The 62,535-nt window shown below is 34.1% G+C and overlaps 2 protein-coding genes across 2 annotated transcripts; one reads left to right on the top strand and one right to left on the bottom strand.

The window, feature by feature from the left end:
• The first annotated feature begins 21,537 nt into the window (after positions 1-21,537).
• Positions 21,538-23,339, top strand: LOC131848897 (uncharacterized). The gene has a single exon (XM_059198857.1). The coding sequence runs from the start codon at positions 21,553-21,555 to the stop codon at positions 22,441-22,443; it is 891 nt and encodes a 296-aa protein (XP_059054840.1). The 5' UTR covers positions 21,538-21,552; the 3' UTR covers positions 22,444-23,339.
• An 8,080-nt stretch (positions 23,340-31,419) lies between these two features.
• On the bottom strand, positions 31,420-61,907 carry LOC131848867 (uncharacterized). Its single transcript, XM_059198816.1, has 17 exons — positions 61,662-61,907; positions 58,720-58,856; positions 58,034-58,124; positions 54,488-54,645; positions 53,155-53,524; positions 52,345-52,496; positions 51,007-51,250; positions 47,818-48,019; positions 47,219-47,395; positions 45,813-45,896; positions 44,886-45,096; positions 43,567-43,762; positions 35,367-35,502; positions 34,529-34,575; positions 33,397-33,553; positions 32,393-32,557; positions 31,420-31,567 (listed from the first exon to the last, which is right to left on the bottom strand). Exons 1-17 carry the CDS (start codon positions 61,694-61,696, stop codon positions 31,526-31,528), a joined length of 2,604 nt encoding a protein of 867 aa, XP_059054799.1. The 5' UTR covers positions 61,697-61,907; the 3' UTR covers positions 31,420-31,525.
• Between the last annotated feature and the right edge of the window lie 628 nt (positions 61,908-62,535).

Raw genomic sequence — 62,535 nt, 5'->3', positions numbered from 1 at the left:
AGCTGATGTAATAAGGAGTAACTTAGGCTACTTTTATTTTAGAAAAATAAAGTTATATGCCACGCGGACGAAGTCACGAGTGCAGCTAGTAAATAATAAATTTGATTTCAACTACCTGTTCCCGCGACGTCGTCCGCGTAGAACTTTATTTTATTTTTCTAAAATAAAAGTTATTCCTGACAGATAGACAGACAGACAAAAATTGTAAAAAATGTTATTTTTGTATATGTACCGTATTTATATTCATATGCATTATGCATCTAGTAATAAAACGTTCAATATTACAAACAGACACTCCAATTTTATTTAGATGTATAGACAACCAAATTGTGGACAGTAGGGGTTATTAGTTGGAGTAAAAAGATCAAGGATAAAGTGTTCTAGAAGACAAATGCTTGTCATTTGGACTATAATAAAAAAAATCTTTTTACAAATATTTATTTAAAGTACTTAAATAAATATTTTTGAAAAGACTTTATAAAATGAACATTTATATTTAACTAGCGAAAAAAATACCAGGTATTAATAATATCAGCAAATAAATGTATTATTAAAAAAAATTGATTTATGTTGCCATCGTTCGAAGGGCTGGTGGTTTATATAATTACGTTAAGTAATTTCTTTTTAATTTAATTAGAATATGAAATTACAAGCATACGACCCACCTAATGATAAACAGTAACTATTGCCTATCACTATGGACATCACTTTATCATAATTATCACGTTATTATGATATCACCTTACCATATTAGAAATCTACGCAGACGACTTTTTACTCTACCTGTACTTGATAATAAATTTACCAGAACGTATTTGTCAATCGGTTTTAAATAACAAATTTCAAATTCAAATTATCTTTATTACACTCTTATGATATGTCAAATCTACCGTCAGTTCAGAAAGATTTCGTGATGAGAAAAACTGACAAGAAATTCAGCTCGTATTCTTTTCAAATAAATGTTGACAATTTTATTTTTATTTTATTATTTTTTTTTTCTTTAACAATTTTTAATTTAAACATGTTAATAGTAATACATTTTTAAATTAAAAATTGTCAAAATCCGGTATTTTGTCGGATCAAATGGTAAACAGCATCGGATAATATAGTTCAGTCGAACGCGAGCATATTTCAAGGTGATGCACGCCGGTCATACACCCTCCGAGCTTGTATATAATTAATTTATCTCCAATCCAATTGTTACAGAAAGATCAAACTGATCATCTTCATTATTGAGGTTCATTTATGAAAATAAAACGTACAAATGTACAAGTCTATATTTCTTTGATATTTCTACAATAAACAGTAATTAATAAAAGGGCAACAACTTAGAAACAGTTTAGTCAAATTGTTATGTTAAATGCGTGAGCAATAATTCTTTTAATATAGTTATAGATTTTATGTGAAATTTAAAAATATTAAAGATATATCAGGCAGGTTGGCCAGCATAATAATAGTAAGCTAATGCAGAATGATATTGGTTTATTGTGGTATAGAATAAGTATGGGCTTAGTTCCTTTGCTATTCCTATTGAATAAACAGTAAAGAAAAAAATATAATGTTGTATTTAAGTAGATACAACACTATAGTGCCAAGCCATTACAAAAAAAAAAGTAGATACAATTTCATAATGTCAAATATATATTATATAAACAACAAGATTCGACTCTAAGAACTAAAGAAACTGTCCTTAGTTTCGGCCCTAAAATGTAATATTATGTCATCTGTGGCCCTACTAAACTCGACTTGACAGATCAGCCTGGACAATCGAATAGATTTCTAAATAGTATCACCCATAGATTAAACACTTACCTATTCGGTAAATAAAACTGGCACTGAATAATAAATCTAAAAAAAAATATCAATGTTTTGAAAATGGAACGATATTTTAAATAATTTGTTACATCATGTGGTACCAATTATTTTATTGCAGCTATTTTTAAACAAATCTATGTGGCAATGACGGTTTCACTCTAGGAGTATTAATTTTTTTTTTATCTTATATATAAAATTCTCGTGTCACAGTTTTTGTACCCATACTCCTCCGAAACGGCTTGACCGATGCTCATGAAATTTTGTGAGCGTATTGAGAATCGGCCAACATCTATTTTTCATCCCCCTAAATGTTAGCGGTAGTCCACCCCTAATTTTTTATTTTTTATTTTAAGGCAAAACAACGTTTGCCGGGACAACTAGTTTATTATAAAATAGGTATTTCTAATAAACTATTTATTCTAATCTGTATATTAATATGTGAAGCAAAAAATTCTTTGTATCCCTTTTTATACACGTAGAGAAAAAACACAGGAAGGTAATTTTTTTTTTTAATTATCCATAAAAAATATATTAAATCCATAATAAAATTTAGCACACACTATCACAGTACTTCTATTTGTCACCATACGCATAGTCTTTGACAAAAGAATTGTTGTTCAAACATATAATTCAATTTATGGTTTATAAATAATTTAAATTGTAAGTTTATATGGTTTATACCTATAGTTAATATAATTTTGTTCAAGGGATGAGTGTTACTTGATCTCGTAGATAACACCGACTTACGAATGCAGATGACTGTACGTAATTACACCTATACGACGTAAAATTACAAATAAAATGCGCCTTGATTTTATTAAACTACATAATTATTACTAGAGATAATGTTTTCCTTGGCCTTGCTGTACAAAAAGGACCATAGCTGCATTTACTTTATGGGTGTTTTGACCTGCTCCTGATATGATATGCCCAGAACTATATTGTGAACTAGCTGTTCCCACGACTTCGTCCGCGTGGAAATTAACTTTAATTATCTAAAACAAAAGTGGCCTAAGTTACTCCTTACTACATCTACTACCTGCCAAAAAAAGGCCCGTCAAAATCGGTCCAGCCATTTCAGATTTTAGCCGGAACAAACAAACCGACAGACAAACAGACAAAAATTGTAAAAAATGTTATTTTGGTGCATGTACCGTATTTATATTCATATGCATGTAGTAAAAAAGGTTATTTCAATATTACAAACAGACACTCCAATTGTATTTATATATATAGATGTGTGTACTTATGCTTTATTACATAAATAATAGAAATGATATTTATTCAATTAAATCAATATAAGCACTTCGGAATAGTCATATTTATGTGTACGATGTGTGTATGTTAAATGACTGACTGACTGACTTCATCCATCACTGGTGTTTTTTCTTAGATTTCAGTAGATTAAAAAAAAATTGTTATGATTATTCAAGAGTGCTTAAATTAAGTTTATTTGAATAAATGATTTTCTATTCTATTCTATAGCACAGGGGACAAACGAGCTTGCGGCTCACCTGATGGTAAGTGATTACAGCCGCCCATGAGCACCACTACACCAGAGGACTTGCAAGTCCATTGCCATTCTTCTTTCATTGCCGGTCTTTTAAGAAGATATAAGCTCTTGCCTTGAAGACTTCAATATCGTATTTGTTTCGAAATTGCTGGAAGGTGATTCCACAATTTGGTTGTGCTTGGGAAAGAGTGGTGTCCTACTAGTATATCACACATATATATTATACTAGCTTGTGCCTGCGGCTTCGCTCAGGTTAATTTATCCCCTTAGGGGTGGAATTTATAAAAATCCTTTCTTAGAGGATGCCTATATCATAGTAGCTTTATGCATACAAAGTCTCAGCCCGATCGGTTTAAAATTGACAAAGTTTCATACGAACTTTCATCCCCTACTTTATCCCCTTGAGGGTAGAATTAATCAACATCCTTTCTTAGCGGATGCATGCGTCATAACATCTACCTGCATGTCAAATTTCAGCCCGATCCGTCCAGTGGTTTGGGCTGTGCGTTGATAGATCACTATGTCAGTCACCTTTGAGTTATATATATTTATATTAACACAGGACTTGCCAAAGTTAATTAAGCTAACTGAACCGAGTTCCTTCTCCCTTGGCGTCCTGCCAGCCTATACCGTTAAAGCTAGCGGATCCACCATTCAGTGCCGGACTAGTATATCGTATCGATACTACGGGCCCCACGGGCCCCCTACACTCATTCTAGTCTGAGAAAAAAAAACAAAAAATAATAATAACAAAAAAGTTTTCAGATGGAATTTCTGTGTCTATGTCTATGTCTAAACCAAATAAATTTTTAATTGTTATTTGTAAGTGTAGTATTTTAAAACCTAAACATTACAACTCCCGATTAATTACCGTTTAATCCAACACTGGTATTAATTATTACATTAATCACAAAAAATATACACCAGAAGTCTCATGCGAACAACGAAACTATTCGTTTATATTATATATAACTATGAGCGGACCCAAGTAACTTCCTTTGCTTTTTTATTGCAGCTCCGCTCCTATTGGTCGCAGCGTGATGTTATATAGCTTATTACACTCACAATAACGTGGCATTCTATTGGTAAAACTATTTACAAAATCGGTTCTGTAGATCCAGAGATACAAGCACACAAACTTTACTTCTTCATAATGAAATCAAAACTAAATATCTTTATTCATGTACCTATATATTTAGACTATATATTATAATATAGAAACTAACGCCAGTTCGGAATGCTTTCAACCTATGAAAAATTGACAAGAAACTCAGCTTTTAAACTTTTCAAATGAGTTTGTACATGATTACAAAACTACAGAGTCAGTTTTAAATTGAATTAGAGAGAATTCCATACTGACCACCGTTACTATTGTAATTTTGTCAAAAGGAAACATTCTAATACTAGCTGTTAAATTTCAATAAAAAATATATCCTGTATGTTATTCTGATGTATAAGCTATATTACTGTAAAGTTTAATCAAAATCCGTTCAGTAGGTTTTGCGTGAAATAGTAACAAATGTCCACACTCCCAAACTTTCGAGTTTATAATATTAGCTAGCTTTTACCCGCGGCTTCGCTCACATTGAATCAATTTTTTTTTTTAAGTATCTTATGTTCATTTTAATACCTCCAAGAACATGTGTACAAAATTTCATGATGATCGGTTCAGTAGTTTTAGCATAACAAACATACCTACTTTCACATTTATAATACTAGTAAGGATATATAGAAGCTACCGTCAGTTTGGAGTGCCTTCTAGCTAAGAAGAACTGACAAGAAACTCAGCTCTTATTCCTTTCAATTAGGTTGTACATGATTACAAAAATATAGATTCAGTTTAGGGAGAATGTACTGACCACCATTGCTATTGCATTTTTGTTAAAAGGAAATAATATAATGTTTGTATAGAGGGGCATTGCGCAGGAATAGTTCCCGGTACCGTTTCTATTGCTGGCCGATATCCAAACCGCAACCGTCATACCAGGAAAACTTGTGTTGCGTACATTATGAACCGATGACGTCATAGTTGTTGTTGTGTGAAGTTCACCGGGTGGCTGAACTACATATCACCTGAAATACAGTTTATAAATTTTGGTCGACGACCTACGTTCGATCAGCTCGTTTCCTCGTCATTAAAAAAAACACAATTAAACGGCGTACAATTGTTTCAACAAAGTATTAAGTTTACATTTGTGTAAATATATATATTCTAAAATAAATGATTTTATTGTTTGGTTTGTGATTTTGAGCATATAATTTTTTTTTTAATTTTTTGTGGGTTTTGGGTTATTGTCAGGTACTAAGACCTGTAACACTGCGACCTGTATAGATCTATTATGCTCACCCTTATTCAAATGTTCGCTACCTGAACCCGTGTGAGACAAGAATTGAACCTATAAATTTCATATTTCTTTATAAATAAGAAAAGAAAGACCTACTCTCCGTCCTCGTCCTATCGTCTCTAAAAACCAGTCATTGTTTTCAGAACTTACGTTTATATTATACTATATTAGTTAGTAGTTGACGTTATATATACACAAAGTATTGGATTTTAAGATGTTGGTTTTGTAATAAATAAATACATAGGTGGAAAATTACGAAAAGACAATCATTTTACTCAATTAATCAATCAATCCTTACGGATATCACCATGGGAGTGACAATGCGAATGTGGACCCTACCTTTATGCCTAAATTTTGCCTCTGAGGCGGGCCATCTTCTGGTTTCATTCCAGTTATATAAAAAAAAAGAAAAAGTCACCACATTTTTTAATAATGTACTAGATTTTCTAACTGTGACCAATTTTTTTTTAATGAGGATTACGGTCTGTTTTCAGCTGCTTAGACCTGCTTAGAACTGGGACTGTCAGGGACAAGAATTGAAGGATATTCTTATGAGCGATGGTTTTTATCTCCTCAGGATATAGTGTATACTTTCCAAAAGGAGATATTTCGTTTATGCATGAGTGGGCTACAACCACATAGGATGTGTAGTGGCGTTTCCTCTTCAGTTTGGCAAATTCTGCAGATTGATGATATATGTGATACCATACATACTCATGAACTAAAATCTTTGTGTTATGCAAAGATTTAAACTCGAGAACTGGGTGGAGGGGATTGTTAGTAATGTGGACTAATGATCCCATTGCTAGCAATGTACCATGTCAGGTCGACCTCCACGCGGGCCCCCCTGGAAACCATCGTGATAAATTCCCGGTGAATTTGTCACGTTGGGCTAACTGACCTGATCTCATGTTCATCTTATCATCCTCCACTGGTGCCCCGCCAGCGTAAACCGTTAGCGCAGGCGGGTACAACATTCCATTGTCATCCACTAAAAAAAAACCCGCGAACTTCGTAAGTAAATCACTACGACGACGATAGACCACCGAGTTTAACTGTATGCCTTGCAAACAATGTAGATAATTTCGTAGCACCTTTTAAGTAATATAGCGAGAACTCGCTGTTATTATGTATGATTCCATAACTAATAGACATGTAGGAAGTGCATTCATGAAATGCTCTAATACCATAACACAATACAACAATCCAGATGGACGATTAAAATGATATGGCGTTTGTAAAAGGAGTATTACATTGCATTCTAAATGTATCTACTAAGAATTATTACTATTAATTGATGAAACAAAAGGTGATGGCTGCCTCATCCGTCATACTCGTGAACGAGTGCTGCTTGCGAGGTCTGGTCTGCTGTAATCACTACGACTGATTTACTCTTATTTAGTTGCTCAACCATTTGGTTGTATATTTAATATTTTCTCTATTTGAGTATTTAATTGAATTAGTGCTAATTAGAAGTTTGTATTCACACACTTAAACTTAAAAATAAAAAAATAAGTAAAGTAACAATAAAATTATTTAAAAGAGTAACACGCAAGTTTCTTCTCGTTCTTCTTGTGATGAGATAGCATTCCGAACGAGTGGTAGATTAAAAAAAATGTGATGACTATTCAAAAGTGCATCAGTGTATGTTTATTTTATTAAATGATTTTCTATTCTATTCTAATTGTGACATGGTACGAAAAGTAGATTCTTCACGATGACTGTAAGCGAAAGATGCAGTGGCTGACATTTTTGAACCTTTTTCATCACTAATTTCATTTCTTTTGAGTTAGATTATTAAATATTATTTCTTTATTTAGCCACTAGCTGTGCCCGCGACTTCGTCCGTGTAGAATAGACAACGATTGACGTTTCGAACGAATTTCCATTTCATGCCCTATTTTATTTTACCCCCTTAAGGGTAAAATTAATATAAACTTTGAATGTCCTATTTATTTACATTTAATCAACAAGATGAAAAATAAGTTTCAAGCTCCTAGCTCTTCATAAATGACGATATTTCCATTGTAATTTTCATCCCCCCTTTCAGTCCCTTACAACCCTTATTTTGCATCAAAAAGTAGCCTATGTCTTTTCTCAGTGTCTAGACTATCTGTGTACCAAATTTCATTTAAATCGGTTCAGTAGACAGACAGACAGACAGACAGAGTTATTTTCGCATTTATAATATTAGTAAGGATTCTATTATTTCACGCCGACTGTTTCAAGTGACGGGCACAGCTAGTTGTATGCGTCAAATAATAAATACATACATAATTAAAATATTACCTAAATATATATTTATACACACTCTTATATGACTCAGGCTGAGTCGGTCAGCATATCACAATAAATGTATGAGTCTACCAGAAAAACCTTCAACATTTCATCAGAATTCGACCGAAATGGGACAATGTTGCCATTATCATACAATAGGATGTTACATAATTCTTCAATGTTAATGCTAATTAGTATAAATAATGCTAAAATTCTCGTCTCATATTGAGAACATAAAACTTAGGTATTGGGTAAAATGACATTTTTAAATTCAGTATGATCGATTTAAGTATTGTTTTGCGGAAGTCCATTTTGCAATATGGATGTAGACCGGTGTCCCCTAATTAGTGGTACGCGTACCCCCAGGGGTACGTGAAGTTGCATCAAGGGGTACGTGCGGCTATCAGTAAAACAAACATACTCACAAACTTTTGCATTTATAATATTAGTGTGATTCCTGCAATAAGGGGTACGCGAGGTTTGAGGTCTTTTTTGAAGTGGTACGCAGCAAAAACTATTTGGGAACCACTGATGTAGACCAATAACAGTTAAAAGACCAAGAACGGACAAGGATAGGAATTAATAAGGTAGGTGAGAAATCTTCCAGTAGCGATGGTCAGGTTTCTACTGCTAGTATCATATATATGTATATAGATATTTCATCTCAGTCAGAATTAGAGATATTGTTGTTAGTGGACGGTAGGGAAAAAATATAAAAAAATGGACGTTCATAAGCGACTAAAATGTCCTATACGAAGAAATGATTTTTTGAAATTTGAATTTGAATTTGTAATTGATAACCAATACCCATAACAAAAATCTTGAGTATTGAAAAATGCGCCATTTTGAAATGCAAAATGCATTTAAAAATGTCGCATTATTCTTAGCTTATTTGAATTATGCTACGTTTACATTCAGCCTCTTCCCCTGCCACTCGCGCTGCTGGGCGAAAACTGAGCGAGAGGGCTGAATGTAAAAACACGCTGCCACTCGCGCTGCCAGTCCTTTGACTCGCTGAAAAACCGACAATCGAGGGAGCGCCGGGCAGCGCGAGTGACAGCGCCAACGGCATGGGAAGTGTTTCCACTCGTGTTTACACTCTCGCGCTGCTCACTTCCCTGCCCACTTGGGCTGAGTGTAAATTGGGCATTAGGTGTTGATTCGAGGAAGTCCATTTTGCAATATGGGTGTAGATCCTATAACGGTCGGAATTTGATCACTAATAGGGAAGGTCGTTTCCAGTAGCGGTGGTCAGGTTTACGCACTGAATATTTGTGGTCTCACACATGATAATGGTATCGGAATATACAAAACTATATAAATGGGGAGAACCGCTTGGAGGTCGGCCTAACAAATAATTTAACATTTGTTATAGTTATTTTTAAACTTTCGTGTTCAAATATACATTATTTATATTATTAACAAGAGAGAGGAAAATACCTTTTTTGCCATAAAATTATTCGTATTAAGACCTGGTTAATAATATAGATTATCCAAAACAGCGTTGCAAAATAAAATGTCCTGTGATTTTCGGGATGTTATAGGTAGGTTGTTAATATTTAAAATTAAAAAAAATATATAATTTATTGTTATTTGACATTGGACATTGACTTTAATTTTTGTAATTTATATTGTAAAACTTTAAGTTGGGCTAAAAAGGACTAGTATCCAGAGCCGTAAAACATATTAATAATAAAAAAAAAATTAGGCACATCGATTTTGGAATTAAATGTATAATCCATTTCATTTAACATGATAGTTCTTGTTGCTAAGTAACAGTTATGTTTTACGTACAACTGTGTTGAAATCAAGAGTAAATTATATTTACTGCGGAATATCTCCATCAAGAATTATTTATCGACATATTTACTGCATCTTTGGACAATAATAACAAAATACAATAATAAAATAATAACAAAATATTTTTAGTTTTATTTTTGTTGTTATTATTACTATGTTTTATGTCACACACACACATGTGTGGTTTATTTATACATATAAATAAAAATGGAGTGTCTGTTTGTAATAATCGTTTTTTACTACATGCATATGAAATATAAATACGGTACATACACCAAAATAAAATTTTCTACAATTTTTGTCTGTCAGTTTATTCCGGCTAATCTTTAAAATGACTGCACCAATTTTGACGGGACTTATTTCGGCAGGTAGCTGATGTAATAAGGAGTAACTTAAAAGAAAATAAATTCCACGCGGACGAAGTCGCGAAAACAGCTGGTCGTAAATAAAAATTATATCCATCTAATGAACAACTTCTATGCAAGGTTTTGATTTCTTCTCATGATTGAATTCAATATTTATATAATAAGACACAACATTCAATGAACACACAGACGTGACAAGTATTATCTAACTCAACATAATACTAATACACTCATTATTTCATTTGCGCATTAAATTCACATTGTTTCCTGTGCAACAACAATAAACGCATGGGAACCATTTTCAAGTTCATCGATAAATAATAAAAATTGTAGACAAATGTCTCACGCCCCTCCAGTATCTCGGAGGCTGCGCTGCCTGAACCCGATCAGTCTTGTAACGTTTGGCGCGAAAAAACCTACTCGCTCCTTGTCTATGGCTGGGTGATATAGAGTGAATTGTAAATTGGTAACTTACCTTGTTTAATTGTAAACTGCACGAGCTGTTCCTGAGGATTTCAGATCATAATCAACATGTATCGGTTAGTACCAATTTTCTACTATTTTATACTTTTTTTTAAGGATACTTGAAGTTCAAGGATCTTTTTTTCCAAGATGGATATTGAAAAAAATTGTCCTTGAATCTTTGAAGAGAAATTATCAACTTGACCACAGAGGAAATAACCATAAAATAAGAAGATTCAATCTTAATTATATTATAAACACGAATGTTTGTGAGTATGGATGTTTGTTACTCTTCCACGCAGAAACTACTGAACGGATTTTGATGAAACTTTACAATAATATAGCTTATGCATCAGAATATGACATAGGCTATATTTTTTAATTATTTTTAACTGCGTTTTGAAAATTACTTGAATATTTTTTTGGCTCTATAATCAAAAATCTTTTTTATGATACTTATTTTCTTCCTTTACGGTGAACTAGTTTTTGTTTTTAGTTAAGCTTAATTATTTAGAAACTTTATATTGTCTATTGTTTGGAATGCAAATCGACGTTTAAATTCAGTCTTCAAATTAAAAAAAAACGACTTAATTTGACATGTTAATATTCTGTATGATTTATTGCAGCATCTACATGCGTATAGAAATTTGTATTAATTCATTTAATCACTTTATAATCCGTTTCACTGACCAAAATTGTATATATCTGTATGTATCAAGATAGAATACCTATATATAATTAAAAAGAACAAGATTTCAGTAAGAACCAAATTATAAAAAGTACAGCATCTTTTTGTATAGTTATTTCGTAGTAGTTTGGTATTTGGGTTCAAATCGAGCGGATAAAAAAAATTGTTTGCGTCAATTTACACTTCTGACAAACAATCATACACATATACATTAGTATTATGCGAGAATCGAACCCGCGGCCACCGGAAGTAAGGTGGACTGCTAAATCGCGACACCACCGCGAGGGTGGTGGTGAAATATTACTAAGTACATATTATAGATATGAAATAAAAAACCAATTTCCGACATGTTGACACGTATTTCTCAGCGATTGTGTTAAATTTTTCTTTTTCTGTTAAACACTCTACAAACACGCAACTACAAGGTACGGAACGCAACCGTATCTTTAAAAAAAATCAATCATTGTCCATAGACAATGGCGACAGTGAATAATTAGTCAAGTAACGCTCACATTTGGTAATTAACTGTTTGTATATAGAGACAGACAGACAAATTAATGATTTTTATATAGATACGGCCAGTTAGTGATGATGCGATTTTTTACACATATTTATATAGGAGTATATAATGGTTATAAGAGCAGAGGAAAGCCGAAAAAGAGATGGATGGACTGTGTGAAAGATGACATGATAAGAAAGGAAGTAAATAACGCGATGACTGCGAACAGGGATGAATGGAAGAGAAAAACATATTACGACGACAAATAAATGCTATAAAGAAGAAGCAGATGATGTTTTATATACGAGTAACTGTAATAATAAATAATGAATAAAATCTCTTTATCTAAGAAACAATAAGAAAATACAGTAAATAGTAAAGTAATGACAAAACATGGACTTATCGCTATAAGCAATCTCATACAGACAGGTTGTCTGAGACTTATGAAGAGAGAACTTATGTACATAGAATAGGTAGGTGGCACACATAAGACACTATAGGTAGACACATACATAATTTAGGTATACATATATAAATCTACATATATACAAACATATTGGAAGAAATGAGAAAAAAACAAATAAAAACATGTACTAGGAAGAGAATAGAATAGAATAGAAAATCATTTATTCAAATAAACTTACATTGAAGCACTTTTGAATAGTCATTACATTTTTTAATCTACCGCTCGTTCGGAAAGCTGTCTCATCACAAGAAGAACGAGCAAGAAACTTGCGTGTTGCTCTTTTAAATAATTTTATTATTACTTTACATTTTTAAGTTTAAGTGTGTGAATACAAACCACCAATTAGCACTAATTCTATTAAATACTCAAATAGAAAAAATATTGATTATATAACCAACTGGTTAAACAATTAATAAGAGGAAATCAGTCATAGTGATTAGAGCAGACCAGTCCCTACAAGCAGCACCCGTTCACGAGTATGACGGATGAGCCAGCCACCACTGCGCTCGACCATATTTTAGGGAGCCCAATGACCCGGCCCACCACGCCGCCACAAGTCTGGACATTTTAGTGAGCATGACTACTCAAAACACTAGACTACGTCAAAGCTACTTACAATTGCCTAGAGAGAGATAATGAGATCTTAGTCTTAAAAGACTGCTTCCCAAATTGTTGCTGGAGCGCGGATCACTACGCAGTTACTCAATAAAAAAACAGGTATACATACATACAATGCGTTTCCAAGACAGATCGTAAGACAGTCAAAAGTGACGTCCAAAAAAAGGGTATCAAAATAATATAAATATTTATAAAAATGACAGACGCTCGTCTGCCATTTTTATATGCCAGCAACACCAAAACCTATATGAATTTCTTTCGATATGGCTTTATATTATTTATTTACATCCTTAGTCATATTATAAATGCGAAAGTAACTCTGTCTGTCTGCCTCGCTTTCACACCGTAACTACTGAACCGATTTAAATTAAATTTGGTACACGAAAAACGGAGTTGTATGGAAGTATCGTCATTTTTAAGATTGAAACTTATTCCTTAGGCTGTTGATTAAATATAAATAAATATGACATTCAAAGTTTGTAAAAACTTTAGCCGTTAAGAGAGTAAAATAGGGGATGAAAGTTTGTATGGAAATTCGTCCTTTTTGAAGCTAGAACGATGAAACAATCTTTAGCTTTTTTGGGATACATTATTAAATAATTTTTCTTTATTTAGTCAAGGTTACTTTTCCACGCAGACGAAGTCGTCGGCACAGCTAGTACCTACTATATAGGTATGTTGTTCTTGTAAATGTATCCAATTTAATATTTACCTTACATTACCTATTCGATTATTAAATTCCCTGAGGTTGCCTTGAAAATGTTGCTTTCAGCAGGCCGTCTTATATGTTCTTTCAATATACTACTTGTCTTTCCTTCATTGTCTATTACAAATAAATAAAGTATATTCTAACTGCTTACCTTTGTCTGCTGTTTTTGACATAAATGATGGCCGATGTAATTGATAATCATTGCCGATGTAATACAATACATATTTTCAAGTCAAATGTAATTAAGATCCATTCATCTGTTTAGTCCTGAAAAGGTAATAAACTGATACACACATTTATAGTAGTTTTCAAATAGTTACCAATGTCTTTGCCTAAATAAAATAAAAAAAAAGATACATAGACAAACTTTAGATGGGTCATGATTTTTTTTTATTTTAACTGCTCGGTTCGCATTAGTTTTTATGAGTGGTAATTAAAGAATTAAATCAGTAATAAACATCGCCATTGTCATGTCTGTGTATGGATTACCGTGGAATTTATTAATTAGCTAATTTCCTGCTTCTGCTTCAAGCGTGTTATTGCGTGATTGAAAAATGCAACCAGTGGGAATCTAACGCGTATTATATTTAGAGGTATAATGTTAAAACATTGTAGGTACCTCTCAACATTGTGTCTCGTTCTCGCTAGTTGATATGAGTGACGAGACACCGATATTTGTAGAAGAATTTGTTAATAATGTCGCTCAAATAATCTTAATGCGAAGAAATATAGAACAATTTTTGCGCGCCCGGAAACTGCACCGAACGAACGAACTGAAATGTTGCTCCATTCTCCTTTATTAGCGATTCTGTATTTGAACAAAGAGAAAAAATGACAGAAAGGCTTTTCGAGAAGATCAACTTTTTTAAATCTGATATACATTTTTCAAAGTTCGCTAAGGAGGGACAGAGACGAGAAATGAAGGATATTCTTAGGAGCTATGGTTTTTATCTCCTCAGATAGAGTGAACAGTTTCCAAAGTGGGCTACAACCACGGGTGGTATTTCATTTACGCATGAGTGAACTACAACCACATAGGATATACGTTTCCTCTACAGTTTGGCAAAATCTTCAGATTTTTGTCGAGCATAGGCCTAAGTTTGCCATGTGTTTATTCAATTTGCAGTGTCCAATGAGGGCCCTAATCGTGATACTATATTCACTCAATAGTATTAGTCTATTAGGATATTGTTTTGAGGAGCCCGTTATTCGGGCTCTTGAATGAATGAATGAAGAAATGAATATTCTGCCCTTGATTCAGTGCTTCTTGTTTGATTATTAGTTTGAGATGTCACAGTTTTAGGCAAGGCACACCACGGAAGGGTTCAGGGCCGTCTTACTGTGACTTACACGTGAAAAGTATTTCATGGCCACTGTTAGAGAACCATTAAATGTTATTATTAAAATCTATACATATTTATTGACAGCCTCGTTGGTCTAGTGGTTTAGCACACCGCTTTATTATCCGATGGTCGTGGGTTTGATTTTTCGCACGGTACAGACATATGTATTCATGAGTATGATTGTTTGTATCGGTCTGAGTGTTTTCTATGTATAATATGTATTTGAGTATATGAGTTGTCTAGTACCCATAACACAAGCTCTACTTAGCTTGGGACTAGATGGCGCTGTGTGAATTTTCGTGAGATATTATTATTATTATTTATATATTGAAAATGTAAAAGGTAAATGGTGAAGTTGGCATATGATAAAAACTAACGGACCTTATGAAAATAAAACCCAAAGTAATTACAGTTAATCTCTGAAACAGCGTAATTGATTTGGGATAACATTTTAAATATAATAATATATTGTAGATCTCCCTTAGCAGCGAGCAAGGTCGAAGTGCTCTTTAGTTCTTTTTAGTTCCCAACTCTCTTAATAAAAAAAGCTTGACATAAAATTTTGTGTTTCTTCGTTCCGATCGATTTACAAAAACTTACACGGGTACCAATAAGCACATAGTATTTTCGTATATGTTAGAAGCTGAATGTATATTACCTATTAACGATTACGATTGATATCGGTTTTTTATATTTAGAGATAGGTTTTATTAGAGATATTTTTAGATGTTCAGAAAACTAAAACAGTAGAGCACTTGGCTCTGCATATGCATTGGTTTAGTAAGGCAGACTTCCAACAAAGCAGAGTTCTATCTACTTAAAATTTTTATGGACTTCATGATACTGAATTGGGTTCAGATACATAAAATTCTCAGTGGGATGAAATACCGGTACTACAACTGGACTTTGACAAGCTCTTACATTACTCTACTGACGCAAAAAAAATTATTATACCTGTTTTAGTCTACAGAAATACATAATGTACATAAATAAACTGGTTTGAAAAAAAAGATATTCAATTGAGTTTCTCAGCGGTTCCTCTCAATTGAAACAGTATACCTACTGAACTGGACGATAGGGAAAAACTATTATTACAAAAAATTTGACGTTCATTAGAAAAAAATCTTTTTGATTTCATTTGACTTACTGTTTAAAAGCTGCTAAAATCTCTTACATGTGTAACTGATTTTTTATTTGATTTTACTTACTGTTTCGTTTATTTATTACTACCCACCTCGGCTTCATACAGGTGTACATGTATTATACATATAAACCTTCCTCTTGAATCACTCTATCTATTAAAAATACCGCTTCAAAATCTGTTTCGTAATTTTAAAGATTTAAGCATACATAGGGACAGATAGCGACAGCGACTTTGTTTTATACTATGTAATGATGTTCCACATTAGTGTTAGTTTGTTAATTTGTATATTTATCATATTTGTATGTGCGGAGTGCAGTCTCTTTGTTATATTTACTATCCTTTATAAATTTTTATTCAATATTTTTATAGTACTAGTACTATAAGTAGGTTCTCTGTGCTACATAGGACATCGGTGGCATGCTCATTACTGCATAGTTCTATTCATTAATATTCTTATTTCTTATTCGTTTTATAGAAAAACTTTAAATCCATAGCACTGACAATATTATCTGATTACACTAATAATGAGTGCGTAGCGATTTCTATGTTGATTAGCGCATGGCTTTTTGTTGTTATACTGTAATTATTTATATATATAAAAAACTTCTATTAAAAAGAGCAACACTCAAGTTTCTTGCTCATTCTTCTTGTGATAAATGAGTGGTAGAATCAAAATATGACTATTCAAGTGCTTGTAATGAGTTTATTTGAATAAAGATTATTTCTATTCCTAATTTTACGCTTGTCACCTTGGCGGGAAATTGTCTATGACTTTTCAATGGCAAATATAATAATCTCAGGACAATTCACACAGCGCCATCTAGTCCCAAGTTAAGCTAGCTTGTATATATTTTATTCGTAAATACATACATATTATACGTAGAAAATACCTAGACCGATACAAACTATCATACTATACGTAGTTACACATCGACGGTTAAATAGAAAAATAGCACTATTCAATTTTAAAGTTTTTTTAAATTATTTAATCCTTTGATGTTTTAAATTTACACAGAATTATTATATATGATTTTAAAAGCATTTAGATAATGATTAAGATGGCGTGGTTAATTTAATTGACTTATATAAAAGCAGACAATTCTAGCTTTAAATTATGTTCTATTATCTGTGGTTCTATCTAGCGATCGAAATAGTCTTTCTACAAAGCCTAGGAGCCTCTGTCTGAACTATTTCAGTCGCCATTTGCAACTAAGTAGCTTAGCATATATGTAGGTTGAGTGTGTTAAGTCGGTAAAATTACAGGAAAATTGTAGGTATAACATCTTAGTCCTTACTAGTTAAAATCGACAAGTTTGCGTTTTTCTATTGTGTTGTGGCGTGAGGATGGCCCCTTGGATAATAATAAAGGCGAATTATGAGTAACGACGATTGTATGATCTTTATTCGAGCACAGGAAACGGACAAAATTAAGAAATTAATTTATTTATTTATTGTACAATATAGTGTTACATTTATCCTTATGATATAAGGTGAAATGCCTAAATAGGATATATATATAGAGGCCCTGCTCCCTAAATAGGAAAAATCCAATCGCCCAATACCATAATTAATTTAAATAACCTAATTGTACAACTAAGAACCTAAAATTAAAAAGCTTAAAAAAATATATAATATGATGACTAAAATATATTATTAAAAGGGGTCCCTTTAGGCAACGTTCCGAAGATACTGGCAGCGTTCCCTCTTTGAATAGCTAGACTAATTCTTTGTCCAAGGTAGCTGACAGCTCTTCGGTCTTCTGTGATGTCGACTAACCTTTTCGTTATTTCTTTGTTAGACCCAAGTTAGAACATTTTTAAGGTTCTATTGTCAAAGATTTCTTTTGTGTGTGTGTCAATTACATGGTAATTTGAATAAAATGTTTTTGTATATAATATATAATATATTTTTTTATGCATAATTAAAAAATATTAGCATTCTGTATTCCTTCTCTACATAAACTATAAGTGAGCGCAATTTCATACTTCTTTGTCTGCATAATTTTCGCAAAAAGGGGAACCAAGTTTTACCTTCATATGTTAATATAAACATATTTGAGAGTGTATATGCAAGCTTACGGTTTGCAATTGCAACAGTGTAATGATCCGAACATGACTGCATATTATAAATTAGTTGATTGCAAACAGTTTCAAACATTGTTACTAACATTACACAATTCACTGAAACTACTGAACATTACGATTAATTCAGTTACATCTTACATAACTCATGTTTTAAGTGTGAAAGTTAAAAACAAAAGATTAAACCGAACGGTTTTTACAACGGTTGTCTTGTTAAATTTCACTAACAATTGGTATTTGCTATTTTTGTTGGGTAATAACTGAATAACCTTAACAATTAGTTGGATGCTTAACTAAAATAGTCCATTACATAATTTTAAACGCTGAAGACCTGCAGTTTGAATACTAACTTCTGAGGTACTCGATTTGTATGTTTAGACAATTGTGTAAGGAAAGAAGGGAATCGCTATATGATTCATATATATATATTTAAAGACTATATTGAAAAGAACATGTGGATATACACTTTACATAAAAAAATAGTAAACAATGAATCTATACATATAAATAAAATTGGAGTGTCTGTTTGTAATATTTAAATAACCGTTTTTTAATACATGCATATGAATATAAATACGGTACATACACAAAAATTTTTTTTTCGATTTTTTTCTGTCTGTCTCTCTCTGAAATCTCTGAAATGGCTGGACCAATTTTGACAGGACATGTTTTGGCAGGTAGCTGATGTAATAAGGAGTAACTCAGGCTACTTTGATTTTAGAAAAATTATATTATTTTAGAAAAATAAAGTTAATTTCAACGCTGACGAAGTCGCGGGAACAGCTAGTCTAAAATAAAACTGCAGGTTTATTGTTACTAGTATATATCTATTCCATTTTAGACAGAAATAATAAGTTATTTTCAACCTAAATTTTATATTCCATAGGTATCATGTAATTCTATCGTTAGAGCTCTTTTTTTATATATCGTATTATCTAAATAAAACATAATGAAAAATTATTGAAAATTAAATATTGTTTGATTTGCTTTCAAAATCGGTTATCCGGATTTCCGATTATACGGAATACCCCTGGTTTTATTTGATCCGGATAATCGGGGTTCCAATGTATGTGAATTTTCATAGCTATTTAGACTTAAGAATATATAGAAAAAACTAACACGCGAAGTTACCTATTTATATTATTAGATTTAATTAAAAACTATTCTGGTAAAGTGCCTACTAAAAATATAATCGGCGCAATTCAAAATAACAAAATTGATGTCTCATTGAAGGAAATAGGATAAATAAATATTTATTATAGTTCAATATTCATTTTCTATACTGCTAATTAATTAAAATGAGTCCTGCTATTTATTATTGACTATATATATACCTACCAGGGATGGTATGGATATAAAATTTCGGATACGGATAGGTTTCGGATATAGGAATGCTTATAATACCAGATACGGATGCGGATGCGGATATGAAATTATTTCGGATTATCCGTTAGTTTCGGATAATTTCGGTTACGGATATTAATTTTTTAAGGAATTTCAAAAGTGAAATAGTAGCTAATAAAATGGTTACATAACGTGTCTCAATTAGGCTCCGTCTCTATCCGATATTATCCGTAACTTTTATATCGGATTCGGTTACGGTTACGGATATTTTTTTATATCGGATATCCGATAGTAGGTATATATAGGTTACCGTTACGGAGCTCCCTAACATCCCTGATACCTACATATCTACCTACTACTATACCTACATATTCAATATTTGGACCAAAGAAAAAATAACCTTACCCAGTGTTCAATAAAAACTCTATATACCTAAATGCTTTTTATGATAATTAGGTACCTACGGTAATAGGGAATACTGGACATCATACAAATAAACAAACTTGCAGTTTCCTCCTACTACTTATTATTGCCTATACACACATTAAAAACCAGCTGTTCCCGCGACATCGTCCACGTGGAATTTAACTTTATTTTTCTAAAATAAAAGTAGCCTAAGTCACTCCTTATTATATCAGCTACCTGCCAAAAAAAAGTCCCGTCAAAATCGGTCCAGCCATTTCAGAGATTAGCCGGAACAAACAGACAGACAAAAATTGTAAAAAACGTTATTTTAGTGTATGTACCGTATTTATAGTATATTTATATGTATGTAGTAAAAAACGGTTATTTCAATATTACAAACAGTCAATCCAATTTTATTTATATGTTAGATACAGACAGAGAGTTTAGATTCTGACCTAAGGACAAATCGTCTAATTTTCAATAGAAACTCTATATAAATACTTTTTTAATAATTAGGTATTTATGGTAATAGGCAATACCGGAATTTATAACAAACTGACTGAATTTATACTGAGGGAATTACCTTCTGATCCTATAATATTAATAATACCTCAGGATAATTCACACAGCGCCATCTATAGCCAGCAATAGCTGAGTTTGTACCTATTGCCAATCATATTAAATATGTATAAATGTGTAACTATGTAACTATACTAATATTGGCAATAAATGGATTTATTATTATTATTATCTATTTCTAACCTGAGCAGAGTTTGTGTTGTGCGTGCCTACCTACTAAATAACTGATATAAATACATACATAGATATATATTTTTTGTATATATGTTACATAGAAAACACCCAGATAAAAACGATCATATTCATACAGACAAATGTGCGTACCGTGCGAGGAATCAAACCCGCGATCATCGGAATTAACAGCTAAACCACCGCGGCCGTCAAGATCTACCTATACTAATATTGTAAATCCGAAAGGCTGTCTACCTGTTGGTTAATAATTAATTAATTAATTACTAATTCTAATATTCCCAGAGTAGATATAACCACCAATTATAAACATATGTACATGATACAGAAAAAGTATATGTTCCAAAGAAATGGAGGTAGCTCTAAGAGCCGTGAAGGTGAATAGGGAACCAACTCAGCATAGAGCTACAGATAAATCTGCAGAGCTGATATTCTGTTGGCTCATTTACTTAAAAACATATATGTTCAGATCGTATTTCGGCACTTCTAATATATTTGAGATTCATAAAATAACATATCTTAATATTATAAACGCGAAAGTTTGTAAGAATGCATGTTACTCTTTCAATCAAAAACTACTGAACGGATTTCGATGAAACTTTACAGTAATGTAGCTTATGCATGAGAATAACATATAGCCTATATTTTTTCTTGAATTTATATTAAAATAGAACGCGGGTACAAACGTGGGAACAGCTAGTAATTAGTATTTACAATAAATGATGTCTACTCTCTAACAAACTCTCCGACACAGACTAACTGCAAACATAGAAAAACATGCTCATCATACAGAGTACACAACATTAATAATCTTATAGATTTATAGCGCAGGCGTAGAGGTAGCCTGCTTGTACGCGAAAATCATAGAGACCTGGAGTCACTTGGTGCAAAAGTACTTGTTAGTACCTACATGTGTAAGACTACAGACTTTAAGTGGGCATGTCGTGTCGTGTTCACCACGATATCAAGTGATGAACGTAATTTATTTATTTACCTTTCTCCTTCCAGGTGGATCCTCCCATTGTTGGTCTTCTCTAGCGTGTCTCCAGCACCACAGGACAACAGTGATATCACATACGTAAAGATACAGCCACTACCTGGTGACCCGCTACTACTAAACCACTCCTCCAGAGGATCGCGAATACAAATTCTACCATTATCCATAGGTGGCAACACTCAACACAATCCACCAACCAATAAAGCTAATGAAGCAATAATAAATGATAACAACCAATTTCTCAATCCAACTGATGAGATCGCCACAAACGCGGACGTCCGAATTGTCAGTGACGTTTTTAAAAGACAAACAATTAATATAACAGCAGAACCTGAAAGTGTACAGACTTATAACCATTCTGCCAACAATACAGATGTTAAGGCACCAAAATCACTTTTAGATCAATCTATAGACGCTGCGATTATCAACAAATTCAACAGAATAGCATCTGGTGGTCCAATTAAAGTTACATCAAACCTATCGGAGAGTAATCACGATAAAAGATTTGCCAGAAATGAAGACTTTTCAACGGTCGCCTACGATACAGAAAATACAGATGTTAGCGAAAGAGAATCAGAATTAGCAACAGTGGCGTACGAAGCCAGAACTAAAGCACCAAGATTCATTTCCAAGCTAAGTTACTTCCATAAAACAACGGATTTAAGTGGATCCAACAATTTGGTGGAAAGCGGGAACAAGAAGAGGTTTAGATCGAGATGTAGATGCGAGAAGATATGGAATTGTCCGAAGTTGCAGATAACAGTGCCGAGGTGTCCCAATGAATATTTTTTGTGTTGCTTTTGAGTTATCAGGAGACAGAACTTAAAAATGTTGCAATGAAGCATTCTAGTGAAGATAAATATCGATTTAAACGTTTTTCAAGGTTATACACATTATATACTAGAATATTTACCGTAAAATTGTTAGTATGTTGTGAGCTGCTATATATTAGCTAAATATTCCCTTAAAACAAGTACTAAAATACTCAAGAAATTGGTCTATTTTTATTAAGAAACATACCATAATTTGACTATTAATATTGATTTTTTTTTCATACTACCATCATTAATCATATAACAGTAGTTTGTATGTAAGATTTAAAAGTTATTTTAAATTGTTCACTTTGCTTCTTTAGGAATGGCCAGGGGGGCACTTCAATATTCCAATTTGTTTATTTTGAGTCTTACTGTAATGGCGTAAAGCTTAAAGTCGTACAGCAAAATAATTGAAGTATGGAAAGTGGTGCCCTCTACAAGATCCTATAAATACTTAAAACGCATGATTGGAAACTTTACTCCAGAGGGTAAAGTAAATATACCAAAAGACTACTCTATGGCAATGGCCATGAGAGTAGTTTCTGGCTTGGCGTTTCGACTCTATATAGGTATTTTTTTAATTTATTTTTCCACAGACTAATGCTCCGCGATTTATATTTTCTAGTTTATTGCTCCTATTGATTTTATTATCTATTTCATTTATTTTTACTAAGAACATTTTCTGTCATTATGTTCACTTTATAAAAATTGCCTTTATTTTGTTTCGGTTTTCTATTTACTTTCATTGAATATAATGTGTACATTGTCTTGAGGATGTTACCATGAGAGTTTTGTTTTAGACCCACCGACCTAAATCTAATTAATCTTCTACAACAGAATGTTTGAGTTTATTTTTTAAAATACAATATCATTGACACTGGACAATTTTGACTTGTTTTATTTTATACAATTACAGTTTTATTAATCCAAAGCATCTCATCTAATTTATATGGGTTCATATGAGATGCACCAGCTTTCAAATAAAAAAAGTATCATCAAAATCGCTTGTTGTTCTTGCGAGGTAACTAACAAATATAAAAAATGCAATCTAGATGAGGACCTCTACGTTTTCTTTTTATAATAATAATAATAATAATAATAAACTCTTTATTATGCACATACAATACAATAAGAAAAACAGTAAATAAAAAAAAAATTACAAAAGGCGGTTATCGCTATAGGCAATTTCTTACAGACAACCTTCTAACAAGCAATAGGACTAACGTACATAGAAGAGGTAGATGGCAGACACAAGACACTATAATTATTAAACGAATAAATACACATACATATATAGATATATATATAAATATACTTACATATATACATATTTTATATCGACTAAAGGTTTTACGTCCTTACTTTATTAAAGAAATTCATAACTCTTGCCTAGAGGAAGCTTATATTTTTATTTTGTAAACTGGCCTATGTATACAAATAAATAAAATTGAAATATCCATAATATCAAATTATATCAGCTTTTCACTGAATATTAAATATGAAATTAATAATAATATGAAAGTATATACGATACCAACCGACATCAGAAAATAATTTTAAATGCCATAATTTGTTTGTTGATCTGTCTACTCTTGCTAATCTCCGAAACGATTTTGATAAGACTTTCATTCGCTAATGTTATGAGGAATAAATTAAACTACTTTTATTGCTAATCTATAAAACAGCTACCGATTTTGACGAGACTTTAACTCGCAGATGGCTAACGTTATAAATAGTACCTAACTTAATTTTTTATTTAAAAAAATGTATTTGTTTCAATTCCACGCGGAGGAACTTGCATATAATAATAATATATATATTTTTTTTATAACATAAGGTACAAACGAGCATGCGGCTCACCTGATGGTAAGTGATTACCGCCGCCCATGAGCACCCGCAACACCAGGGGAATTGCAAGTACGTTGTCGGCCTTTTAAAAAGGAATAAGCTCTTGAAGGTTTCAATATCGTATCGGTTCGGAAATACCATTGCTGGAATAATAATAATTATCTTTATTTGTCTCAAACAAAAGCTAATACAATTGTTGCCCATACAATAATAAAATTTTAAAGTATTGAAGGAGACAAAACGGTCTATGACTCAGTGGGGGCAGTGAGTCCACCCTCTCTGCTATTCTGTTATAGCCTTTATCAGTAAAATACAATGTGAGATCGACGACGACGATAGCATATTAAGTTAAGTTCTAAACTACAAATAACAGCTAATTTAAAAATAATACAACATAATAGTAAAAATTATTTCGTGAATCAATAATAATAAAAAGAACAAGAATAATATAAAATATGCCATATATATATATATTAGTATATGACCAATCGTTGTTAAGGAAAAGCTACAATTTTAACATTTAATTAGGAATTAAATTTGTAAACAACACATCACCGCACACGATGAACAAAGTTTGTAGGTACACCCGACCACACATGTGAACTATTAGTAATATTGATTTTAGGTAAATGTATTGTCATATATATATTTACTAGCTTGTATCAGTAATAGTACCCATAACTTAAACTTTAGCTAGTTTCTGTCATGGGTACTAGATTACTGATACAAGAACATAGATATTTTTTTCGTAAATACATACATAATATACATAGAAAACACCCAGATCGATACAAACAATCATACTCATGAATACAATTTTTTGTACCGTGCGAGGAATCAAATCCGTGACCATAGGAAGTAAGGCGGTGTGCTAAACCGCTGGACCACCGAAGCCGTGAATGATCTAAAATGTCCAGACTTGTGGCAGCGTGGTGAGCCGGGTCATTGGGCACCCTAAAATATGGTCGAGCGCAGTGATGGCTGGCTCACCCGTCATACTCGTGAATGGGTGCTGCTTGAAGGGACTGGTCTGCTCTAATCACTATGACTGATTTCCTTTTAACCAGTTGGTTGTATATTCAATATTTTTTCTATTTGAGTATTTAATTGAATTAGTGCTAATTGGTAGTTTGTATTCACACACTTAAACTTAAAAATGTAAAGTAAGAATAAAATTATTTAAAAGAGCAACACGCAAGTTTCTTGCTTGTTCTTCTTGTGATGAGACAGCTTTCCGAATGAGCGGTAGATTAAAAAAAATGTAATGACTATTCAAAGTGCTTCAATGTAAGTTTATTTGAATAAATGATTTTCTATTCATACCAAAACCCATTAAAACTGCTCCCTTTGTACTGGGAAAATTTCTCCCATCGGCGAAAAATCCTCCCACAGTATACTAAACTATTATACGCAAGTTTCTAACGAGCAAGAAATTTCTTGTGATGAGACAGCTTTCCGAACGAGCGGTAGATTAAAAAAAATGTGATGACTAATCAAAAGTGCTTCAATGTAAGTTTATTTGAATAAATGATTTTCTATTCTATTCTACTCTATAGAAAATAAATAGTTCATAGGAAAATTAAACACAATTTATTAATATATGACGCTTATTATTTATATTGACTGGTTAATATATAATATTACAATTATCACAAAATAGTTAAGACATCGTATCATAGATTATATTTAATTGAAATATAGGACTAAAATTAAAAACAAATGAACGCATCTTAATAATATAATACAACACATTTCTGAATACTTCTATTTTGAGAAATGGATATAACTTGGCAAGTAATTCTCTTGATTATCTTACATTTATAAAATAATAATCTACCTTCACGTCTGTAATCCTATTTGGGGTAGTTAGTGATTTTTAAGTTTATTTTTGTATAACTCATGTATATTGTGTCTGTAATTGGTGAATAAAGAATTTATCTACCTATTTCATTGGAATGGAAATTTAACGGCCCGCCTGATGGTAAGTGGTAACCATCGCCTTGATGTGAATATGAACAGCACTACGGACATCACGTTATCATGTGACACCCGTGAAACTACTCATGCGTTGCTATTCCATTGGATTAAGATATCAAGCCTCTTATCCTGTAATTTTACTGCAGTGAAATTACTGGATCAGAGAAGAAGAAGAAGAAAAATACTAACTCTCTCTTTTAGATTAAAGTTAATATGGTAAATACCTCGTGTCCACGTATAGTTAGATATTGACAGTTTTTTATTCTCTCACACAATATACAACATCATGTTTCCCCGTTGGACTATATTCCAGCCAGGAAGTTTCTATGAGAAAAAGAAAAGAGGCGATTTTTCTTGGCAGTTTGTAAGTTTTCCCTTCGTCATAATATTAAAAAAAAAAACTCAATTGATCCCGCCATTCTGAGCTTTGCGTTTTTGCAATACATATATAATAAAGGAACTATATTTTTCTAGTCTTGATACAGACTAGAGACTACAGACTATCTATAACTTTCTATTTAATTTACAACTGAAAAAAACAGAACAACAAAATGTGGAAATATCCAGTTGCGTTGCGACAGTTGCCCCTGGCCACCCCATCTAGGATTACAGTCTCAAACATAAAATTAAATCACACATCACATTTAAAACAAAATACTTTGTGATGACTAAACAAAAAACAAATGTCCGTAAATATCATAGCTGCACAATACAAAATATTGGTACATAAATGCAAAAGGTTTATATAAAATTACAAAAGAGTCGTCGTAACTTCAGCAACTATGTACATCCTGTAAAAATGGCCGCAACACGGTACGATGATGATTTTGATGTTAGCTCATTAAGAACTGTAAATATTTTAAGTCTACCATCTAATAATTATGTGAGGTTCGGTGTAAATCACGAAATATCACAAGGGGAATATATCTGATCGGTTCACGAAAACACTGATTAGACTATTTGCTTTTGCAATAGCATATGCTGGTGGTCACTTTATTCTACCAAATTTGAATTTAAAAATGAATCTGTATTATTGTAAACATGTACAACATTTATTTGAAAAGAATACGAGCTGAGTTTTTTGTCAGTTCTTCTCATCTTGAAATCATTCGAAACTGGCGGTAGATTTGATATATCTTAAAAGCCTAATAGACCTACATGAATAAAGATATTAAGAATTATGTTTTCATAAAACGCGCGCCATCCATCAAAAATACCATCAAATAATGGAGTTGCCAACTTTAGGGTTTACAATACTTACATAATAAATTCTTTTATACCCTAAACCTCGACTGAAGGGTTTAGCACCAATAGGTATTATTACAGATCACTACAATATCGACTTTGCCGACTTTAAATGAAGAGTATGCATACAAATTAAAACTAAAACCTACAAAACAAAGAATTCTGTCATTTTCTTTAAAATTAATACATGGTTAATTTATATGCGGTCGAAGTGGAAGAGAGATATATACCTACCAGATAATCAAGCTAAATCTTGGCCTGTCTAGAATTGCAGAAGTTGTATACTAGAAGATGTATCTAAAGCTGCACTAGCAGACTAAACTTGGCACGAGAAGAAATAGAAACACGAGAAGAAATAGAAGGTGAGTGTTTGTACGTCAAGGGGCCCCTTAAACCTACACCAGGGCCACAAGTTCCGGGAACTGCTCGATGTTCGAAGAACTGTCTGCCATACGATGGACTCGGCACTCGCCCCGGCACCTGTAGTTAAGAATGTATGTTGGTATGTCTTAACATACTCGTATATAATTATAAAACTTCGACCCAACAAACTATAGTAATAACGTTTATTAAGGAGAAAGGTAACAATAAATTAACCAAGTGAGCGGAAATTTTACATACACTTTATGAATCAGGTAAGTAACGTCATTCTAAATCCAATATGGCGAACCAAGATGGCGGCGTAGCTATTTTCCATGATATGTATAATAAATTGCTGCCTTTATGCCTTTACATGTACGCTCCTCACGCGCGAATCGGCTTTTAAACATGAAAGAGTGTGCATATAAATGTATACAAAGAGAAATACCGCCCGCGCCGCCAGTTCTCGCATTCCTGCGTTCTTCAATCGTGCGAGCTTTAGCGCCTTTTTGTAATAATTAATTGTTATTTCAAAATGGAAGACATCTGACTATATAGTAAAGTCATAATTATGGAGTATAAATCGTAAACGTGTCGTTGGAAAATGAAAACTGTAAAATAAAAAATAAAATTTTAATAGAAAGTGAATTGGCTTGAAACAATCACGTGCAAAAGAGTGAATACAAATGCAACCCAAGTTGCCTCTTTGCTTTCTCAGCGTTTAATGATTATACATATTGATATATCAATAGTGTATATAAATGTTTGTTTATATTCTATGAGAAGAAGAAAGATTTTCATTTCATTTCATTTTAATCACTCACGATTGCGCGCCCTGGCTTTCTCTCTCTAAAACGCGCGGGAAAGAAACGTGTCTTGTACAGGCAACTAATGAAAAGATTTGATGAATGTAAAATGACGTCACTCTAAATCCAAAATGGCGGACATAAAAACTTATTTTTAATAATTTTAAATTACTATATTCTAGAAATTATGAACAAATGATTATATATTTTAATACTTCCTATAATTAATATCGAAATTCGTAAAGCATAATAATTTGGCGTAGAGAACACTCGATTTGTATCACACGATTCATTTTATGTGCGATTGTATAGTCATAACTAAATAAATTAACATGTTTTTCGTAAAAACGTCATAAATTAACCATTAAAAATTTAGAATACACCTTGAAAGAAAGGGACGAATATTTTTTTATTGGGTTGTATGGGCTATTATCAGATGCTTAGACCTGTAGCACTGCGACCTACATACATCTATTGTGATCGCCCTTTTCCAGAGTTCGCTACCTAGACCCGCCAGGGACAAGAATCGAAGAAAGGACGAATATATATTTTATCCCTTTCCTTCAAAGTGTATTCTAAACTTTGGAAGAAATTAAACTAAAAATACTGTTACAGATAAATTATTTTCTTTATGATATAAAAATAATTTAATATCGTTTATGAGATTTGTAGAAATCATGTTTTTTAAATATAAATATTACCTACGTTACAGAGATAGTATAAAATTACGTTACATTGTGCGTTTGTTACATTTTTTTATAATTGCTAGTTCCCGCGGTAAATGTTATTTTGCTATATGAATTAGGTATAACAGTAAAGTGACTTATTATACCCAATTTATTTGGCAAAACAATATATACCTCTTATACATAAATTATATATAGGTATACATTTATTATCATAGGTTACTTACTCTTATACATATATGTATTATATAAAAATTATGTGTCACGCTATTTGACCGCGATGGACTCCTACTGAACCGATTGCAAATTTGATTTGCAGATTGTGTGCAATTTGATCCAACTTGAAAGATATGATAGCTTACATCTCAATTTATAGTCGCAATATTATTTTATTCAAGAACCTTAGCCACAACAACGCGTGACCGGATCTGATATTACGTATTACTAAAAAAAAATATATATATTCCTTATTGCACTTTTAAATACAAATTTAATTATAGACAAAGTGAGCAAATGTTAAAAATAATACTTTAAAAGCGATTTTGCCTTAACAAATCTCTCTTACATTTTCGAAGTTATGTAACAAGAGACAAGAAATAAATTGCCCATTGTAAATTATTAGTTACAATACATAACTATAGATTTACATATCTATAGATTTGTTTTATGCGTGTCCATGGCAATAGTTGTTCATGCACGGGACTTTCATTTAATGTTAGACATAGACACCTATATAAATATACAACGCAAATAAATAGACTATTAAAAAAAAAGTAATTCAATTGAGTTTCTTGCCAGTTCTTCACAATTGGATCTATATACTGAACTGGATGGTAGGGAAAAAAATAAAATTATAATGTAAAAATTTGACGTTCATATGTTCTAAAAAACAAATGATTTTTTAATTTGAATTTTAAAAGACTTTATTACAGATACGGCAGACGGAATGCAATAGGATATTTTTCTTGCATGCCACCTCTTCCTACCACTCCGTTTGTTCGAGAAGTAAATTCACTTAAAATGACTAATTCGTACTAAATTCTAAACACAAATAAAAAACATGTTTTCAACAACTCTTTGTATGGAAAGACAATTTTTATGTATTATATTACAAAATACCACGACTTGAACGACATGAGACCTATAGGTTACATGTAGTACTACTTCTTTCGTCATTTATTTCCTTCCGGTCGAAAACTTGTAAGATGTTTAAGAAAGTGCTGAAATGAAGCTTGGAGAAAGTCAGTTGCAGTTCCGAGGGTGGATTGAGGAGTAGCATCCTCACACACGTTTTGCACATTATTAATAGATTAGAGAAAACTTCATGTGCGGGCCAGCAAAAAATATGGCCCGTTGATTCAGAAGGTTACTCACACCTGTTCTATTATAATAATCTGACAAATTTTGAAGTGTGAGGAAAACACTGAATTTTTTACACGTTCGTTTTGTACCGGGAGGAAATTGGTCACCCTGACTTGTTCCTAGCTTGAGGTCCGATGTAAGTATATTTTTTTTATTACATAAAAAAATCTATCTACATTACAGTCCTCTATTAATATAGTATACGCAATAATCACATTTAAATATTTCTAACTACAGATTAAATTAATCATGCAGTACCTATTATAATGGGGGAAGGGGTTGTTAGTAATGGGGTGGTACCCCTATTGCTAGCAATGCCCTAACAGATCAACCTCGATACCGTGATCTGGTGAAATCACCATGAAGGGATGTAACTGGCCAGATTTCATCCCCATCCCAGCATCCTCCGTTGATGTTCCGGTCAACCTCGAAATCGTAATGAATTTCTGGTGAAATCGTAATCAATTTCTGGTGAAATCACCATGAAAGGATGTAATTGACCAGATTTCATCCCCATCCCAGCATCCTCCGTTGGTATCCCGGTCAACCTCGATATCGTAATCAATTTCTGTAGAAATCTCAATAAAGGGGTGTAACTGACCAGATTTCATCCCCATCCCAGCATCGACCGTTAGTGTCCGGGTCAACGTCGATATCGTGATCAATTTCCACCATCCCAGCATCCTCCACTGGTGTCCCGCCGGCGTATACCATTAGTGCAGGCGGGTGAACCATTCTATTTTCTTACATTAAAAATACTTATTAAAGTGCAGTGGGAAGACGCTTTTCAGTCTGGATACAGTAAATTGGATTCTCTTCGACAACGTTCCTGTAAAAAGTAAAGTAATATATTTATTAATAACTAGCTTTTAACAGCGGCTTCGCTTGCATAACTTTACTGCCTACTAGATGGCGCTGATTTATAATTGACTATAACTTCATAACTGGCTACTAGATGGCGCTGATTTATAATTGACATATAACTTCATAACTGGCTACTGGATGGCGCTGATTTATAATTGACTTGTAACTTCATAACTGGCTAATAGATGGCGCTGATTTAGTAGCAAAATATTGATATTTTATTTTTTTGTTATTTATATATTTTTTTTAATTAAAAGTATCCTATGTTCATTCTAATACCTCCAAGAACATGTGTACAAAATTTCATGATGATCGGTTCAGTAGTTTTTGCGTGAAAACGTAATAAACATCCCTACTTCCATATTTATTATATAATAATATATTAGTAAGGACGTATTCATTCAAATCAAAATATCTTTTTTCATGTAGGTCCATTACAGACTCTTATGATATGTCAAATATACTGTCAGTTCGGAATGATTTCGAGATGAGAAAAACTGACAAGAAACTCAGCTCGTATTCTTTTCAAATAAATGTTGTACTTGTTTATAATAAATTATTAATTTTATCTTATGGGTACTAGACAACTGATATAAATACATAGTTACATTTTTTTGTAAATACATACATAGAAATAGAAAACACCCAGACCGATATAAGCAATCATAATCATGAATACAAATGTTTGTACCGTGCGAGTAACCGAACCCACGTTCATCGGATGTGAGGCGGTATGCTAAACTGCTAAACCACCGAGGCCTATTTTATTATTTAGATACAGATCACTTACCTGATGTTCACTGATAAGGTAGACAGGCAGCGACTCAGTACAGAACTCGCAGGGGATGACGGGCGGATCGATATCTTGGGGCGGGGGTGCAGGCGTGGGGGTGATGTTACGCCGCACTTTTGGCACGCGGGGCCGAAGTTGCGCCAGGTCCGGCCGACATCCCGTCTGTGTGTATAATGTATATATTTACTTATTTATTTATATATATAATAACTAGCTGACCCCGCAAACATTGTTTTGTTATATAAATTAAAATTGCTATAAAAAAATAGGGGTTGGTGGAGAAAGGTGAAAATGTAGGGTTGTATGTATTTTTAATGACACATTATAAAAAAAATAGTGACCAAATAATAAAATAAAATGTTAGGGATGGACAACCTTTATCACTTAGGGGTATGAAAACAGATAGTAGCCGATTCCAAGACCTACTAAATATGCATTTAAAATATCATAAAAATCGGTCAAGACGTTTCGGACTACGGTATCTAACATTGTGACACGAGAATTTTTTATTTAACATATTTTTTTATGGATGGATGAAGCTGTACATGCGACTTCGTCCGCGTGGAAAATCACTTTATTTTTCTAAAATAAAAGTCTGTAGCCTAAGTTACACCTTATTACATCAGCTACCTGCCAAAAAAGGTCCCGTCAAAATCGGTCCAGCTATTTCAGAGATTAGTCGGAACAAACAGACAAAAATTGTAAAAAATTTTGTTTTAGTGTATGTACCGTATTTATATTCATATGCATGTAGTAAAATACGGTTATTTCAATATTACAAACAGACACTCCAATTTTATTGACTAAAGTCGTATCCGTCACGTGGGAGTTGGCCTTCAGCCGCTCCATAAGTCCTTCCGCGGGTTTGGAGTGCCATCTGCACTCACCCTCTATCGTCCGGTGAAGCTGTAAAGGTCAGCTGCGGCCAACAGCATTAGTGTAGTACGAAAAAAAATGTCAACTAATTTTGACATAAACTCTTTTTAGGTTATGAATCCCACCTGATGGAGTACGAGGCGGTCCGCGGGCACGAGCGTGTCGCAGAACTCGCACGGGAGCTGAACATCCGAGTCGCCCTCCTGGGGGAGCTGGGGCTCTTCGTCTATCTGTGGATGCGACCACATTCTTCGTGGCGGTTGTGGTGGAGGGTTGACATTACTGTATTATAAAAAATCTTTATTCAAATAGACTTGCCTAGGTTGACACCTGGAACTTCTTAAGATTATATAGAAAAACTCTTTTTTGTTGAATACAAGATTCATTGCTTCGTCTATAATTTGGTTAACTTATAGAATGTGTACAGGACTCCTTACATTTGGGTCGCTGGCTGGTACGAGAATTCCTTATTTTTAAATATTTATATTTTATATCGGTTGCTTTCATATAGTTTGTTACGACATATATTTTTATAATATACTATTCTTTTACATATTGCATCTTTAATTACCACCATCGTTGGCTGCACCGACCCCAGCGCCCTATACACACATACATGCCCTATATACCACACAGAATGTATAAAAAATGTGTATAAATGAATGGATGGATGCGAATGTAATGGCTGTCTTGTGAAAAGTGTTTGAATGACATTGGTCTTCAATTGCAAAGTAATAATTTGTGTGCCCTTTATTTATAAGCGTCTTTGTGAGTTATTAAACAATAAGTAAAAAAATATAAAATTGCTGGATGGAACTTTGTAGGCGCGAACAATACTCAATATAAGCATTTTTGAATAGTCATATTTTTTTTACTCTACCGTTCATTCGGAAAGCATTCCAACCAATTACAAGAAGAATGAGCAAGAAACTTGCATGTTGCTATTTTGAATCAATGTTGTTTATAATAATAATAAATCTCAGGACAATTCACACAGCGCCATCTAGACCCAAGTTAAGCTAGCTAGAACTTGTGTTATAGGTACTAGACAACTAATACATCATACAAATAGGTACATAGATATATATTTTTTTCGAAAATACGTACATATTATACATAGAAAACACCCAGACTGATACAAACTATAATATTCATGAATAGAAATGTTTGTGCCGTGAGGAATCGAACCCGCGACCATCGGAAGTGAAAACAAACCAAAACCGAAGCTGTCGACTCTTAAACAAAGTAAATACTTACACGTTATTAACCGTTGTGTTGGAATTAGAATTATAAGGCGCTGTGACCTGCAAGTAAATTAAAATATATTAGGAACAATTCATTGGGTACTTATAAAATACATGACACATTAACTTTGTTTAGTTATTTGATTCAGGCAATTTAATATTATTTATATAACCATATTGGCCTATATTATACAGGGCGTCCCAGAAGTCAACGTCAAGCCGAAAAGGGGACATATATAGACCACGTAAGACTTGTGTCATGGGTAATCTAAATATATATAACTCAAAGGTGACTGATATAGTGATCTATCAACGCACAGCCCAAACTACTGGACGGATCGGGCTGAAATTTGGCATGCAGTTAGATGTTATAACGTAGGCAACCACTAAGAAATTTTGATTAATTCTACCCCTAAGGGGATAAAATAGGAGATGACACTTTGTACGAAACTTTGTCAACATTAAACCGATCGGGCTGAGACTTTGCATGCATAAAGCTACTATGACATAGGCATCCCCTAAGAAAGGATTTTGATAAATTCCACCCCTAAGGGGATAGTTTAAAGCGAGCGAAGCCGCGGGCAAAAGCTAGTAGATAGATAAACTGTACTAACTGATATAAATAATTAGATATTTTTTGTAAATACATACACAATATACATAGAAAACACCCAGAGAGATACAAACAATTATAAACATGAATAATGTTTGCAACGTGCAAGGAATCGAACCGGCGTCCATCGGAAGTAAAGCGGGGTGCTAAACCGCTAGACTACCAAGGCCGTATTAATAAATAGTTGATTGAATGGGACAGTGTTAATATTATTCAAGTAGTTTATGTTACGACTGACCTCGTTGAGCCCCCTGCGCAGCTCCCGCAGCGAGGACTTGATCTCGTTGAAGCGGTCGCCGCCCGCGTCCCCCTCCGCCCCCCCAACACCCCCAACACTCTGGACAGACGCACGATCCAATTGGAGCTGCTTGAATCTGTCAATACATACAAATAATAATATATCAGGGCAATTCACATAGCGCCATCTTGTGTTATGAATATTATATTTTTTTTTTTAGTAATAGAAAAAATCCTTATTTAAATAAACTAAATATAAGCACTTTTGAATAGTCACACTTTTTTATACTATCACCCATTCGGAACGCAGACTCACACGGCCTTATTACAAAAAGATAAACCTTGTTTAGCACTAGTAATAAACCATTCACCAATGTATTCCTTATTACAAAATGAAGTTTATCTCTAAATCGTGATTCGTCTATGGTCTAAAGTTAGACCTGCGATGCCCCTAGTTTAACAGTGGTCTAAATGCAAAAATACAAACTCCATTTTAAAAATTCTATTGTAAGTTGTAGTTTTTGGAAAAATATTTTAACTAAATTAAAAATATATTAACTAAAAATATTTAAAGCAAATTTTACGACAATAAAAATATATAAAAGACGTTATTTGTTATTTTTTCACTCATTTGACTTTGAAATAGTCACCATTCGAACGATCCAATAAAAATATCTCGCCGTTCCTTTCCTCCGTATCCTACTTGTAATTTAAAACTGATTTTCAGCCTAATAGTACATTAATAAATATTATATATTAATGAAATAGTTATAATGAAGACCTAGATAAATAGAAATAAATTTATTTTTAGTTTATACATTTTTCTTTGAACTAATATTATTTTTGATCTTTTCAGTTTTCTGGTAAAATGGAACGTAATTGTACGGTGACAGACATGAGTGACTGATTTCTGTATGGAATACATAATGAACGATTTAACTGTAGTACTAAGTAGTCCTCTGTTAGATCTGGATTCGTAATAATGTTAGGTTTATTCCAAGTATTAACATTAGGAATGGTTTAAACCACGACCATTTAGACCACGTTTCGTCCGAGTTTTAACAGATTTTTTGTAATAAGACCGACAGTCATCACAGAAGAATGAGCGAGAGACTTGTGTGTTGCTCTTTTAAACAAATGTTGTTTTGAGTAGATTTACATTAACAAGGATTAGGCATGCGACAATCAACATAGAAACCGCTACGCACTCAATCTTTGTTCAATCAGATAACGTTGGATTGGGTATTTGATTCCTTAAAGCAATCTCGCAGACTCCCTGGAACCCATCCACTCGTCCATCCATCCATCCACCGTAAATGGATGACCCTTGTTGGTAAAATAAATGGTGTATTTATATCAACTGCTTATTGATATAAAATTGACTGATGTAAATGTCAAATCTATACATATAAATAAAATAGGAGTGTCTGTAAGAATGTATGTTGTAAGAAACGGTTATTTCCTCTATATTCATATGCATGTTATGCATATGAATATAAATACGGTACATACAGCAGAATAAGATTTTTTGCAATTTTTGTCTGTCTGTCTGTTTGTTCCGACTAATCTCCGAAATGGCTGGACCGATTTTGACGGGACTTTTTTGGCAGGTAGCTGATGTAACCTTATTACATCAGCTACCTGCCAAAAATGTAAGTTAGTAAGTTAAGCTACTTTTATTTTAGAAAAATAAAGTTGAATTCCACGCGGATGAAGTCGCGGCAGCAGGTAGTATTTAAATAGCGTTACCAGCTATAGCGGGGTAGTGCTGTACCTGCGATATCGATTTGTTTAATCGTAACTTTTTATATTACAATAGTAGTTTTAAAAATGTATATGTGTGCGTGTTACATGTGTGTGTTATTTATTTTACTCATTCACTGCCGTTGCGACGACGCCGACCCCAAATAAATGAGATAAGGATGAAGCAGATGATGATGATGACTGCCGTTGCTAGCTGTTCATATTTCATAAATCTTGAATTAATGTGTATATAAAGGGAGGGGACGCCCTAAGAAAAGATGGATGGATTGTGTGAAAGATGATATGAATAAAAGAAGAGTATGGAGAGCAGTGGAAGAGAATGACAGACTCCCGCCGACCACAAAATAATGGGATAAAGGCAAGGCAATGATCAATAAGCAATATCTATAAATAATATATTATTATTCTTTATTGTACACACACACACATAATAAAAAAAATTATACAGAATAAATGTAATGTACAAGGGCGAGCTTATCTTTAAAAAGAGATTTCTTCCAGCAAACCTAGAAAATGTTATAGGATCGTGTATTAAATAGAATAGTCATACATACGTGTACGAAAAGAGGAGATATTAAAATATTGTTTTAATGATATTAACTATAAGTATAAATAGACATACATAAATATATATATATATATATAGACATACTTAAATGGTACATAAATAAATTATAAGACATAAGTTAAAATGTAAATTATAATATATACCTAAATATATAAATATAAAAATACGTCAGCATTGTGAATGATAATACGCTTTTAATCGGCATTTGAATATTTCAATACTAGAACTGCACGTATTTCGTGAGGTAAAGAGTTCCACAATCGAATAGCCGTCACCACAAAAGAGCTGGAATATGCCTGCCCAGAGTGTACTGGAGTCCGCAAGAGTAATTTATTCTGAGATCGAGTGTTCATTTCTGTCGGATAGAGAAAATTAAAACGTTCGCGGAGATAGGAAGGTGCAGAAGGATTATGCAGGATGTTGTACAGAAGACTGAGAGTGTGAACATTCAGTCGAAAATGAAAGGGCAACCATTTTAACTGATTACGGTATTGAGTTATATGGTCAAACTTACGCAAACCAAACACAAACCGAATGCACATGTTTTGGAGATATATTTTGTTGAGCAGTTTTTGGCATCAAGAAAACAAACATCTGCATAATCTAGAGAGGTAAAAGGAGTGTATGAGATAAACCTTCGTTTTAAATGGAAGAAATCCCTGAAGACGCCGTAAGGAGTGAATGGTCCCATATATTTTCTTACTCACATGTTTAATGTGAGAAAACCAGGAGAGGTCACTATCAATGTAAAGACCCAAATCCTTTACTGTTTTAACGTAAGAAATTATATCCCCATTGTATATTATTGAAGGAATGTGCATTGAATCTAATAAATTAAGCATATATCTGCTGCCAATTATAATCGATTGTGATTTTTTGGTATTAACAAGCAGACCATATGCCTTAGCAAAGCCACAAATATATTAGTTCCGTATTGATCAAGGAGATAGCATTATCAACAGATGGTAGGTCAAAACTGCGGTACAGTTGTAGATCATCAGCATAGAGATGGAAGTTGCAAGAGATCACTTTCGTCAGTGAATTGATGAAGACAGAGAATAAGTAGAGAGAACACCACCTTGAGGGACGCCGGCAGTCAGTTCGCACCAATCTGAAGTATTCCCATCCAGGTACACGCACTGCCTGCGGCCCCTCAAGTATGAATCAAACCATTCTAAAACCAGTGGAGATATATAGAGTCAAGGATGCCAAGGAAAATATCGAAGTCAATAGAGTTGAAGGCGTTACTGAAGTCTAATAATATATTGTGATATTATCTTTAGCAAGGTGAATGTCATCTAGTACTTTAATTAAAGCCGAAACTGTGCTATGGGCAGGACGAAACCCAGATTGAAAAGGAGATAGTAGGTTATTACTATATAGATAAAGGGATAATTGTTCATGAACAATATTTTCTAAAATTTTGGATAATACAGGTAGAATAGAAATGGGACGAAATTCGTTAAAAGAGCTGATTATTGGTTTTAGGAAGAGGAATCACGCGAGCATTTTTCCAGGCAGCCGGAAAAGAACAAGTGACCAAAGAATGATTGATTATGTGAGTAATTATGGGCACAAGTTCGTCAATTATTAGTCGAATCATTTGTATACAAATATTGTCATCACCGACTGCCTTGGAGGAAATGGTAAGGATACTCTTTTTAACGTCACACTGGCTAATGATTTTGAAGGAAAAAGGCTCGCAATTGGGTTTAGACTGGCGGCGAAGACTATCAAGTGTTAACGCTTTGATACTGTCAGCAACGGTGACAGGAGGCGAGGAGAAATGCTTATTAAGCGCATTATAGTCCAAATTAGAGGGACAAGTTGAAGAAGAAGATTTGCCAATACCCAATGATTTAAGAAGTCTCCAAATCTGAGCTGAATTATAGCTATGAATGGATTCATGAATATGGCGTCTTTTGCATCTCTACACATCCGATTACACCGATTCCGCAGCTTTTTATAGTATAATAAATTATCTTCAGACGGAAAACGCTTATATTTCCGATACTTATCCCGCCTCACCATCATATTTCTTATATTTTGGGATAACCATGGAGCAGGTAAATGCTTGACTTTAACTTTTCTGATAGGAGCATGCTTGTTGTATATTTGAAGTATGATTGAGTTAAAGTTTGCAATCATATCCTCCACTGAGTTACAATTTAATACGCAGGACCACTCAATGCCCGCAACGTCCTTCCTTAGCATTTCCAAATCAATTCCCTTAAAATTACGAAGGTCAAGAAGTTTAGGTTTGATTTTGGGAGACTGTAATCTGTACGATAAAAATATAAGGTCATGGTAAGAGAAAGGAGCCGTAAGCTGGCCGAAATTACAGACTTTATCAGAGTTTGAGACTATAATTAGGTCTAACAGAGTTGGTGTGCTGTTAGGGGGATAGTGAGTGGGTTTGAGAGGAAGTAAGTTAAGGTTTAATGAGGAAACAATAGAGGAAAGTTTATGAGCACGTGAATCGTTCTTGAGAAGACAGGTATTGAAATCACCAAGAATTAAACTGTGTTCATAAACAGGACAAAAGGACTCAAGGATGGATTCAAACTGCTGAAAATAGTCCACCCGAACAGAGGGTGAGTAGAACACACCTATTAAGAGCTTAATAGTATTCACAACTACCTCAATAAATAAATACTCCGCGGAGTCAATAACGTGGCATCGGATTTTACTATTATGTTACTTGGTATGTTGTGACGCAAATAAATGGCTACCCCCCACCTCCCCTGCCCATTCTGTCATTTCGAAGAAGGCGGTAACCAGGTAGACAGCACATTGTTGAAGGTAGTGACGGTTTCAGCCAAGATTCTGATACGAGAATAATGTCTATACACTGGTTATCAAAACTGTCTAACAAATCGTTATAATGAGCCATTATACTTTGTGCATTGATATGTGCTACTTTTAGAAATTTGTTGTGACACTAAAAGACAGAGAGTTGATCTCGAGAGAGCTTTGGTGACTCTGTGTCGCTATTTGCACTAAAATATTCATCCGAGGATGTATTATAAAACGAATAATCACTACAAATATGTGACGTATCCATATATAAAAATAATAATATAAATAAAATATAATAAATGAATAAAAAAAAAAAAAATTATAACGTTTAAAAAGAAGACTACAGTTTAGTATGGGCCAACTCCGTACCCTATAACACCTCAAGCCAGCCGGGAAAAAACACATACCTAATATTACTACATTGCAATATATAATAAAATATACTACGAGTTACACTTTTCTTATTAAAATGCGAAATACAAAGAGACACTATCAGAATGATAACTTACAGTTTGTTGTTATACAGTGAAACAAGATAAAAAAAGGAACATGTTAATAATGTACTTGAATGATATTTTTCATTACAGGCAACATTACAAAATTATTAAATAAATACTACATAAAAGAATTAACATAGTGATTACCTACTCAGACGTGACAATAATGACAGCTGACATTTATATGTCAACAGCATAGGTGACAGAATAACTCTAATCTATTCCATTCAGGTAAATGACAAGCACAATTTAAAACATTTCATACAAAGTTTTAGTATATATAAATTTAAGGATTGGCAAATAGTTCTATAATAAATCAGTATACTACCTACATAATAATATAAGTAAAAATAAGACAACAACAAAAAAATGGCCTCACATAATCATAACGGCCGAAAATGAGAAAAAAATTACTAATAACTATAACTGAAATTTAACCTATAAAATTAAAGAATAAGATTTTTTCACAGCAATTCTTATTTGTTGCTCTGTCCCTTGTTCGCCTAGTGGTCATCATTGCTGCTTTTTTGGTGGTTTTATCGGTATTTGCTGCAGGTTTACTTTGCGTCGAGTCTTTAACTGGGAACTTGGTGGTTAATGGATGCAACTCTGACTTCAGTTCAATCTTACGCCGCGACTGATCCGGTAGCAATATAACCACTTTTCCTTCAGATGTCCAACATTTATTAATGCCAAAATGCTTTCTAGCCTCAACAAATAGATCATGTCTAGATTTAATAAGAAATTCGGATATTGATATGCTGGTGCCCTTCAATGCAGTTTTTTTACCCACACTTCATTACGAGCAGAATAATTATGAAAACGAACCAGTATTGGCCGAGCCTTTGCTTGTTTACTACCAAGACGATGGCTGACAGATATGTCTGCAGAACATTGATTCGTTACCTTTAACTGCTCATTTAGAATTTTAGCAATACATTCTATTAAATTCTAATTTGGAGACTCGGGACCACCATGTAACAATAGAACCTTCCTCCTGTGCTGTTTGTGTGTGATCTAAACCCAAGGAAAGGAGTTCAATCTGTGATTTTAGTAAGCTGACAGATTTCCAGATAAACTGTTTGAAGTCATGGTACATAAAAGCAGTGATATCCTGTTGTCTAAGGGAGCTAGACATCTGATGTAGGCTTTTCTCCATATCTCCCATCCGCGATTGAAAAGCTGGACAATATCTTCCATATGTGTGAAAGATAGAGGTCCATTTCAATATATAACTTGATTATGTGTTTGATGTGCAATATAGTGAAAGTGAGAATAGGCTCAGAGTAGAGATGGAGTCTGGCTAACTTTTAACAGTAATTAATACATATAATAGTGAATAAATTATAAATTTTAAATAAATAATTTGGAGGAGCAAAATTTTTGTGTGCTATATGTATGACTACCCACAAACTCTTCCTAATTTATAATTATCATTATGCACTAGATCGCTAGCCGTTTTGTTGTGGCAGCCGTTAAGTATTAAGTAAAATAACAAAACTGTATTCTCCATATATAATTTTATTTGATCATCACAGAAAGCACCTGTAAATAATTTTATTATTAACAATTTAACCGATAACAAATATGGCTAGCTCATATAACTAATAATAATAATAATAATCTCAGGACAATTCACACAGCGCCATGTAGACCCAAGTTAAGCTATCTAAAGCTTGTGTTATGGGTACTAGATAACTGATACAAATACATAGATTTTTTTTTTCGTAAATACATATTATACATAGAAAATACCCAGACTGATACAAACAATCATACTCGTGAATACAAATGTTTGTGCCGTGCGAGGAATCGAACCCGCGACCATTGGACATAAAGCGGTGTGCTGGACCGCTATACCACCAAGGTTGTCAACTACTTACATTACTTTGATTTAACAACTAAACTACTGTATCGTTAACTTTCTATAGGAGCTGGAAGAATTTTCATTACATAATAAAAAATAAAGTGACGAGTGAGTGAGTTCTGATAAACAAACAAACAACCATATTGAGAACTTATTATTTCCTTATCATTACATAGTATAAAACAAAGTCGCTGTCACTGTCTGTCCGTCCCTATGTATGCTTAAATCTTTAAAATTACGCAAAGGATTTTGAAGCGGTTTTTTTTTATAGATAGAGTGATTCAAGAGGAAGGTTTGTATATATAATACATGTACACCTGTATGAAGCCGGGGCGAGTAGCTAGTCTTATATATAAAATTCTCGTGTCACAGTGTTAGTTACCATACTCCTCCGAAACGGATTGACCGATTTTTATGAAACTTTATATACATATTCAGTAGGTCTGACAATCCGCTACTACCTATTTTCATAACCCTAAGTGATAAGAACCCCTAGAATTTATTTTACCCATTTTTTTTATATTCTTTTATAATGTGGCATTAAAATGCATACAAACCCAAATGTTTACCCTTATACCATCATACCCTATTTATTAATAGCGATTTTAATTTATATGGCAAAACAATGTTTGCCGGATGAGTTAGTCATGTATAAAACAAAAACTATGAACGATTATTATTAATAGCTTCCACTAGAGCCCTTAACCCTTCTCCCAGGGCTGTATGCGCCTGCGCAGTAATACGGTGTCCTTCTGAACTACGCTCCAACGCTTCTATAAGCCTTCGATCAAGTTCCAAGCGCTGTTCTGTCAATCTTATGAGCTTTTTCGTTATGGTCACGTATTGAGAACGGCGTGAAGTAGATGATGTTTGAAGTGATCTGGCCCGTGTTTTGTTTGGTGCTGAAAAATTATAGATTTTAAATAATAGTACAGAAAAAAATATATTAGGTAATTGTATTACGAATATTATGTACGTTATATTTTTTTTAATAGAATAGAATAGAAAATCTTTTATTGAAATAAACTTAATTTAAGCACTTTTGAACAGTCATAACAATTTTATTTTATTTTAAATAACCTTAGACAATTAACACAGCGCCATCTAGTCCCACGGTAAGCAGAGCTTGTGTTATGAATACTAAACTAATCAAAAAATCTAAGTATATATATACTTAGATACTTGTGTTATCAGTACCATTTTTGTAAACTAATTTGCCTAACTGATATATATACTTAGATTTTTTTTAAAATACATACATACTCATGACTGTAAATGTTTATACCGTGCGAGGAATCGAACCCGCAACCATCGGATAGCAAAGCGGTATGCTAAACCGAGATCGTCAATATTACATGTTCATTTATTAAACAGTCTCTTTCAAAACATATTTCTGTTAGCACCTTCGTCCTGTACCCTGATATGACCCAGCTAGTATTAAAATTAAAATGACTAAATTCGGAAGTATAATAATTATTTTCTTTCTTCAATTGTATGTAACAATTGAAGAAAGAAAATAATTATTACGTGCAAAATGGAATATGTTACAATCACCACAGATTCTTTGTTAAAGTAAGCGACGATTAACATTTACCACTTTATTACATGTTTCCAATTCAAATCACATAAAAAAAAATATTATCCAATCACTAACTTATGGTTTAATTAGACCTAGGGAATAGACCACCCTTAAATATAGACCCCCTCTCTGTAGGCGTGTGAGTAACATAGACAAGCGTGTAGTCCGTCCTGCGGTGCACGTAGTCCATCCTACGGTACGTGTAATCCGTCCTGCGGTGCGTGTAGTCCGTCCTATCACTTACTTATGGTACCTATAGACAAGCGTGTAGTCCGTCCTGCGGTGCACGTAGTCCATCCTACGGTACGTGTAATCCGTCCTGCGGTGCGTGTAGTCCGTCCTATCACTTACTTATGGTACCTATAGACAAGCGTGTAGTCCGTCCTGCGGTGCGTCTAGTGCGTCCTGCGGTGCGTCTAGTCCGTCCTATCATTTACTTATGGTACCTATAGACAAGCGTGTAGTCCGTCCTGCGGTGCGTCTAGTGCGTCCTGCGGTGCGTCTAGTCCGTCCTGCGGTGCGTCTAGTCCGTCCTGCGGTGCGTCTAGTCCGTCCTGCGGTGCGTCTAGTTCGTCTTGCGGTGCGAGTCGATGGTACCGACGAACTCGGGTTCGCTTCTCTATTAACGGTTATGGTCATGTCAACATCTTCATTCTTCTGAAAAAAAGAATATAATTATATTAATTTAAAATAATAAATCAGAACAGTGCACTATATACCTTTTTATATTTATATTCTACTAGTGACCCATCCCGGCTTTGCATGGGTCCAATGTAGATACTAGTATGGGGCAGTGTGGAGTGATTTATTGAGCGGAGCGCGAAGTGCGGAGCGATTTTAGAGATCAGATTTACATTCTTTGATCAGTACTCCTCTGAAAGGACTTGAACGATGGAGACCAAAATTTCATAGAAGGTCGACCTTCGGATCTCCATCGGAAACCACTCAAAAGTCCAATCGGTCAAGACCTAGATTTTAAGAATAGTAAGTAAGTAATGAGTTGTAAGATTATGAAGTATTAGGTTTTACCCGCGGCTTCGCTCGTGTTTATTTATCCCCTTAGGGGTGGAATTTATCAAAATCCTTTCTTAGGGGATGCCTATGTCATAGTAGCTTTATGCATGCAAAGTCTCAGCCCGATCGGTTTAAAATTGACAAAATTTCATACAAACTTTCATCCCCTATTTTATCCCCTTGGGGGTAGAATTAATCAAAATCATTTCTTAGCGGATGCCTACGTCATAACATCTACCTGCATGCCAAATTTCAGCCCGATCCGTCCAGTGGTTTGGGCTGTGCGTTGATAGATGACTATGTCAGTCACCTTTGAGTTATACATATATATTTAGACTATTATGAAATTCTATACTCACAATAGTTATAGCACGTGACTGAGTGGACTGGGGATCTTCGTTTTCTATTTTAATGCATTTACTCTCATCATGTGGTGTATTTGGCTGCAATAAAAAAAGCAATTGAATATAAAATAATATACAACTTAGCGATATATAATATAAGGTAGCGAACTCTGAAAAAGGATGAGCATGATAGAGATGTGTTAACAACTGGTAAATGAATGAATCAAGTGAAATAGCGAGAGCATGATTCTGTTATCGAACTGACAATGACTTGAAATTTTCCGATCTTTTCATATCACACAATTTTCACTCGTCACAAATATTTCAATATTGATTTGAGATTGTTATAATTCTTTTTTTCGCATTATCGTCCGATTATGTTATCAATAAAATGATTATGCATTCTATAAGTGCTTCCGCGGTTTTAAAGTGCCATTTCTACTCGCTCCCTAAAGTTCGGTGAAGCTTTCAAGGCTAGCTGCGCCCAAAAACATTAGAATTGTACGAAAAATTTTTTATTTTTTTATTCCAGGTAACTTGAGTCAAGTCGAGTTAACTCGAGTCATGTTTATTACGAGTTAGCACATATCTAGAGCATAATACATCTATGTAGGTCGCAGTGCTACAGGTCCAAGCACCTGATAATACCTGACAAGACTCGCCTCTTATGTATATGTATATTGTGTAGGTCCTTATGTATAAATATATAATAATATAATTCAATTTAATAATTTCATGGAATCAAATTTGACTGACTAATATTTTGGGAATAAATATTATAATTATAATAATAATAATTTGTAGGTGAGTATTACCTTCTTTTAAATCCATAAAAGAAGAGAGAAAAAAAGGAAAAAAAGAAAAAAAATAATAATCTCAGGACAATTCACACAGCGCCATCTAGACCCAAGTTAAGCTAGCTAAAGCTTGTGTTATGGGTACTAGACAACTGATACAAATACATAGATAATTTTTTTTTCGTAAATACATACATATTATACATAGAAAATACCCAGACCGATACAAACAATCATACTCATGAATGTGCCGTGCGAGGAATCGAACCCGCAACCATCGGACGTAAAGCGGTGTGCTAGACCGCTAGACCACCGAGGTCGTCTAATATATTGAGGACATGTTAATTTAAACTTGGAAATTTGAATTCTTTTATGTATAAACTGATAAATGGCACATGTTGTCTGTGGTATGTCAGAAATGACTGAAAATGGTTTAACATAACCATCACTGTAAAATCACATTTAAACAATAAATTTCATTTCATTTCGTTACGTATCCCAAACCCTCCAATAAAAAAAAATACTCCACTGGGGCCAACCAAGCGTAATCCGCAAGCGCAGGCGAGTGCACTATTACATTATAAGCCATGAAAAAGAAGTAATAAAAAAATATAATATACCAACCGGTGATAGATCAATGTCCGGTTGGCGTCGACTGCTTGCAGCGAAGCTATCATACCCAATTATAGCCAATATTCGCTTCTGTAACTGTGTTACATCCTGGACACCGTCAGTGTTAGATCCAGCTTCATTTAGAGCGGCAGCTTTTTTTTTAATAGCACTTCGTATTTTGATCCAATACTGTAAACAAAACATACATAGACAGTCAGTATTTGCACAGAGATTAATAGAAATGGTTCTTATTAAAATAAACTTAATTTTAAACACTTTTCAATCGACTTTAAAATAGATGGAGGTAGTCAAATGACCGATTGTTTTATGTATGTTACCTTAAAACATTTTAAAACGTAAACCGAATTCAATTTATTTTTCATTTCGAACCAGTAGTTCCTGAGATTAGCGGGTTCAAACAAACTAACTCCTTAGCTTTATAATATTAGTATAGATTATTATCACTTCCAGTTTTTCTAGAGTAATTAAAAAGGGCACAAGATGGCGGCATATGAACAGTACCTCGGACGAAAAAGATCGAGGCCGAGCAGCCCGCGAAGAAAGGACGAGTCATGCTCAAGATTTAATATCATTTACCAACAATTACCAACCTTCATCCATTTCTTGGGAGATTTAGTGGTGCCACCTAACTGATTCAGTCTCTTTGACAACTTCTCCCATTTCTTGAACCATCTAATTTTAGCGTTGACATTCCCGGACGGGCCCTTAGCCGCATCGGGGTTCATCTCCAGGAACTTTATCAGGCTGGCCAGCTGCTTCATTAGGGGCCGGGGAGATCGCGACTCCGTCGACCTAAAATTCAGAATAAACGAGGTAACACTGAAACTTGACAATTTTAATAATAATGTATACAAAATTCATAAACTTACTTCACTTTACTTTTACACACAAATCACTGTAGCCGATCTCCCCGCTGCGATATTGACTTTAAACTGTGAGTATACTGATGCTCGAGTATTCTAATATTCCTTGAATGTATATAAATACAAAATTTTCTATTGGCAAATAACTATCAAAGATTAGAACAGTGTTTCCTAACCTTTTTTGTGCGATCACCCACATTAGTCATTCTATAATTCGAATTCCCATTAAAAATCAAATTGCCTCCCTGTGGGGCGTGGACTACAATGTCTCGCAGCATCTTAAACGCTAGCCCAACTTCGTTTTCGATCGCTTTTTATTGTCTATTATTTAATAAATAGAAATCTCTTGTTTTTTTTGGTCTTTAGTCGATGTGCACAACGCACTTATATTTTGTAGTTTTTTGTTGTCTATTATTTTATATAGAAAAATTATACATTGTTATTCTTCTTTGATCTGCTTAATATATTAATTTCTTTCTAAAAACCGTATTTAACAACATAATTACATTTAGCAGTATAATAACAATACAGTCTCTTCGCTTACAGGCTATTTTTATCATCGAAAAATAATAGCTGATTTGGCACTAAAATCGTCCAATACGGCAACACTGCGTTTAAACATGCACCGAAGCCGCCAAAAACAACACGTTTTATGTAAGACTCGTAACAATTTATCGTACTTTGAAAATTTTATCTCTGTCCTGCTTGCGACTGTAATTGTGTGTATAAATAAAGAGCAGAACTATATTTCTTTGTTTTAGTTATGTTAGGAAACTATGGGTTTTTTTTAAATAGGAAACTATACTTTAGAATAATTTAAATTGTAAATATTGGATGCAAAATAAAAATTATTATTAATATTAATCTGGTCTTAAACAATGTGAAATTATAAACAGTTTTTAGATGTATTGGATGTAAAATAATTAGAAAAAAGAATAAAAAATTATACCAGTTGCATTTCTTGCCAGTTCTCAGCTGAAGTTGCTAGCCAAACTGAACGGTTAGGTTAGTGATAAAAAAAATATGACGTACACAAGAGTCGGAAATATCCAATGTGAATCATTTTGACTTTTAGTTCAATTTCCATAAGGTTCCAAATTCGTATTAGGTTCAATCCGCAAGGCCGTGCCGATGACGGCATTCAATTCACGCATTGCCAAAACATGATATGTAGCATATGTACCCCTGCGCCGAGGGGTAGCAATATGGTACATTGCTACCCCTCTGCGCAGGTTGACCTCCACGCGGTTCCACCGGAAACCATCTTGATAAATTCTTGGTGAATTTGTTACGATAGGCTAACTGACCTGACCTCATACTTCATCATCATACCCTCATTTTATCATCTTCCACTGGTGCCCCGCCAGCGTAAACCGTTAGCAGGTGGATGCACCATTCCATTATCATCCATAAAAATATAAATTTGTTGAATGAGCGAGCTTTAAAACTAAATTTAACCAAATGGCTATTGGCACATTGTTTTTATAGTGTCAAGGAATTTATGGAATATAGTAATTTAATGCATCATCTATAGTAATTATGTATGCCAATAATTCCAATGACATGTTCATTTTAATTTAATTATAGACTAATCAGAATGACATAAATATATTAATATAAAATATAAAAATTTGCACGCCTGTATGCAGGCTGAATACACTGGACATTATATTTAACATTGTATACACATAAAGTACTGTATTCTGCTAATAAATGATTTGATTTGAAAAAAACACTTGGACGGAGGGGGATAGTGGATTGTTGTACCATTACAGGTTCGCCTCCATGCGGTTCCACCGGAAACCATCATGACAAATTCTTGGAGAACTTATCATGATGAACTCACTTACCTGACTTCATATTATCATCCTCCACTGGTGCCCCGCCAGCATAAATCGTTAGCGCAGGATGGAACATCATTCAATTATCATACATAAAGAAAACTATGCGCCGCTCAGAATGCTACGTCGGCGCGGATTAACCGATTATTACCGGAAATGTATAAAAAAGTACCGTATATGCATATATACGGTACTTTTTTAAACATTTCCGGTATTAAGTAAAACGTTAAAATTAGAAACAGACATTTTTTTATTTATTTGAATATCATCCGATCAGACTTCACTTGTTACCAAAGCTAGTTGAATATTAAAATCAGATCGAGCAGAAACTCATATATATGATATCCGGGGATAATCAACAATTGTTGAAAGAATCCGTGATTTTTACTAATTATACGTATAAATAATGGCCGCGTCAAATGTAAAACAATATATAAACAAGCAAATTTATAAGACATAGGTATGCTCACTCGCCAACTTAATATCAGCAAAAACTGAGCCACTACGACGTCATACGCATGAGAACGTCTCGGACATAATCCAAGATTAATAACGTATTAGTTAATGCAGTTTAATAAATAATATATAATTACATAAACATTTTCAAGAATAGGACACTATTTCCTTCATAAAAAGAGTATCATCCTTGCAGATGGCAACTTTTAAATAGTTTTTTTTTAATGTATTCTATGACATATTGAAAATAAATTTCTAATCTTTTTTAATATTCTTCTGTTTTTGTGCAATACCATACTAATTAAAATGTCCTATATCAACCAGTTAATTTATCGTCTTACTACAGATAGTAATTTCATTATTAATAATAATCCTGGATAAGTGACACAGCGCCATCTAGTCCCAAACTTAGGAGAGCTTGTGTTGTGGGTACTAGATAACTGATAGAAACAGTTAAATACATTTTTTGTAAACATAATATACATCGAAAACACACAAATAATCATAGTAATAAATACAAATGTTTGCACCATGCGAAGAATCGAATCCGCGACCATCGGAAGTGAATTCCGAGGCCGTATGGGATTATGTACGTCATTAAAAAGCTACCAACACTAACCTCTCAGTAAATTCTTGAGGGCTCATCGGTTTAAGATCCCTGAACTCGTTCAATCGGTTTGCAATCGATGGATCTGAGCTGCTGCTACCGAGCTGGTTGCCAACGGAGACCGAGTCCATGTTCAACCATACGCGACCCTGCAACTTGTTCTTATAGTCTACGCTCTCAACTTCTCGATTATGTAAAGCATCAATTTTCCGCAACTTGTCAAGTTTCGCGGCCGGACTGAGAACTGGGGGCAACCCTGAAAATGAAATGGTAATAACATTGTTTTTAATAGAATAGATCGTTTGAGTTGACAATGTGGTGAGAGGATTGACCAGCCTAGACACTGCGTTAGCGTGTCTAGCTGTTTCCAGGAGCGCCGCGGAGAGGCTCCTATCTTGCACCCAGATCTTGATGAATAGAATAGAATAGAAAATCATTCATTCAAATGAAATGAAATGAAATGAAATGAAATGAATATTTATTGCTTAAAATGTGGTACATGTGTGGTTTTTAAGATCTTTAGAACTAGTTTCACACATTTTGTCATTTCTGACATGCAACAGACAAAACAGATGAAACAGACAAATAATCTTACTTTTTAGTCATCACATTTTTTTTCAATCTACCGCTTATTTGAAAAGTTGTGTCATCACAAGAAGAATGAGCAAGATATTGGATCTTTGTTAAATATATATCTCGCCGTTATTGATAGTTAGATAAATGATTTATTCAACAATTACAAACATATAGCATACATGAGATACATTTTACAATACATTTACAATACACTTACAATACATTTACAATACATTTACATTTATTGATAGACAACTTGAATTATATTTAGAAATGTCTTCTACTGTTCGCGAATTTTTCCTATTGACCGTTGATGTGAGACCTTTTATTTTTACCAAATATATACATACTAGCTTTTGCCCGCGGTTTCGCCCGCGTTAATTTATTCCCTTAGGGCTGGAATTTATCAAAATCTACCCTTAGGGGATGCTTACGTCATAGTAGCTTTATGCATGCAAAGTCTCAGCCCGATCGGTTTAAACTTGACAAAGTTTCATACAAATTTCATCCCCTATTTTATCCCCTTGGGGGTAGAATTAATCAAAATCTTTTCTTAGCGGATGCCTACGTCATAACATCTACCTACATGCCAAATTTCAGTCCGATTCGTTTAGTGGTTTGGGCTGTGCGTAGTTAGATCACTATGTCCAGTCACCTTTGAGTTATATATATTTAGATGGACAATCGGAAAGTATCCCGCGACTATCGGAAGTAAAGCGGTGTGCTAAACCACTAGACAACCGAGGCTGTTATCAATGTTAGACAGGACCCTACCTAAGGATATATTGAGAGCAGACTGTTCCTGCCGCTGCCGTTCCTCGTCTTGATGCCGCTGCAGCGCCTTGTAATACGGGAGGTCGCGCTTGGGGTCTGGAGGGGGAGGTTTCGGAGCCACTCGCTTCTTGATCGCGCCGCGGGAGATCTGTCTGTTTGTTACAATACACCAATGTCTATTATACATAGTTAAAAATACTAAATGACGAGCGCAACTTCCCTTTTGTGCATATCTTTTCATTGCAGCTCCGCTCCTATTGGTTGTAGCGTGATGTTATATAGCTTATAGTATTCCTAGACAAACAGGCTATACAACACATTTTTTTTCTATACTTTAATTATACTGTACTAGCCGACTTCATCTGGATCACAGTTGTTGGACATGTAAATTGTACATAATTCGCACAATTTACATATCTTTTTAAATTATAGCACTGCGCTGCGAAATTTTGTGAGTATGGACAAATGGATGGATCTTTATATTTTACGGTAATATAGCTTATGCATCAGAATAACACATAGGCTATGTCTTTTATTGAAAATTACCTGGAACGCTGGAAACCATCGTGATAAATTATTGGTGAATTTGTCACGATGAGCTAACTGACCTGACCTTATGCTGAAGATGAGCTCATCATCACCACTGGTGCCCCGCCAGCGTAAACCGTTATCGCAGGCGGGTCCACCATACCATTATGATCCATAAAAAAAAACATGCGGGTCCTACGGGCTCTCGCCAAAGAGTATCCTATAAAAACACCGACAGACTGGTTGTTTGTCCTAATAGAAAAAAAATTACATTAAACTTACAAGTCCTTATTAACTTTATCTGTGGCTGCCACAGCCGTGTTAATTTGTGGCTGATCATTAGTCCTCTTCAGCGGAACCTTCCTGATATCCAGACCACCTGATCCACCAGCGACAGCACTATCTCTAGAACTGCTTGGGACTTCGAACGGACTTGCACTGCTCCGAGATTGAACCTCGGCCCTCTCTCTATTTTGTCTGATATTTGTAACCTTCAATCCGTTTATGGAGTTATTATTTGTGATGTTACTGTTTGTTGACAGTGGGCGGACTGGTGTAGCATTTATGATATTGTTGTTTGCAAGTAAGGGGCGGCCTGGCATTAATATGTTGGTAGGTTTTGGCACGTCTTTCTTGGTCTGGGGGGCTGGATCTGCAAATAAATGAACAAGGACATAACAATCAGCACTATCTAGTTATATTTATTTACTACTAGCTTTTAACCGCGGCTTCGCTGGCATTGAATCAAGAATATTAGTTTTTTTTATAAAAAGTTATCCTATGGTCATTCTAATACCTCCAAGAACATGTGTACAAAATTCCGTGATGATCGGTTCAGTAGTTTTTGCGTGAAAGCGTAACAAACATACCCACTTTCACATTTATAATATAATTATTATCTACTAACTGTATTTTATAATGAATTTAATAGGAAACCTCATGAATGGGTTAATGAGAACAATCTTTATGATTTGAAAGAATTATTTGTTAAATAAAATAATATATAATGCTTTTAAATTATATATTGCAATTTCTATGTCAGATAAAACTGGCAAAACAAGTGTCCATACTGTACTATACTGTAACTATATTTACATACCATACCACATACATTTATAACAGGGAATAACCCTGTGAGAGTCTACAGCCTGAACTAGGTCGAAACATGTACTACAGATCTCCAAAATAATATTTAAACAACACAGCAACAATGCCAATATTTGCCTATTTGAATTTTTCTCTTTACGAGTCATAGGGGCCGTTCAAGTATTACGTAAGCAGATTTATTGCAATTATTTACCCCCCCCCCCCCAATCCCCTTATCAGCAAAAGTACGCAAAGCTCTTACGTAAGCAAGGGGGGAGGGGTCCCCCTTGCTTACGTAAACATTTTTCAATTAATGTATTGTTTTTTTAGCAAAAACAATGTGAGGGTTGCCATTCGTGTCAAAAAGTAAATAACTACCGATGACGTAATCCTCATCTAGACTCCCACGCCCCCCATGTCATCCAAAATAAGCAAAGCAAAGACTCCCCCCCCCTCATTCCGACTCCCATAGTACTTACGTAATACTAGAACGACCCCATATAGTAAATCGTTTTAATAAAGTACATACCGTCATCGAGACGCAAAAATCCGTGGTTCGAATCCAGATGCAGCTGCTTGTACTTGATCATGACCCACTCCCTGCACTCCGGACACTGTTCAGTGCGGACACCGCAGTAGTTCTCGTGGGGTGGCAGATCTCGACGAGGCAACTCCAACTCGCAAAATCTGAAAATGACCATTTCATGTTATTTAGAAAATACCTTCGCCTTATATTTTCCCCAGGACCATACACACAGCGCCATCTCGCCACTCCTAAGCTATTGTGTTATCTTACTAATGTTATAAACGCGAAAGTTTGGCAGTATGGATCGTTTGTTACTCTTTCACGCTAAAACTACTAAAAGAGAGGTGATTTTTAGTAATGTGGTCCAATAGCTCCATTGCCATCAATATTCCATGTCAGGTTGACCTCCTTTCACCATGACAGACTAACTGACCTGACCTCATGCTCATTTTATCATCCTCCACTGGGGCCCGGCAGCGTAAACCGGTAGCGCAAGCGAGTGCACTATCCTCCTCCGATCGACCCCCGTCCAATATAAACGGGGACCGATATTACGACGGCCTGAGCCGAGCTTCGAACCCCTAGCGGTGCCCTCAGACTAAAGTCGTATCCGTCGGTCGGGAGTTGGCCTTCAGCCGCTCCATAAGTCCTTCCGCGGGTTTTGAGCCCCATCTGCACTCGCCCGCTATCGTCCGGTGAAGCCGTAAAGGCCAGCTGCGGCCAACAGCATTAGAGTATTCCGAAAAAAAGGGTGCATTATTGAAATGGTAATTATCCATAAGATAAAAACTAATAAAAGGATTTTAAGAAAATAATGATGAAACTTTACAGTAATATAGCTTATATATCAGAATAACATACATATAGGCTATAATTTAAAAAGATATTATGTAAATTGGGTTAAATATAATGATAAATGTCAAGTATGTGATGCAGGCGAAGTTACGCGGGCTAAATGTCCAGACTTGTGGGCCGGGTCATTGGGCTCCCTAAAATATGGTCGAGCGCAGTGATGGCTGGCTCATCCGTCATACTCGTGAACGGGTGCTGCTTGTAGGGACTGGTCTGCTCTAATCACTGATGATCTACGACTGATTTCCTCTTATTAATTATTTAACCAGTTGGTTTTTCTATTTGAGTATTCAATTAAATTAGTGCTAATTGGTGGTTTGTATTCACACACTTAAACTTAAAAATGTAAAGTAATAATAAAATTATTTAAAAGAGCTCGTTCTTCTTGTGATGAGACAGCTTTCCGAATGAGCGGTAGATTAAAAAAATGTAATGACTATTCAAAAGTGCTTCAATATAAGTTTATTTGAATAAATGATTTTCTATTCTATTCTGAAATATACAAATTTATTACTGTTTTTAATACAATTCAGTTGTCATAAAAAAATATAGTTTTAGGTCAGACAAGCAGAGTCGATTGCCCACTTTTCATGATTTCATAACTATGAGGTCATGTATCTTATCCTGTAATCTGCCTTATCACTGCCACTATCTCAAACGTCAAGAGAAACACACGTACGAGTGTACAACGTAGCCATCAGGCGGGAGTTGGCCTTCAGCCGCTCCATGAGAACTTCTGCGGATTTAGAGTACTATCAGCACTGCCTTCCATCATCCGGTGAAGCTGTAAAGACCAGCTGCGGCCAACAGTTATAGAGTGGACAAAAAAAACGGGTGTACATGTATCATACATATATGCCTTCCACTTGAATCACTCTATCTATTGCTAAAACTGCATTAATATTTGCGTACTTTAAAAAATCTTATCGAAGAGACAGAAGCTTCATTTTATACTATGTAAAGATTCATCACCAGCCCACTGCAGTGCACTGGTGGACTCTTCCAAGGCACGCCACTGGACACGATCGTCAGCCCTTCTCATCCAGTTACTACCCGCAACCCTACCTATGTCGTCGCTCCACCTAGCTCCGGGGTGTCATACGCTACGTTTGCTAATTTGTAAAGATTATCAGCACCTATCTCTCTAGCCGCATCCTCCGCCTCGCTCTTTTATATGACGCGGTCATTATTTATACGTATAATTACGAAAAATCACAGGACCTTACCACGTTTTATTTAGTTCTCGATATTTCGGCAGTGTTTCAAGTGATCACGGGTAAACTGCAGAGCAGCGGATAGATATATAAAACGTGGTAAGATCTCGTGATTTTTTCAAATTATACGTAATGAAATGAAATTTGTCATAAAAGTGGTAATAGATAGTATGGTTATATGACAATCGTATATTTAAATCAGTTTCGTTATGTCCGCTGATGCAACTACCATAATTTACGGGTGAACGCAGACCTTTCGAAGTCGGCCCAAGTTTTGTACGCTTTGCTACCGAACTGTTGTCATTTATTTATTAGTACATAAGATAGATTACAAACAATACAAAAATTTGATTAGGAGCGTGTAGTTTGGTACAAAACTGGATTGTAATCCAACACTATGTATGCCTAAAAGCTTTTATTTCAATATACAAATTCAATATACGCTGGATAAGGCTATATAATAAAAAGTAAACTAAATAGAAAATAATATATTGATCTCCTTTCATTCTATGTTGATGTCACGGTAATAGAATTTGCTTATTTATCGAACCTAATCATAAATTACGATAACTACCTACTTAATTTGTAATAGTCTTTCTTTTGATAAAGTAACAGTCCTAATTAATTATCATTATAATGATATCATAATTTAATTTATTGATACTAATATTTGTGTACATGAAAGTAAAACGAAAGTACACGCTACAGTCAGCTGACTATTTGTTATCTTTAACTAGAGACACGTCCCGGCTTCGCACCGGTTTTATACTAGAACACGCATGAATTATACATATAAACCTTCCTCTTGAGGGAGAAGATTGTTAGTAACGACCCATTGCTAGCAATGTACTATGTTAGATCGACCTCCACGCAGTAGCCTCTGGAAACCATCGTGATAAATTCTTGATGAATTTGTCACGATGGGCTAACTGACCTGACCTCATACTCGTCTTATCATCGTCCACTGGTGCCCCGCCAGCGTAAACCGTAAGCGCGGGCTCACCATTCCATTATCATCCATGAAAATAAAACCTTCCTCTTGAATCACTCTATCTGTTGCTGAATACTGCATTAAAATCTGTTACGTAATTTAAAAGGTATAAGCGAACCGACACCGCCGGCGAACTTACGTAGCATCGAACTCGGAAGCAGATTCATAAATTACGTTACACCTTTTATTAAAGAATTTTTATTTCATTTAATTGATTGAATTTTTAAAATGGCTAAAAATCAACACGATTGTCTAGCCGTTATTGTTTTAATAATTATATTTGAAAAGTGAGGTCATGATATTTGGAATCCTTCCCACACCTTGTTACACTTTGTCTACTCCCTCTCTTAACGTGTGACATAACGGAGAAAAGGGAGTGGGATGATGATCCCCTAGTATTAATATATAGAGCTGAGAAGTTAGTTTCTTTGATTAAAAGCCCAAATCTCTAGATCTACTTACTACTTGCAATTGATAAAAATATATATCTACCTGCAGGACTTGACAGTGTGCCCACAGGAATCTCTGATGTGGTCCTCCAAGTCTGTACCGCAGACACTCTCCCCGCACTGCTTGCACGGCACTATAAGTATTATAAATTCTTCATTACATATTTATATTAACTATTACAAAACTTTCAATCGAAAATACAGTTCACAAAGCAAACTGCTTGGTAGTAAAATGTTAAATGTTCGAAGCCGTAATATTAAAAAAAAATGTGAATATTCAAAAGTCTTTAAAATTTAAGTTAATTTGATTAAAGATTTTTATATTTAATGGTGATTACACCAACGAGACTGTGACAGTAAAAATAAGTGTTAACTATTCAAAAGTACTTAAATTTACATTATTTAAATAAATATTTTTTCTATTTTATGGCCATTATACCGATTGAGCACCGAGACCGTAGAAAAAAAAAATATTCAAAAGTACTTAAATTGGTATTAGAAAAAGTGTGACTATTCAAAAGTATTTAAATGTAAGTTGGTTTCTATAAATAATTTTTCTATTTTACGGTGATTATGCCGACGACTTCCGAGGCCGTGGTATTAAAAAAAATAAGTTACACTTCTTTTTTCAAAAGTTTTTAAATATTGTTTTATTTAATGATTTTTTTATTATTTTATTTTCTTTGTCTGTTTTATTTTTAAATTCTATTACTTTCATTCAGTACTCACGGAGCTTGTGAAATTTCTCATGGTGGTCCTGCAGCTCGTGATTGGACACTGGCTCCTTGCAGACGGGGCACACGCGGATGTTGCGGGCGCAGTGCACCGAGTGGATAGTGAAGTTTTCAGCAGGGATCTCGCGTTTGCTATTGTAATACAACAACATCAAAACTCATGACACTATTTCATGTTGTTTTTTTACATATAATTAATAAACTAACATTTTTACGTACTGTTATTGTAACTCAATAAAAATAAAATGTGGTAAGATCCCATGATTTTCACTAAGTATAGGTTTAAACAACATCAATGTTATAATGGGACAACAATTTACAAGTGAACTAATTATTGGATATTGATAATAGTTGCAATTGACTATCAAGTGACCACTAGCCATGTTTGCCTTCCAGTTAAATAAATGCAATAATATAATATAACTAGCTGTTCCCACGACTTCGTCTGCGTGGAATTTAACTTAAATTTTCTAAAATAAAAGTAGCCTAAGTTATCCTTATTACATCAGGTATCTACCAAAAAAAATCCCATCAAAATCGGTCCAGCCATTTCAGAGAATAGACGGAACAAACAGACAGACAAAAATGGTAAAAATGTTATTTTAGTGTTTGTACCGTATGTATGTAATATTGAATATTACAAACAGACACTCCAATTTTATTTATATGTATAGATTTACAAAAAAATGTATTTAGTATTTATATTAGATGTCTAGTACCCAAATCCACTAGTCTGGCTCTGTTTATCTTAGGACTAGATGGCGCTGTGTGATTTGTCCAGGGTTTATTATGAAAATAAATTTCACTTTCAGGAAAGTGTAATCTTACATTTTCACAGAATTAGCTTATCAAAGTATTAAACTATAAAATATCAGTCTTGATTACCTCATATTTTGATAATAGTTAATTATCATTTTCTTTAACAAAGGCCAAACATAATATATAGAAGTCTTTGTTTACCATACAGCAGAAGAAAGAACAGAAACTTGTTACTCTTTAAATACTTAAACCAGGGGCGTAGCTACCGCCATATCTGCCGTATTAAATATAGGAGGGCCCCGGAGGGCCCCAACGTGCGTAAGCAAAAACTAACTTCCCAAATTTAAGGGGGGAAAGGGAATTGTTAGTAATGTGGACTGTTGATCTTATTGCTAGCAATGTACCATGTCAAGTTGACCTCCACGCGGTTCCCCCTGGAAACCATCGTGATAAATTCTTGGTGAATTTGTCAAGATGGGCTAACTGACCTGACCTCATGTTCACCTTATCATTCTCCACTGGTGCCCCGCCAGCGTAAACCGTTAGTGCAGGCGGGTGCACTATTCCATTAACATATAAAAAAAATTACCAAATTTTTTTTATTTCACAAATGACAAAAGGAAAACAAGTTTACTTTTTTTTCCGCATCAGCTATAAAAGATTGTTGATGATTGATTGATCAGTTTGCCGAAAAAAAAGGCAGGGAGAGTGTATATTTAATTTGAATTGTTTGTAAAAATTTTGGAAAAAATGACAGATAAATAATTACGATGAATAAATATTTCTTTTTATTTTATGCAATTTTTTTTTCTTTTGAGAGAAATTATTACCCTTCGTAAGGGCACTCAAACAAATTTTTATATGGGTCACGGCGAGGGCATGCTACGCTTCTGACTTAAACATTACATTTTTTTGTTGAAATATGCAAATATAATATACCAAATAGCACTAATTCATTAAAATCAAAATATTAAATACACGACTATAAATCCAGTAAATCCAGTCCCTATAAGTAACTTCAATAGGTGTTATAATGCAACGGGTGATAGATGGTAAAACATAAAGGAACATATTAAGGATGGGAATTATTAGTAACCAGCTACACGCCCCGGCTTCACACGGGTGCACATGTATTATATATATAAATCTTCCTCTTGAATCACTCTATCTATTAAAAATAAACACTTCAAAATCTGTTCCTTAGTTTTAAATATTTATTTAGTTTTAAATATTTACATAGGGACAGACAGACAGTGACATCGACTTTATTTAATACTATGTAATGATGTAGACTAATAACCACATGTACCATATCACCAAAATTTTTTTCCCATGGAAAATGATGTTTTCAAGAAAAAATTTCTGGTGAATTTGCCATGATAACTGATCGGACCTCATCATCCTCCACTGGTTGGGGAAAGGGGATTGCTCATAATGTGGACTAATGATCCCATTGCTAGCAATGTACCATGTTTCTCCTCGGAAACCATGGTCATAAATTCCCAGTGAATTTGTGAATGGTGGGCTAACCGGACCAAACTTTATGGTCATCCTATCATCCTCCACTGGTGCCCCGCCAGCGTGTACCATTATGCCCAATTTACACTCAGCCCGAGTGGGCAGGGAAGTGAGCAGGGCGAGAGTGGAAACACTTCCCACGCCATTGGCGCTGCCACTCGCGCTGCCCGGCGCTCCCTCGATTGTCGGTTTTTCGTGCGCGAGTCAAAGGACTGGCAGCGCGAGTGGCAGCGTGTGTTTACATTCAGCCCTCTCGCTCAGTTGTCCCCCGGCAATATTTCGGGCAGCGCGAGTGGCAGGGGAAGCGGCTGAATGTAAAAGTAGTATTAGGCGAGTGTACTATTCCATTATCATCCATTATAAAAAGATGTTAACACAGGGAATTATTTTGTCGACCGTAATAGGCGTACATAAACAACTAACAATTATAGCCCTTTGTAATTTAAAAATATAATTGTACACAATTATATTAAGCGGGTAGTTTTTTTTTTTATATTTTTTTCCATTTATCTACTGTATGCACAGTCCAACGACCCAAACAGCTGTTCTGTTTGCATGTTCTACATATCAAAATCTAAAAATAAATCTTGCTAACGTGCTTAGTTATAAATAGGATACAATATTGACACAACAGCGTTCGAAACAGAAAGTAATACTCACCAATTTTGACATATCTTCGCCTCTGATTCTTCCATGATAACACCCACAAACCCAGTATTATTTGTTTCTATCGAAAATTATATACTTTATTCAATTCTACGATGACTTTCACTTAAGAAATTACTTTTCTATCACTTCGTAATCTCCATTTAGGTTATATAATCATGTAAGAAGATTTTAAAACACTACAATATCAAAAAATACAATTTTTAAACAACAATAGACAGTTGGTAATCAACAAGTGAATTGGCGAATAAACAAAATAATAAATATTTTCGGTGAATCCCACAAATAATATTTTTTTCTCTATGAACACTAGTGTTGTTACTTAAAAATGGGAATAACAGTTTAATAACGTTATTGTATCGTTATACTTATAAGCAGTTTTTAGTTATTGGCAGCAACAACATAATTTTGATATTCTTAATTGTATGTATCCTGAATATTATTTATGTAATTATTGTTTTAAAAATAAATGAATAAATACTGATGGTCAATTTATTACTTTTTAGGGAGTTTTCACTATAGAATTTCTAAAAAATATATTTGTAGAGTATATTCTAGATATTGTATACCGTCTACCATTTTTCAAAAAACATACCCTATGTCCATACTTATATGTTCTCTTTTCAATGGATTTTCGCGGCAAATTTTATTAAGTTTGTTCCGTTTGTCTGTTTAGTAGTGGAAAAATAATAAACAGAAATCAGACAATGAGTGGATATGCCGAAACGTCAACTTAGTCTATAAAATATTTTGATAACCGATGGGTAAATTGTTCAATGTACATTGGGTAAAGGATTAAAATTCTTCGAAAACCTAATAATGTGACAAACGTGCATTCTCAGTGGAGGTCAGTTATTGCGTTGTAACG

Source organism: Achroia grisella, unplaced genomic scaffold (assembly GCF_030625045.1).
Source record: "Achroia grisella isolate CSIRO2021 unplaced genomic scaffold, CSIRO_AGI_Agris_v1 utg598, whole genome shotgun sequence".
NCBI lineage: Eukaryota > Metazoa > Arthropoda > Insecta > Lepidoptera > Pyralidae > Achroia > Achroia grisella.
The sequence above is the reverse complement of the archived record's forward strand: the minus strand, read 5'-3'. Positions and strand labels throughout refer to the sequence as shown.

Coding starts and splice junctions, on each gene's coding strand:
- LOC131848867 (XM_059198816.1), bottom strand. CDS start 61,696: ATGGAAGAATCAGAGGCGAAGATATGTCAAAATTG. Junction 48,020..51,006: donor CCTCAAGAATTTACTGAGAG/GTTAGTGTTGGT, acceptor TCTGAATTTTAG/GTCGACGGAGTCGCGATCTC. Junction 43,763..44,885: donor GACTACACGCTTGTCTATAG/GTACCATAAGTA, acceptor ATAATTTTTCAG/CACCAAACAAAACACGGGCC.
- LOC131848897 (XM_059198857.1), top strand. CDS start 21,553: ATGTGTAAGACTACAGACTTTAAGTGGGCATGTCGTGTCGTGTTCACC.